Genomic DNA, 72,089 nt, shown 5'->3' with positions numbered 1-72,089 from the left:
GGAGAACAAATAAGGAAAATTATAAATTTGGCACCTCATTTGGACTAATTTTAATTGGCAAGCCATTTCCACTTTTTTAGTTAGGCTTTATAATGTGTTTTGTAGAGCCATGATACATGTTATAATGCATTTGTACACATATATGGCATTGTGCATTGCTGAGCTGTGCATAAATTCTGCAAATGTGCCATTCAGCAGTTTCATCACCCTGTGAACATTGCAGTCTATTTATACAGACCACAATGGCATGGGTTGCTCCATAGCTAGACTCTATGCCATGTGAATTTAACAGCACAAGACTAAGTCAAGCACTAGAGAGGATAATGGAGTGTTGGTAAATTCAAGATGTATGAAGATGCTGCTTGGTTGATGCGTACTGTTTGCAGCAAACTGTCCTCTGTAAGTAGAAGAGTATGTGCTAAAATGACAAGACATGGCATAGCACAATCAGTATATGATGCAGCAGCATAACTGTTTATTACTATGTAGTTTATACTCCACACATTGGCACTGACTACACTGCCGGGTGAATGGGTTGTTTACCAAGGCATTACCACAGACAAGAGTAATACAATATGTCCCCCTATAATATTCCAATGGCACTAAGCCATAGGAATTGTTAAATTCCATTATAATGTTTTGGGACCACCTTGTACACTCAGTTAGTCATTTGCCGATCATCCTTGTGGGTGCCTAACTATATGCATGTTCCTGTAAATTTATGTAGTGTCCTATACACAACTATTTAAGGGTAAGTCTCTTTCTTGATTTTTTTTTACAACTCAACTTTTTGTTCAACTCAACTCAACATTTTATCTTAAAGTAGAGATAAGTGTCATCATAGCACAAATCTCTCGTTGATTCCTCTTTCCATTCTAAAGAGTCAGAAATTAGAGATGATGGAGAGGATTGCCTGAAACACAGGAAAACAAGTATCTCATAGCAGTGGTTGATCACAAAATGTTCAGTTTTCTAAGATGATTATTGCTTAAAAAGCAATGGCAAGCACAAAATTAAAGCTGAAAGAGATTTTGTTCAAGCATAATAATAAGTACATGACTTTGAAGAAGTAAGAATTAAGAGAATGCTTAAAGATGTAGGGAGAGATTTCTTTTTGGGAAGTGGGAGGCAGGGTCTCACTGTGTAGCCTTGGCTGGCCTTGAACTCAGAGGAATCTCCTTTCCTGTGATTCCATCAAGCCTAACATGGAAGACATCTCTTACATCACCTGTTTGCTCACACAGCTGACACTATGAGCTCTGTGATGGTGGAAGCACACAAAACAATAGTCCTGGTGGAGAATAATAAGGAATGATCTTACACAGGAAAAGAATAACATACATAACTAAAATATCAAGTGTTCTTTTTTTTTCCCCTACTGAGGGTCAAGCCCAGGGCTTGAATGTAAGTGAGCTGGATGTCTGGAAATCTTTATTTTTACTTTTATATTGAAACAGGGTGTCACTAAGTTGCTCAGGTTGATCTTGAACTTGAGATCCCCCTGTTTCAGCTTCCTGGGGATCTGAGATTATAGGCCTGTGCCAGTAGCATCAAATCAAAAATCCTTTCTCTGAGTTAGAATTGTATTTGCTGTGATGGAAAATTTATCTTTTACTGATTTAGCAAATTGCTGTCTGTTGGCTCCTCATTTTGTGATAGGCATAATTCCCAATAATTTATATATAGTATCAGATTTGTTTTTACACAGTTCTGTGAACATTGTTTCCTGTAGAATATAAAGGAAGAAGCTGAGACACTGGGAATCTGAGACACTGGGTGTCTGAGTCACAGACTACAGACTAACAGCTGCTAACAACAGTGGTTAGATCCAGAAAACTTCAATATTCTTTCTGCTAGCACTAGATGTAGCAAATACAAATTCCAAAATAGTACACTGATTGCATTCAACTTGTTAATTATTAATTAGTACAGTTCTTGATTAACACAGCTTTTAAAAATGATACTGAGCAAAAGTGAGAGAGGGTGATAGTAAATGATATTATACCAAGGTTTGCAAAAAAAAAAAAAATTGATTCCTAGTTCCATATTTGCTTAACTAACTACATATTCTGTTTCTCTAGTGAAAAGATTCAATTTCTGAGTATGTCTCCAGCAGGGGAACAGGGGATCAGCTTAGGAACAAGAAGCTACTGGAAGGCAAGGATGCTATGGAAAGTGACACTAAAACAGGATGGAGATCTTGAATACTAATGTCCCTGGTCTGCCCAGACTGGCCGGTGCTGTCCCTGCTCCTGTTGACCATAGCCCTCTCTCATGCAGATGTTTCTGGGGAATGTGTGTTGTTGTTGGCTGTTTGCACCACTGCAGTGTGGAAACACAAAAGCACTCACTTCTCACCTCTTGGTCTGGACTCTGCTCTAGATCCTGTTGAAGGTCCTTACACACCTGCTTTCTACGATCCTCCAAAGGGTCATCCCCACAGGAGGCTCTTTCTCCTCATAACTCTGCTTTGCCCAGCAAGCTCCTGGCCATCCGTAAGAGAGTTGCTTCCACTTGAGGTTCATTTAAATACCTCCTTAGACCCAGAGTGTAAAAAAATCACTAATTAACAGTCCATGTAATTGTTCTCCAGTGTGATGGAAATGGAAAAAGTGAATTTCCCCCCGGTGATTTTACTTCTACTTGTAGATTCTTCATTAAGAAAATGTTTTAACAAGAGGTCACTAGAATAAGAACACATACCTAACATATCTTCTCCAATTTTTTTTTATTATATTTGTGTTTTAATTTTACACATCAGCCATGAGTTCCCCCTGTCCTCCCCCCTCCCACCCCCATTCCCTCCTTCCCCCCATCCCCTAACTTCCATTCCCATCTCCTCCAGGGCCAAGACTCCACTGGGGGTTCATTTAAACCTGGTGGATTCAGTACAGGCAGGACCAGTGCCCTCTTTCCAGACTGAGCAAAATGTCCCTGTGTAAGCCCAAGGTTCCAAACAGCCAGCTCATGCACTAAGAACAGTCCCGGTCCCACAGCCTGGATGCCTCCCAAACAGTTCAAGCTATTCAATTGTCTCACTTATCCAGAGGGCCTGATCCAGTTGGGGGCTCCACAGCCTTTGGTTCATAATTCATGTGCTTCCCATTCATTTGGCTATTTATCCCTGTGCCTCTCCAATCTTGGTCTCAACAATTCAGGCTCTTACAGTCCCTCCTTTTTCTCGACAGTTGGACTCCTGGAGCTCCACCTGGGGCCTGGCCAAGGATCTCTGCATCCACTTCCATCAGTTATTAGATAAGAATTCCAGCACGACAGTTAGGGTGTTTGGCCATCTGATCACGAGACTAGGTCATATCAGGATTTCTCTCAACCATTGCCAGCAGTCTACAGTGGATGTATCATTGTGGATTTCTGGGGACCTCTCTAGCACTCTGCCTATTCGTGTTCTCATGTGGTCAACATTTATCATGGTCTGTTATTCCTTGTTCTCCTTTTCTGTTCTTGATCCAGCTGAAATCTCCTGCTCCCCTAAGCTCTCTTTCTCTTGAACCTTGCCCTTCATTACTCCTGCTGTTGTCCAGGTTGTTCATGAAGATCTCATCCATTTCTCTGTCATTGGGTGATCCCTGTGTCTTTCCTAGGGTCCTGTTTTCTAGGTAGCCTCCCTGGAGTTGTGTAGCAGTCTAGTCATCTAGTATCCTCCTATGAGTGAGTACATACCATGTTTGTCCTTCTGAGTCTGGGTTACCTCACTCAGGATGATTTTTTCTAAATGCATCCATTTGCCTGCAAAACTTGTGATGTCATTGTTTTTCTCTGCTGAGTAATACTCCATTGTGTATATGTACCATATTTTCTTTATCCATTCTTCAGTTGAAGGGCATCTAGGTTGTTTCCAGGTTCTGGCTATTACAAACAATTCTGATATGAACATAGCTGAGCAAATGCCCTTGTGGTATGATTGAGCATTCCTTGGGTATATGCCCAAGAGTGCTACAGCTGGGTCTTGGGGGAGATGGATTCCCAATTTTCTAAAGAAGTGCCATATTGATTTCCAAAGTGGCCATACAAGCTTGCATTCCCACCAGCAGTGGAGGGGAGTTTCCCTTGTTCCACATCCTCTCCAACATAAGCTGTCTTCTGTGTTTTTGATCTTAGCCATTCTGACAGGTGTAAGGTGGTATCTCAGAGTCATTTTGATTTGCATTTCCCAGATAATTAGGGATGTTGAGCAATTCCTTAAATGTCTTTCAGCCATTTAACTTCCTCTGTTGCGAATTCTCTGTTTAGTTCTATAGCCTATTTCTTAATTGGACTGTTGGGCATTTTGATGTCTAATTTCTTGAATTCTTTATATATTCTGGATATCAGCCCTCTGTCAGATGTGGGGTAGGTGAAGACCTTTTCCCATTCTGTAGGCTGTTGCTTTGTCTTGTTGACCGTGTCCTTTGCTCTACAAAAGCTTCTCAGTTTCTTTTTCTTCTTTCTTTTTTTTTTTTTTTTTTTTTGAGCTGAGGATCGAATCCAGGGCCTTGTGCTTGCTAGGCGAGCACTCTACCACTGAGCTAATCCCCAGCCCCAACTTCTCAGTTTCAACAGGTCTCATTGATTAATTGTTTCTCTCAGTGTCTGTGCTAATGGTGTTATATTTAGAAAGTGATCTCTGGTGCCAAAGCATTCAAGACTACTTCCTACTTTCTATCAGGTTCAGAGTAACTGGGTATATGCTGAGATCTTTGATCCACTTGGAATTAATTTTTGTGCATGGTGACAGATATGGATCTATTTGCACCCTTCTACACATTGACATCCAGTTATGCCAGCACCATTTGTTGAAGATTCTTTCTTTTTTCCATTGTACATTTTTGGCTTCTTTGTCAAAAATTACATGTTCATAGGTGTGCCGGTTAATGTCAGGGTCTTCAATTCAACACCATTGGTACACATGTCAGTTTTTATGCCAGTACTAAGCTGTTTTTTTATTACTGTAGCTCTATAGTAGAGCTTGAGGTCGGGGATTGTGATGCCTCCAGAGGTTGTGTTATTGTACAGGATTCTTTTGGCTATCCTGGGTTTTTTGTTTTTCCATATGAAGTTGAGTATTATTCTTTCCAGATCTGTGAAGAATTGTGTTGGTAATTTGATGGGGATTGTGTTGAATCTGTAGAGTGCTTTTGGTAAGATCGCCATTTTTACTAGGTTAATCCTGCCTATCCATGAGCATGGGAGATCTTTCCATTTTCTGACATCTTCTTCAATTTCTTTTTTCAGGGACTTAAAGTTCTTGTCATATAGGTCCTTCACATGCTTAGTTAGAGTAACCCCAAGGTGTTTTATATCATTTGTGGCTATTGTAAAGGGTGATGTATCTCTGATTTCCTTCTCAGCCTGTTTGTCTATTGTATATAGGAAGGCTACTGATTTTTTTGAGTTGATCTTGTTTCCTGCTATGTTGCTGAAGGTTTTTATTAGCTGTATCAGTTCCTTGGTTGAATTTTGGGGGTCACTCATGTATACTAACATGTCATCTGCAAATAGGGAGAGCTTGACTTCTTCCTTTCCAATTTGTATCCCCTTAATCTCTTTATGTTGTCTTATAGCTCTGGCTAGAACTTCAAGTACTATATTGAATAAGTAGGGGGAGAGGGGACAGCCTTGCCTTGTTCCTGATTTTAGTGGTATTGCTTTGAGTTTCTCTCCATTTAATTTGATGTTGGCTGTTGGCTTGCTGTAGATTGCCTTTATTATGTTTAGGTATGTTCCCTGTATTCCTGATCACTCCAAGACCTTTATCATGAAGGGGTGTTTGATTTTGCAAATGCCTTTTCTGCATCTAGTGAGATGATCATGTGGTTTTTTTCTTTGAGTTTGTTTATATGGTGTATTACATTGATGGACTTTTGTATGTTGAACCACCCTTGCATTCCTTGGATGAAACCTAATTGATCATGGTGAATAATTGTTTTGATGTGTTCTTGGAGTCTGTTTGCCAGTATTTTATTGAGTATTTTTGCATCAATGTTCATGAGGGAGACTGGTCTGTAGTTCTCTTTATTTGTTCCATTTTTGTTTGGTTTAGCAATCAGGGTAATTGTAGCCTCATAGAAGGAGTTTGGTAATATTCCTTCTGCTTCTATTGTGTGGAACAATTTAAAGAGTATTGGTATTAAGTCTTCTTTGAAGATCTGGTAGAATTCTGCACTGGAACCATCTAGACCTGGGCTTTTTTTTTTTTTTTTTGGTTGGGAGAATTTTAATGACTGATTCTATTTCCTTAGGGGTTATTGGACAATTTTGATGGTTTAACTGGTCTTGATTTAACTTAGGTATGTGGTACCTATCCAGAAAATTATCCATCTCTTTTAGATTTTCCAGTTCTGTGGAGTAGAGGTTCTTGAAGTATGACCTGATGATTCACTGGATTTCCTCATTGTCTGTTGTTATGTCCCCCTTTTCATTTCTGATTTTGTTAATTTGGATGTTCTCTCTTGTCTTTTGGTTAGTTTGGATTAGGGCTTGTCTATCTTGTTGATCTTCTCAAAGAACCAACTTCTTGTTTCATTAATCCTTTGTTTTGTCCTCTTTATTTCTATTTTATTGATTTCAGCTCTCAATTTGATAATTTCCTGGTGTCTGTTCCTCCTGGGAGACTTTGCTTCTTCCTGTTCCAGGGCTTTCAGGTGTGCGGTCAAGTAACTAGCGTGAGATTTCTCCAGCTTCTTTATGTGGGCATTTAGTGCTATGAATTTCCCTCTTAGCACTGCTTTCATAGTGTCCCATAAGTTTGGATATGTGGTGTATTCATTTTCATTGATCTCTAGGAAGTCTTTAATTTCTTTCTTTATTTCTTCCTTAACCCATTGGTGATTCAGTTGAGCATTATTCAGTTTCCATGAGATTGTAGAATTTCTGTAGTTTTTATTGTTGTTGAAATCTAACTTTAAACCATGGTGGTCCAACAGAACACAGGAGGTTATTCCAATTGTTTTGTATCTGTTGAGATCTGCTTTGTGGCCAAGTATGTGGTTGATTTTAGAGAAGGTTCCATGGGGTGCTGAGAAGAAGGTATATTCTTTTTTGTTTGGGTGGAATGTTCTGTAGATACTGAATAATTCCATTTGAGCCATAACATCAGTTAAGACCATTATGTCTCTGTTAAGTTTCAATTTGGCTGATCTATCCAGAGGTGAAAGTGGGGTGTTGAAGTCTCTCACTATTAATGTGTGGGGTTTTATATGTGGTTTAAGCTTTAGTAATGTTTCTTTTACCTATGTGGGTGCCCTTGTGTTTGGGGCATAAATGTTCAGAATTGAGACTTCATCTTGGTGGATCTTTCCTAGGATGAGTATGTAATGTCCTTCATCATCTCTTTTGATTGATTTTAGTTTGAAGTCTATTTTGCTGGATATTAGGATGACTACATTAACTTTCTTCTTAAGACCATTTGATTGGAAAGTCTTTTCCCAGCCTTTTATTCTTAGGAGGTGTCTGTCTTTGAATTTGAGGTGTGTTTCTTGTATGCAGCAGAAAGATGGGTCCTGTTTTTGTATCCATTCTGTTAGTCTGTGTCTTTTTATAGGTGAATTAAGTCCATTGATATTAATGACCAATGATTGTTTGTTCCTGTTATTATTTTTATTTTTTGGTAGTAGTGTGTGTGTACTTCTCTTCTTTGGAGTATACTGCTGTGGTGTTATCTATTGCCTGTTTTTTCCATGGGTGTATCTGCCTTCCTTAGGTTGGAATTTTCCTTATAGTGCTTTCTGTAGGGCTGGGTTTGTGGATAAGTATTGTTTAAATCTGGTTTTGTCTTGAAAGGTCTTGTTCACTGCATCTATGATGACTGAAAGTTTTGCTGGGTATATTAGCCTAGGCTGGCATCCACGGTCTCTAAGTGTCTGCATTATATCTGTCCAGGTCCTTCTGGCTTTCAAAGTCTCCATTGAGAAATCAGGTGTTATTCTGATGGGTTTGCCTTCATAAGTCACTTGGCCTTTTTCCTTTGCTGCCCTTAATATTCTTTCTTTATTCTGTACATTTAGTTGTTTAATTATTATGTGGCGAGGGGACTTTTTGGGGGGGTCTAGTCTGTTTGGTGTTCTATAGGCTTCTTGTATCTTTGTAGGCATTTCCTTCTTTAAGTTGGGAAAGTTTTCTTCTATGATCTTGTTAAATATATTTTCTGTGCCTTTGAGTTGGTATTCTTCTCCTTCCTCTATCCCTATTATTCATAGGTTTTGTCTTTTCATGGTGTCCCAAATTTCTTGGACATTTTGGGTTATGACTTGGTTGGTTTTAGTGTTTTCTTTGACTGATTAATCTATTTCTTCTAACATATCTTCAACACCAGAGATCCTTTCTTCCATCTCTTGCATTCTGTTACTTATACTTGCATCTGAAGTTCCTGTTTGTTTACTCAGATTTTCTATTTCCAGCATTCCTTCTGCTAGTGTCTTCTTCATTTTTTCTATTTCCCTCTTCAGGCCTTGGACTGTTTCCCTTGCTTTTTCATGATTTTTTTTCAGGAACTTATTGTTTTCTTCTGCTTTAATTGTCCTTTCCTCTAGTTTTTTTATAGCGTTCTTCCCATTTTTTGTTTGTCTGATCCTCCACTTTATTTTTGATTTCTTCTATATAAGGCTCTAGCCTCTTCATGATGTTACTTATAAGGTTGTTTTCTTCTTCTTCCATTCCGTGATATTTAGGTCTAGCTGTTGGAGAAGGGCTAGGTTCTGGTGATGCTGTATTGCTCTATATTTTGTTGTTTGTACTTCTGCCTTGATGTCTGCCCATGTCCTTGTGGGTTCTTTCTTGGTCTTATCAGTGTACTTGGTCCAGACAGAGCAGACAGATTTAGGGAGCATCTCTCTTGTCCAGATGGAAGATATGGACTGGATGGGAGCTCTGGTCCAGATGAGAGTGCTGGATAGGAGCTGGGGGGCTGGACTCTGAGTCTCAGGAAGTCCCTGGAGTCTCCTTATCTTGTCCAGATGGGAGCTCCTCTTGTCCAGATGGGAGTTCCGGGACAGGATGGAAGCTCTGGTCCAGATGGGAGTTCCAGGGTGGATGGTAGCTGGGGGCTCTCTCTGGTCCAGATGGGAGTTCTAGGGCAGGATGGAAGCTGGGGGCTGGTTTCTAAGTCTCAGAAAGTGGCTGGGGTCTCCGGCAGATGGGTGTGGGGGCAGGGTGTGGAGGTTATAGGGTTCACCAGAGGGTTTTGGAGAGGGTTAACCTTCCTGGTGGGGATGGGGGATCCTGCCCTATGGCCAGAACCTGGGGCCCAGTTGGGCAGGTCTTCCCCAGAGTGGCTGGTGCCCAGGGCTGTGACCCAGGTGCAGGCCTCTTTGGGTGTGACCCCAGGCACTCACCTCTGGTCCAGGTGGGAGTTCCAGGGCAGGATGGAAGCTGGGGGCTGGTCTCTGATTCTCAGGAAGTGGCTAGGGGTGTGGTGGCAGGGTGTGGAGACTGCAGGGTCTGCCTGCCTCTCCAAATTTTTAAACTATAGATTGAATTTCATCTTTTCTGTTACCTATGGGATGCTGCCCTGTGTATATTGCATTCAGAATGTTATCAGGCATATTTAAATCCATCACAAATATCATAATAAATGTTTGTATTCTACTCCCAATTCTCTTCAGTTAGATTATTTTTTCCATAGGCTTTTGCTATGAAAACTAATCCAGAGGTCATCATACAGATATTTCAATAAAGGAATACATTAATACAATAAAGGATCTGTCATTACAAATCTGATTTCCTGCATCTTTATTTTCATCTAACTTTATAGTTTCAAAAATGAAGAAAATTTTACTTTTCACATGAATTTTCTTACTTTAATTTATTTCATTCACTTTAATCAAGATCCTTCCCTGTTTAGAGGCCAGATAATTACTTAACTATTATTTTTTGGCTTATAATTTTTTATTAAGAAATTTTTTTATTCATTTTACATACCAATTAAAGATCCCACTCTTTCCTCTTGCTGCCTCTCCAGCCTCCCTCTCCCAACCCACCCCCCATTTCCTCCTCCAAGAAGGTAAGACTTCTCATGGGGAGGTACATTTAGTACAGGCAGGTCCAAGCCCCTACCCCTGCCTCAAAGCTGTGTGAAGTGTCTCATCATAGATAGAGGGCTCCAAAAAGCCTGCTCATGCACCAGGGATGGTTCTGATCCTACTGCCAGGGCCCCCCTTAAGCAGATCAAGCTACACAATTATCTCACTATGCAGAGGGCCTAATCCAGTCCCATGCAGGCTCCACAGCTATTGATCTAAATGTCACGAGTTCTAATTAGTTTGGTTTGGTTTTCTCTGTAGGTTTCCCCATCATGATCTTAATGCCCTTGCTCATAGAAACCCTCTTCTCTCTCTTTGACTGGACTCCTCTGCATCTGCTTCCATCAGTTATTGGCTTGTCATTTTTAACTACTCAATCCATAAATGACTTTAATTTATGGTATGAAGAGTTTCTTACATATTTTGTTATTTAATCTAAAGGACGATGCTATATTTAATCATTTGTAACCACTTTATCACATATTATATATTATATATTTTATATATTATATATGAGGATCATCAGCCAATTTAGGTTTAATGTGGTCTGTTTCTACCTTGAATGTGATAGCCAGGATTCAAAGTTGCATGTTTTTTTTAAATTTTGCCTTTATTCATATTGTACTGAAATTACTCCTTTCTACATTATATCTCTGCTAAACTATCAAGTTTCTAAGAAGGAAAGTTGCACCTTTAGCACCCCTCCTGTCTCTCTGCCCCCTAAAAAGTACCCACTAAATATTATTTACTTCTTAAGACAGGATCTCACATAGTCCAGGCTGGCCCATGCTTAATATGTAGTTGAAGATGAGATGAATGTGGACTTCTGATCTTCCTGTCTCTATATCTCAAGTGCTAGGATTACAAACATGTACCACCATGTACACTTTATGTGATGCTGGGAATTAAGCCCAGGGTTTTGTGCATGTTAAGCAAGCACTCTTCCAAATGAGCTGTATCTCCAGCTCTGAATGTTTTCAACTTCAGGTTCTGCTTGAAGTATCTAAATGAATCAATCAAGGGACTCGTTTCTGGGATGTTGAAAGTTGTGAGATACTTTGGTTGATGCTTTTGATAGCCGTGTGGAAAAGAGAATCGTTGGAACATATTTTGTGGCTGTAGCAGCTGCAGCAACAGAGAAACCAGTACCTGGATTGTCATCAGTCTCAGGATACTGGTGAAGAATACCTTTACTAGAATGTCAGTATACCTGAGTATAGATAGATCATCCCTTCCCAGCTCTCTCCCCAACAAAATGTTAGGTGTGTTGGGACCTCCTCTCCACAGAACAAGTACTTCCCTTCACTCTCCTTTCTCTCCACTCTTCCTTGTCTTCCTTCTGTGGTAGCTACTCCAAATTCAGCCACCCATTCCTCACAGGTCAAGCCAGAAGATTTGCTGTCCTAGAAACAATGGCCATTCTTACTTCCACTTCAACCATTTTACTCATGGTCTCTGTGCGTGTGCTGGAAACTTAGAATTTAATATTGTTACAATTCATTCATTAAGTTGTGGTTCATTCCTGTCAAGTTCAAGTAAGAGAAATCATTTTAAAGTCATGTACTGAAGACAGAAAGCTATTACTCATTTGTTTCTATTTTGAATCTCCATTCCATCTGATGGTAGAAACTTTACATAGCCATTATTATTTGTTAAGATTTAAGGGTAAAGTCATTAGGTAAGGATTCTATTGCTCCCCAGTCTTGGATAACTAAATTCATACTTAGGACTTTTTGTTGAGACAGGGCCTCATTATGTAGCCCCAGTTAGTCTGGAACTTCCTAGCACAGCCCAGACTATCCTCATATTCATGGAAAACTTCCTGCCTCACTATTACAAATGTTGGGATTACAGGTCTTTACCAGCACTCCGTCATTTGCTACTTGGTAGTAATGTTAAGTTCTGGAGTTTGTGGAATTCTGCAATACTATTGAAGTGAAACTCATTGCCATGTCTGTATTGTTTGGCACTCTCCAGGCTGCCCAGCTTTTTCAGACAACTCTTGGGCAATATGTTTCCTTGACCTCTAAACAATCCTTGAGCACCTGCTGAGCTGTCCTTGGTTCTGATCATCTCATCAGTTCTCAGACTCTGCATCCTCTTTCTGAGCAGTAGTCCTTTGATCTGTTTGCTCTCTCTCCTACCCTTCTTGGACTATATGGTAAACTCTGCTCCACTTCCACAGTTCTCCATGACACAGAAGACTCACAGTGATTTTCCTAGGGTCTTCATTACCTGAGAATTTTTCTTGTTGCTATGTATACTCTGCTGTTGTCATATTCATAAGTGTGTAGCAAAAGGATAGCAACAGCTATGTGACTTACCCACATCCCATCAATGAGCCAAGTGAGTGTCTGCAGCATTGAACTCTCTCAAGCACTTCTAAATCTTTCTGCAGATAATCTATGATTGAGGGACAAGCCTCCCAAACTAACACATACAAACTTTACTGATTCACACCCAGCTGGAGACATTCTATCTTTTATAGTGAGGAGGGTCTATTTGGGTTTATTCAGTTTGACACTTGGTGAGTCTTTTTGTCTTACACTTGAGCCAAAGCATTTGAGCAACAACAATTGAAGTATGCTTCTCCTCTATTTTCTATCCTTGCTTTTCCAATAATGTGAGTGACACTGGGTCTGAATTTCCAACTATAAAAATAGATTTTTCAAGATTAAGCAAAAAAAAAAGACCCAGTAAATTAAAGAGATTATAAGACACATTCCATGCTAAATACTATCCTGTTGTCACACAGAAGATGAACACAGAAAGCTCACATGAGAAGATGTGGAATGTCCAAGTTTGCAATAAATGGATGTGGAATGTCCAGGTTGGATCCTTGTCTGTACCATTGGCTAGTAAACATTGGCATAGTTACCTATATCCTTTTGCATCTTACTTTAGTGTAAAAATGAGTGCCTGATAATCATATGGCTCTCCAAAGATTGGAAGGTCTGAATAAGCACACACAACAGTGCTGGTATCTCATAAAGGCTCTAGACACATTATCTACTTCTTACCACCAGGCAGATTTGGTATGTCATTAATATTCACCATCATGGCCATATGGGCAGTTTATTGAAGCCTTTTTCTAACAAGTTGATGTGGATCTGCCAAACACTGAAGCACAGTCCAAGCATCTGTGTAGTGGGAACTGCCCGGTTGGCTTGTTGAAAACCAGCAGATCTGAGTAATAAGAATGCAGTGAGCTAAAATGGATTTGAAGAGATCTGTGGATTCAGGTTCTCAGGTTCCATAAGGGCCATGTGGCAGTAGCTTCAAGAAGGTCATGTGCACACAGTTTGGGTCTTTGTCATTGAGGATTGATGTCCTGAAGATAATTCCCAGATCTGAGAGGTGCTACTGGCAACCGGCCCACCTTCCCCTCTAGAGGGAGACATTATTATCTCAGAATACAGGTACCTGTTCTCTGGGTGGGGAAGGAGATGTTTCTATTTCCATTTTACTGTTTTTTTCTGACCTAGAGATTCCTTAAACACTGCACAGTCATTTAATAAACTGATTATCTGAAACAATGGACTAAATGAATTTAATAAAACTACTGAATCATAATAGTTAACTTCATGTATTTGGCATTTAAAAAAGCTTTCTGATGTTAAGTTTCTCTTGTTTTAAAAATATGCTTAGGTGTCTTCCATGACAATTAGGTCGTATTTAATATCTGAACTACTTTAAGTAAAATGTGTTGGTTCTCGTTGTGACTTGAACTTACTTGATCACTTTGGCTTTAGGTCTTTTCGTTTTCGCTTTCATGATAGTTCTACGAACTTTGTAACTATCTGCCCACCTTCTGGGGATTCAGGCGAGACTGCCATCAAATGTTAGTCTAGGACTGACAATGTGGCTTTGGAGATTATCTGTCTGGCATCTGCAAGGTCTTGAGTTCAGTTCCCAGCAAAACACACAGACACACACACACACACACACACACACACACACACACACACACACACATATATTTGTATATACACACATGCACACACATGCACTCACCAAGGCATACATACATGCATTATAACCATGCATGCACACACATGCAAACATATAATAACCTTTTATCAATGATTTCTTACTTCATTTTCCTCAGACTGCTTCTTTATCATATAACTTCACTTAGGTTATCCACTGAAGATGTTTAGAGCCCCCACAATCTCAACTTTGTTTACTTTCCTTTGTGACTAAATCCACTGATTGCTATTTTCTTCTTCATTTACATATTACATTCGTTTATATTTTATGAGATTCTGTGGTGGTTTCCATCTTCCACAGGTTCGTGTGTTTAAACATCTTGTATACAAACGATGGTAGTCTTTGGGGAGGTTGTGGAACTTCTGGGTGAGATCAGGTTAGAGGAGCTGTGTCATTGGAGGGCAGGCTTTGAGGTTTATAGCCCGCCACTCTTGGGATATATCCCTCTCTGCTTCTCAATTACATCACACTCTTGTTACTCTAGCTATGAGTTGCTTCAGCTGCTCTACTACGGTGCCTTCCCCACCACAAAGGACTGTTTTCCAAAAGTAAACTTTTCCTACATTAAGATATTTCTAAATTATGCCACAATGACCAGAAAAGTAATGCAGACACAATCATTGATTTTATTCATATATTTTTGCTACTATGTACTATAGCTAAAATATATTCTATCCATTGCTATTTGATCTCTAGGCAACAGTATTTCACTTAAGCAAACACCAACATTTCTATATTCTGAAGTTGTTACTCAATATCCAGATCATGGTACATGATCTTTTTCAATTAATGTGTGGAATAATAATAAATTTCCCTTACTAAAGTTGTTTCAAGCTTAACCAAATCTTTTTCTGAAGGAAATTTTTCATTTCATTGTTACTTTATTCTCAATAATTGTACCCTTGCATGTTATTGAATTATTGTTTGAATTGAAATTTTCATGTTAACAACATTTTTCAAAATTACTCTCTTGTGAAGCTTTATTCTCTGATTTTAATATGAGTACATTTTTACAAAGTCTTTCCCAATACCATGCATCCTTTCCAAAAAGTCCATTTGAAATTTGGATTGTAATTAATTTTAGCAAACTGAGTAGTTAAAAAGGCAAGTTTTTTGCATTCTTCCTTCAAACTAAGGAATTATCATTCCTTAAAAATTCAATATACTGTTGCCTCCATCTGTTTAGATACTTATTTCTGACTATTACATGCTGAATCTCCATGGCAATCCTCAAACATTTCCATCAGTCCAATCACACTCATCTCTTTATGTTCAGCCATATTCTTAAACTATTCCAGTAGCTTAAATTCAGTGGTTAGTTTTACAAAACACCCAGTCCGCTGTTGTCTGCTTTAGTGATATAAAATTCTTGGATGCAAATGCCCATCTTATTGAAAAACCAAAGTAATAATGATAATAATGATAATAATAATAAACTTTAATTTAAGAGTTCAAAGAATATAGATAAGCAATGTAGACTGTCAATAATTAAACTATAAATCAGTAACAAGGTAATGAAAAAACTATTATACTTTGAAATTGATTATATTTTAACATTTTTAGATATGGTCAGATATAGCCCAAGCTAGCCTTGAACTTATTATGCAGCTGAGTTTGACCTTGAATGTCTGATCTGTTTCTCTCCACCTCCCAAGAACTGGGGTGACAGGTGTATTACTAAGTACATATAGGTAGAATGAATTCTATCTTTCACAGATTGAGACTAAATTATAGCTTTTTCTATGACTTTAATGTCATTAGACATCTTAAGCCATAGTAGTTCAAGACCAACATCAGCTTCTACAAAAACTAACTACCTTCTTATCTATAAATTTTGAAAAATTGTTTCCACCAATGGTGCCAATGTTCTGTCTTCAAGTTCTTGGCAAGTTTTCCAAGAAAGATACCAATTCTTATCTTGGTGGCATATTACCTGGGGAGTGTTACAAACTCTCCATTTTGTGTGGCATACATAACACTTCAGAATTAGAAGAAAGCTGAGTAGCAGTATCAAGAGATTTACACGCCTTAAGGGTATTATAATGATGAAGAGAGTTCACTAAGAAGTCTCAAGTGCTCTGTTCCTCTCACCTCCACCTCTAAGTTCCAACTCTGGACCTGAGCAATGGGCTTGTCTCACCTCCTAGGCCCTCAGTCCTCTCCTTGCTCTGTACCCATGACTCCTCTGCTCACTATCATTTACCTCTTGATAGATATGAGGAGTGCTTCTAATTTTGACCACTGAGAATAAGTTTCCTGCAAACATTTGTGGAAATGTCCTTGCATACATGCACAATTTTATTCCTCTTGGATGAGTAATTAAGAATTAAATTACAGAGCATTGTAGTTGTTCACTTTTAGTAAATAGGTGTCTAAATGGAACTGAAGGGCTGTTGAGCTGACTGAGTGAGTCGAAAGCCTCCTGTGCAAGTATAAATGGCTGAATTCAGAGTCCAGCACCCACATACAAAGCTGAGCACAGCAGCACATGCCTGTAAAGCAGCACTGGAGGGAAGGTGGAGGCAGGTGGATTATCACAACTTACTGGCCAGCTAGTCTAATTGGTGAACTGTAGGTTCAGTAAGAGACCTTGTCTCAAAACTAAGTAACAAAAAATAACACTCTAAGCCAACCTTTGGTTTCCACATGTGCACATATAAAAAGTGCATCTGCACACACATGTACACACATACACACACACACACACACACACACACACACACACACACACAATTAGCAAACATACACCACACACACATACAAAACAACTTAAAGTTCCTTCATGTCTATACCATTTCATATAGCTTCAGTGAGTTATAATTCACTTATCATATAATTTACATGGCTATAAGAAGCTTCTCTCAATAGCTGTGAAAATTCAAACGTCTGATAAAAGAAGAAATGACCAACATTCATTTCCTCGAATTGGGAAAAACCTGTGAAGAACTATATAATAGCTATTAGTGGGAGGTGGGGGGAGATATCAATTTGAGAAGGGAGGATGTGAGAGGGTTTGAGAGAGGATAGCCAGGGGGGCTGGGTGGAGAAAAGGGAGAGGAAAAGTGAAAAAACTCTATTTAAATTTAAAACTTACTTACCAAGGAATCAAGGCCCTCCAAATCAATAGGACAGATGCACATATGAACTCACAGAGAGCAAGGCATCTGCACCAGATAGGATTCTAGAACTGAAAGAAATGGATGCGTACCCCCATCCCTAATCCAGAAGTTATCTCCAAATGATAACCACTTGCAAATAAAGATTTTGTGTCCTCCAAGGAGTCTCACTGGAGGAACAAACCACTACACTTAAGGGTTGGTCACAGGCCCAGCAGTAGATGCCAACAGAAAATGAACTCAGTGGCATCTTTGGAGACTTTGTCTCTTAATGTCATGTCAGACCTTTTTTAAAATTTTTTGTTCTATTTTAATTATATATTTTTAAATTTTTTCTCTCTTTTTATCCTATAGGTCCTTTGCATATATAGTATGGCTTCCAGTGTAGTGTTTTTACGAGATTCTTGAGTGTGCAAACCAGAGGATCTTGGTTTTTTGTGCCATCTCTTAGGATATTTTCGTTCTGTTGTTTGTTTGTTTTTTCCTATTCCAATGAGTAAGTTTTTGTTTTATCTTATTTCATTTTGTTTCATTAAAAGTCTGTTTGCTGTCTGAAAAGAAACAAAAATGGGGTGGACCAGATGGGAGGGGAAGAGGTGAGAAACTGGGAGGAATAGAGGGAAGGGAAACCTTAATCAGGATATATTATTTGAGAAAAAATCCATTCTCAATAAAAGAAACAATAGTGAAAAAATTTAAATTCCTCACGGTTAATTTTCAGGGCTGCCACTTAGTCCACTATTATTTTGTATTTTAAAGTAGGAATATAAATATATCAATATTTCATTTTTAAATTAAACCTTATTAAAGAAATACAACAGGCTATATTTAGAAAGATATATGAATATACATAGACATATATGCATGGAATAACAGATGTTTTAATGAGTCCATGACCTTGAAGAGCAGGGAGATGTATATAGGAATATTTGAAGGTAGAAAATAGAAGTGATAAATGTTTTAATTAAAGTATAATCTCAAAAGTAAGAAAACTATTAGGATTACTCATTGTCCTACATGCCTGAGTATTTATATTAAAGGTCCAGAAGAACACACCAGACACTCATTAGGAAACATGAGAGTTTTTAACTGAAGTAACACACACTAAAGTGGACCCTAGGAAGTGAGTTAATAGCTAGGTCTCAGAAAATAGAACTTTGTGATAATAATGAGAAATACCCAAGGGGGCGCAAAGTCACAAGACTCTATGAAAATATCAATGTGTTACATTAATTCATCTGGTGACTGTTTCATACTAACCAAAAGTTTTAGGTGCCTTCAATAAATAAAAAGGAAATTGTAAATTTTGTACTAAGGAGCAGAGCATATTTGAGGACACTTTTGCCATCTCTGAGACTCTTGGCTGATTTCATCATGCTTGGATGCCTCTTGCTTCATCTATAAAAGAAGAATAATCAAAACTCTTGGGCTTTTGTAAAAACTTTAAACGTTGTATGCAGAGAGCATAAAGTAACCAGTTGGCTCTCAGAAATGGGAATTGTTACATTAATAATGAATAACAATGAGTATATCCTAAAGATGGGTTGCTGGCTAGATTAACAGGGAAAACTGAGATGACTTGGTATCAAAATCATTAAGGAAGTAAGCTACATAAAAACCTCCCTGTCCCCCATTCCTCACTTAACCCACAGACTGATGTTTAAAATTCTATGCTAGTTTTTTTTTTTAGAGGAATCTCCTCTTTTTGTTGTAATTATTGTTATCCAATAGGTTTCTTGCAAAAGAGGAGGAGCAGACATCAAACCTAGCTGTCCAGTGTCTTTGAGTGATATGCATAAGAGAGCAGGGTTGCAGAAAGAAGGAAAAATAGGCCCTAAGAACTGTACCCTACTCAGGTTGTACTCATGCAGATAATTTGGAGGTGTATGTAGTTCCTTACAGGTATGCTTCAGAGAAATCATGGAGGCAATGTAGTCAATCCCTTCCTCCTGGGCAGTGCTCTAGTCTCCAGATATGTGTCTCTCAGAAATTAGAAGATACATCATAATTAGTGTTCAACTTTTCCTGGGTTCTATGTTTTGGGCCATGGTTCTGACTGGTCATCGCTGCAAGGAAGCTGATTCCAACTACAGAGTTTCTTCAATTTCCTTAGGGTACAATATGGAGGAGGGAAAAGCAATTAGCAGAGACTCCCCATTTCAGTTAATTATTCTCAAGAGTGGTGAATTAACAAAAGAAACAAATGTTCCCCACTGACTCCATTTCTCCACACACTCAGAGGTCCCTGGTGACCCAATGGAATCAAATTCCAATTTCCCCATCTACGCTTCTGAATTATGAAACACAGAGGGGTCTTTTAAAGTAAGGTGACCCTATAACTTATCCAAATGGGACAATCTGAGCCATGTTGTTCATAACATGGCAAGACAGAAAACACACAATGAAGTTGTCATAATCAATGCAGATGATTAATCCCTCAACTCTGTATGACTTTTCATAAGATTTTTATGGGTATGTGCATATATGCCACATGAACGCAGGTTCTGGGAAAGACGTAAGGAGGGCATCAAATCCCCTTGAGCTGGACTTACAGGTGGTAAGTTACAGCCTTACATGGGTGCTAGGAACCAAACTTGAGTCCTGTGTAAGAGCAGGAAGAGATTGTAACCACCAAATCATCTCTCCAGCCCCTCTGCTCTATGTCTTCTATGCCTTTATCAAAATTGCCATGCATTGGATTTTTGGTGGTCATATGATCAGGCTCCTCCTATACTTGTTTGGGGCTTAATTCTGACTTCAACATATACAAACTGTATAACTTTGATCACTTTATTTACTCTCACTATGTAGGTTTCTTAATCAGTAAAATGGAGGTGGTAAATAATGACTCCTCAATAAGGTGATGGTGAATTTCATAAGATAGTATCTGATGATGCTTTGGAGCACTCAACTAATATTAGCAATTTATAATGAATCAATGTGCTATTCTTTTAGTTTCTCCATATTTTCTGTCCCTATTTTTTTATAAATACTTATAATTATTTTACTTTTACCATTTCCATTAACGTGATAATTACACACACCAATAGAGCATGGTGTGGTATTTTAGAACAGACATTATGTTTTAGTATCTGAAGTATCCCCAAAGGCTCATGTGTTCAAAGGTGGTTCCCAGAGTTTACAGGACTGGTTTCTGGGAAGTGATGGGTCAACCATCAATGTGTCCATGGTTGCACAGACTATTGGAAAGTAATGGAGAATACATATGATGGCACTTAGTTAGGGGAAGGGAACGAAGAGGAGGTGTGCCCTGGATGAGTCTACTTTGCCACCATTCTTCCTTCCTTCCTCTGTGAACTGAGTACCTGTCTCTATTTTGTGGTCCCTGCTGTGACTTTCTGTCTCATGATGGCCCAGAAACAACAGATCCAAGTAACCTCTCAAACTTGGAGCCAAAACAAAATGTTCTCCCTTTAAGTTGGTTTTGTCACAATGGTGGAAATCACTTAATTTTGTGGAATACACAAAAATACAGTGACTATTTCTGTCTCCTTGTTTTTGTCTTTTTGGAACCTCTCATATTCTTTCTTCCATTTCTGTAGTCAGACTTGAAAACCTAGGTATCTAAATTGTTATTACTTGATTAATATATTTAAGGAAAGAACACATAGAGATACCTGAGATGATAACTATTCAGAAGAATAAATAAAACATCTAGAAGAGATATAAAAGCACTATGACTAAAACTTTAAATTCCTTGAATAAGTTAAACAGCCAACTAAAATGAATTTTTGATAGGATGTGCTCACTGGAATAAATCCATTAAAATAACGGGTGTTTTAATAATGTGTAGGATAAAGTGAGAAAATCCAACAAACATCCAACTGAGACTCCAGTAACATAACAGGAATACACAGACAGTTTTCAGAATACTAATACTGTACTTGTTAAAGATTGCACCATGCCTGTCTAGTGACCATGACAACTATAACATCTTAAGAACCCATGCGGTATTAGAAGCAAAGTCACCATTTTGTTTAGTTCCCTGAAAATAAGATAAAACTGTATGAAAGGTGGTAAGTGACTGTAGTTAGGTGACTAAGGAATCAGATCCAGTATCCAAAGGATTCTTTTGAAGAATATATCTCTGCATTTATGGACGCAGGAAGGCAGTTACAGAATTATCAGTCTATCTTCACTGCAGACAAATTCAACCTTGGTTCTCAACAGGTGTTAAAGGGTGTCCCCTCAGAGGCCCAGAGAACTTCACAGAAGATAAAGCTGAAAAAATATACGAACCAGGTTAAGAGGAGAAGAGGGCTGAAAAATGTTACCTCCAGGGTATGATGCAATTGTTGCAATCAAGGTCTCACAGAACTTGCAGTTGCCTGCACTGGGTATGCACAAGACTGAGCCTATCAACAGTCAATAATAGATGAAGGAGGGGTCTGGGAAGCCCTGCCCTCCCTGTGAAACTACTGAATACTGATAGATTCGGTTAGGGGGAGGGAACAGTCATTAACTTCAGTTGTGTATCTAAGGGTGAATCCACCATGCTCCAATGTACAGTTCCAAACCCATAGTCACACAAATGACCATGGTCAAATCAGCTGGTCACAAAATAAGACAAAAAGACATGAAGGTGGGGCATGGGTTTGCAGGGAGAAAGAGGGACTGATGGGGTGGGAGAGAAGTCAAAGAGGGCAGACAGCAATCAGAATCTCTTACATACATGTATACAATTGTCAATGAACAAATTCAATCAATAAAAAAGGTAAGAAAGGGTGTCTACTCCCACATCCTCATTTGACAGGTGATTCCTAACAGAATTTAGGATTTTTCAAGAATTGAGTGAGTAGCAGAGATGTACTAAAGCAGATTCACCCTGTTTTGCCATACAAAAACGTACTTTGCTAATTTTTCCTATTTCTAGGAGCTCAGATGTCTGAAAACTGGTCACGGCTTAATATAATATTAAGATGTTTTACAAGACACAATAGTTGGCTCATTTAAATAGTATTTGTTTTCAAAGGCAGAATAATAATATTGATTCAAGAATATTTTTGAAGTTGGTGATTTGAAGACATAAACAAATTCACTCTTGATGACTCAAGATCATGTATATGGCCAGCTGTGTCACAAAAAGAGTGAGGAGTTGGTTTCTTTCCTGAAGAATAAAAGCACTTTCTCCTCTTATCTTTTCTCAGTAGATTTCTTTTCTCTAGATGATGTTCTCAGGCATGTCTATGGAAGAAGATAGGCACCATACTTCTGTATGGTACTGGTTTTCTTGTTGTGACAACATCCCTGACAAAAGCTAAACATAGAAAGAAATGTTTGGATTTTTATTAGTTTTTTTTTTTTTCACCAAAAGGTGACAAATAAACCTGCAGGAATAAGAGACCCAAAAAGTGAGGTGTCCATGGGAGATCTAAGGAGAAAATAAAGATGACAGATAGCTGTGATCAAGAGCTCTAATGAGCTGATGACTCATGTCAATAATTTTATGAGGACATACAGCTTCTCATATACTGTTTTCAGGGTGGAAATTGGCCATGGTCAGCAGAAATCTAAGTCAAACTATGTTGGCAAAGAAAACACTGGATACCCCTGACACAGCTGCCTGAAAACTAATAACCACAAGCCCATGAAAGTTGGGTACCCAGGAACCAAAATCTTAACATCTTCTAGGCCCTGGCCCTAGCCCCAACCAGACCTTACCAAGTCTAATGCTGAACAATGACACAGAATTAGCATTTTCTTTGTCCTTACATGAAGGCCTCTAAAAACATCTTGGATCTGTCTGGCTCCCAACATAGTTGATATTATTATGTTATATTCAGTACTGACCTGCCAGACAACATGTGCCCACTACCACAATAATGCCATGACTACTATGAGAGTCACCAGCCACTTTCTGATTGGAAAGCAGGCCTGTTCCACATAAGGGAATTCATGCCTAGAACTAAAAATCTGAACAAAATTCTACAGCTAGGGATGTCATAGGCTCTAGAGGGGAACCTATCATTAATTTTTAAATGCTCATGTTGTCAAATTATCATATAAATATTCATGTTTGTTGTCAGAGGTCTGGGCTATAGCCTTTGATAGAGGAGCTTATTTTTGCAGCAGTAGGGGCTAAAGCAGTGACTGGTCCAAATAATGATAAGTGCCTGTGAGTGCTCAGCCTTATAAAGACCATCTATAACAACTCCCTAAGACTCAGAGACCATTGCAAAAGAGGGAGCAAAAGAATGTAAGAGCTAGAGCATGGGGAGGAGAACTATGAAATTCTGTCTCCTGGAATTGACATGGCCATTGTCCTCATGAACACACAGCAGTTGTGGTTAACTACAGAAGACCTATACAAGATGAAGCTAGTAAGAGTTCCATCATGGATAGAGGAGGAGCTCACGAGGCAATAGCCCTAGCAGAGGAGCTATTGGGGACTGATGGTGGTTGTCAGCCTCTGGTAGGCGCTCTCTCTCTCTCTCTCTCTCTCTCTCTCTCTCTCTCTCTCTCTCCATACATATATATATATATATATATATATATATATATATATATATATATATATATATTACATGAATGAAATTCTTAAAGAAAATATAAAAATTAAATGTATTGTAGCTTTTGTTAGATTTATTAAATATCAGGATTTTGTTACATATTTTTAGCTGCTCTTTCTGTAAGAACAAATCGGTTACCCTGTGAGATGGTGGCTGTTTAATTTGCTTTACTATATTAGCCATTTTGCTACTGCGTGTATCTCATAGTACACTGTACAGTTAAAAATAGGCAACAAGCTTTGTAAAAAAGAGAAGCTGTTCAGTTTAAATAGCTGAATCGCCTTAATCCTTATCAGGGACATAGAAGTACTCACCTAACAACAAGAATTAGATTACTAACATACTGCATCCACTCCTTTTTCCCTACAGCTAAGTGTAGCTAAAGCAGATAAAGTGAGAATGCTGTACCACCAGTAACTAAGTTAATGATGAACTCTCAGTTACACTCAGAATCTCCTCCAAGGAAAGCAACAAAGACTGGAGAATTGACCTAGAGTTTGACATTTTTAGTAGTTCTTATAATTTCATACCTGAGCACTACATCTTGCTTACTCCCTCCCTTTACACTCCTCACTCCAACTCCTCCAGTGTCAGCCTACCTCCAAAATTCATGATCTCTTCTTTATTACCACTATATACATACATGTATATATATATATATATATATATATATATATATATATATGCCTATGGGGGTGCATGACCCCAGTGGATACATTTGCAATGCAAATCCTAAACCCAAGGCTCAGAGAAAATCAAAGAAGACAGGACAGAAAGACTGTAAGAACCAGAGATCAGAGACTCATGTTAATAGATCCTGTCCCCTAGCTATGACAGGGAAAATGTACCCGTGAACTCGCAGCAATATGCTTACATGAACAAGACCAGAGTTTTGGCAATACAATGGACATGCATGCAGACTTCCACATGCCCTCACCCCTAGATGAAGAGGTAGATGTTCATAATGAGGGATTCTTTTCATGAAGAGCTAGAGGTGCAGAATAATATATTAGAAAGAGCTGAAATTCAAAGCAAATTGTATAATTTGTGTGCTACACGAAACATGAGTACTACCTACTACTTATCAAGCTTTAGTCTCTCTATTGAGAGCTCTCTGTGAACTAGTAACTACTGTTAGCTCCATTTAGTGGGTGACAGTGGTGAGGCCTGAAGAGGCTAACAAAGTCACACAAGCTGTAAGTGACAAAGCCACTATTCTGAGTTCTGTGACAGCAACATTCAAAGTCATGACCATATTAAGTCACTAGTGTGATGAAGGAGAGCTAGTGCATATCTCAGTCTGTTATTTCTTCTTGTGTGCATAAGAAACAATATCATTGTTAGGATGATTGATTTAGGTTGGGCGTTCAAGTAAATAAATATGTGTACACCTTTAAAAATATGTTGTGAACAAGGTAGTGTATGCGGCTACAACCAATTGTTTAAAGCTATGTGACTAGCCAGCTGTGCCACTGTGGGCTGTTGGAGCCCATCTAGGTTTCCTAGTGGCTGTACCCAGCAGGTCTGAAGAAAGAGGATGATTGACCCCAGGCCTGAGTACCAGGTACTTAGAAGGGTCTACACTTGACTGTATCTTTGCTTCTCCCCTTGGCATTGTCATAAATAGCCCTGTGGAAAAAGTTCTGGGCTGGTGGGTTTGGACCCAGGCCCTCCTGCAGCTACCCTGTGTTTTCTGTCTTTCCTCTCATCATCTAAGTATCTCCTTCTAGCTAGCATTTCTCATTTCTCCCTGCTCAAGAGGACCCTGGAAGAATAAGAGGAAGCTGGTCTCCCTCAATGAGCCAACAGTTTGACATCTCTGATCTCATTATTGTAACCTAAAAGTTGGGAGTTTGGGGGAGTAGAAAATTTCCTATGTTCTTTCTAGCACAAATAACTTTAAGGCTGGTAGAGTATCATTACTGGACTAGGAGAAAGTGGGGAATTGATACACATGGCAAAGTGGGCCTGAAATCATTAGGGAAATCTCCCAGCAAACATTACACCAGAGAACAAGTATCTATAGTGTGTTCCCTCTAATTGGTTTTCTCCTTTAACTTTAGCTCTCAACAGGACACCAGTGTTTCTGTCTCACTTGTTGTGGGTGGACAGCTAAGTCCATGGCCAAAAGCATCTACTTAGGAGAGCAATCATACTCAACTGGAAAATATATTGGAAGATAAATAAGCTGTTTGAACCTTCCAGAAGAACCATATCTTCTTCCAGTATTGGAGTTAGGACTAAATGTCAAGACTTGGAAGGTGGAATCTGTGCTATCTCAAAACCCACACAGTTTTTACAGTGGAACTTATGTGGGACTAGGTTTTTAGAAATTAACCTCATCTATCCATTTCCCCTCACCTCTCCCTCACTTCCTTACACTGAATGTCATTTTCTCTTCCTTTACTCAGATTTCTGATTATCAGTGAAGAGAATTATCTCAAATATAAATCTGGGGTGTGAGACAGTTGCTGAATTCTAAAATACCTGACTGTAAAATCTATTATTTTCTGTTTGCTCACTTGTATTATGAGGATAAGGGGGTCATCTAACCACAAATGAAACAGTGAATGTCAATCATGGTGTAAGGCAGTCATAGAGACCTGAGCCAAAACAAAATTACTTTGTGTCAGGAAAGTTGACTGGGATCAAAACATGCTTGTCTATGTTTCCCCATTTCTTCATCATCAAGATGCTTATATTTCATTTTTCTTCTTCAGAACTCTGCTTTTAAAACAACAACTTGGTCTCTGTTGAAATACATGGCTTGATTATAATTTTTGGGTACCTAGACACAAAGTAAGTGCTAATGATACGGCACAGCATTCATGTAACTTCTTTTGCACCTTTGAAAGGCTTCAAACAACTTGATTTTCTCCTTCATTGTCCTGGCAATCTGGAATCAACAGGACGGCAAAGCAGGTATTGGAATGCATACAATAGGTGCAGACAGTGTGGGTCTGAATTTCAGCCTCCTGGCTTCCTCACTTGAATCATTTGTTTTTCAGCAACATTCTCAGCTTCACCTGGTTTTCTGCCTCACATGCCTCAAACTGATCACATCTTTATTGGGTCAGCACTGGGAAACATCTTGATTAGCTCTGTGTACCTAGTTAAGTCTCCATTCAAGATTTACGTCCATCAGCTTTCCTTCTCTAGCTGTCCAGAGAAATGGTAAATGCAGGGAACATATCCAACAAAAAGAGTGAGTGTATTCAGAATTCCCCTTTGCCAAATTGTACAGTTATCAAGAAAAATCTTACTGGGGATAAAAATAAGAATCCACATCTCCCCAGTCTCTTCAGGAAATGATGGGCTACACAGAATTCACTGAAGCTTGGCTGCCCATGTTACCAGAGTGCATTTAAGAAAATGATAAAAGCTATTGCAGTTGATGGGTCAAGAGTTTCCCTGAACTTATCCCTGTAGGTCTGTGTTTTGGAGATGTTCATAACCCTCCCAGTAAACTCAGGGTTCAAAGGCACTGATGCTCAATTTCTTAGGAAAAGAGTAAGTTTAGTTTTCTTAAGCAGTTTAGACAAATTCATAGTGAAAGGGAGCATCAGACCTAACCCTCTTATTTGGACCTTTAACCATATTCCTGCTATGTGGTTACTCAACAAACAAAAACACCCTAAAATTGAAATAATTCTCCCTTAGTGCCAAGAGTGAACTACCACTTCCAGATTGGGTGTTTCTTATGAAGATTTACTCCATAATTTTATTGGCAACATATGTATAATTCTATTACAATTATAATTATATTATACCCCAGGCTACTTTCAAAATGTTGTATTAAACGTATTAGCAAATACTTTGAGAAACTCTTATAAATAGGGTAAATTTCCTAAAGGAAAAAAGTAACAAATATTTCTAAAGTCATAATCTGGATATAAAATGATTTCAGATTTATTCTGAAATAATGCCACCTACACTGTCATGGGTATGATGCAGCAGTTACACCAAGAAATATCAGTGAACCACTAAAACCATTTTATTTCAATCAATGGTATGTGCCTCCTTTTTCATAATCTCAGCATTTCATGGATGCTCTAAAACATATTTACAGTCAATCTCATATATATATATATATATATATATATATATATATATATATATATATATATACTCATGACATTATATGAATCAGTTAGAGCAGGGAAATGCATTGACAGATAGAGGAAGCACACTGGAGCTTTTTCTGCAGAAGGGCAATGAAGCATCTCTCCTCCTTCAAACTCACTGAAGCTAGAGACAGAAAATGCTACTATTTCTCTTGAGCCAATAATACATTCTTTTTCTCCTCTCTGATACTAGGTTCACAGAAGCAATGACTGAAGGAAAAAATATTACCGAGATCACCCAGTTCATCCTCCTGGGATTCTCCGATTTCCCGCGAGTCATAGCACTGCTCTTTGTTATATTCCTCATCCTTTACATTACAACACTGACCTGGAACCTGTCCCTTCTTGTTTTAATAAGGATGGATTCCCACCTCCACACTCCAATGTATTTCTTCCTCAGTAATCTGTCCTTTATAGACCTATGCTATATCACCTCAACAGTCCCCAAGATGCTTTCCAACTTCTTCCAGGAAAAACAAACTATCAGCTATGTGGGCTGCATAGTTCAATACTTCATCTTTTCCACTATGGGGCTGAGTGAATCTTGCCTCATGACAGCCATGGCCTATGACAGGTATGCTGCCATTTGTAACCCACTGCTCTATTCATCAGTCATGTCACCCACCCTCTGTGCTCGCATGGTGCTGGGAAGCTACACAGCAGGACTCATAGGTTCCTTATCTCAGATATGTGCCTTGCTGCAGCTCCACTTCTGTGGACCTAATGTCATCAGACATTTCTTCTGTGACATGCCTCAGCTGTTAAATCTATCCTGCACTGATACTTTCTTTGCACAGGTCCTGCTTGCCATATTAACAATGCTGTTTGGGCTTACAAATGCCTTAGCCATAATGATATCCTATGGCTATATTGTCTTGTCCATCATGAAGATCACTTCAGCTAAAGGCAGGTCTAAGGCATTCAATACCTGTGCTTCTCATCTCACAGCTGTTTCCCTATTCTACACCTCCAGTGTCTTTGTCTATTTGAGTTCCAGCTCTGGGGGCTCCTCCAGCTTTGACAGATTTGCATCTGTCTTCTACACTGTGATGATTCCCATGTTGAACCCTTTGGTTTATAGTTTGAGGAACAATGAAATCAGAGATGCTGTAAAGAGGTTACAGAGGAAGATGAGATGTTTCTAACAAAACATTCTGAGAGTTCTCACTGATCTGCCCTACAAAATGCCTACTTATGTTGAAGAAAGTCTCAACTTGATATAGATTATATAGCAATATGGATCATTACTGATTCGATGCTCCTGAAATGTTTTTCTTATAAGTCCTAGAGGTTTATCATTTTCATTTTACATCAGAAATAGTCTCATCTTTTGTTATTTATCCACAGTATTTGTGAAACATCCAAATTATAACTGTTTGCTGCTGCAGTTGAAGACTTTTCAGCCCTGGGCCCCATCCTTATAGAAGATGCCAGGCTAGGGCTCCCTGGGTCCAGAACCCTTGTCCCAGAAATGGCCCAATGTAGACTAATAAAGACTTGGTGGGTTGTTCTTTGTTTTTAAGCAGGGAACCTACTGTTTGAAGAAATAAAAGTAGCACTGGCTTGGCTATACCTCCTAGAAAAATTTACTTCTGATAGTTACATTGTTTCTAAGATGAATCAATGCTATTCATCTATTAAGTTTCGGGTCATATTCTTGTCTCTAGCAGCTACTAGCTAAGTGAAGAAGATATGCTCTAACTCTTCAGTAGTGATGAACAACATGGTTTGTTCAGAGCTATGTAATATGAGTGTAGTTATTTCATTCTTGAAACCAGAGTCCAGATGAGATTTCATATTTAAATTCCAAATGACCAATAACATAAAACATGACTATTTGGTTAACATAGACAATGATATCTTACTATCAAATTGCTTCTGATATTTCAAGTATCTGTTCTATTTCTTATGGAAATACACATATGAATTCACTGTACTAAGTTACTGAATATTCAGTTTTCTAAAGACTATTAGCAAATATTGAAAACACTATACAGGCATCCAAAATTAAAAGAACAATATAGGTATAATCAAGAAACTACTAAGTGTCTATCAAGGGTCCTGAACCCTGAACAGAAGTGTCTGAGAGGAACTTGGATGGCCTGTTGTATAGAGAACATGGTTACTTCTCTATATTTGTCCTGGGAAAACGTTTGTGATTAAAGACAATGGCATTAGCTTGTTCTATATTTACTACTTTCTTCTAATTTCTTTGTCACTTAAGATTATACTTGACAAATGCTCAAAAGCACTTTTAAATGTGATGGTTTTTACTAGTGAAAGAGGAGCAGAGGTGATGTGAATATTTATAGAAGGAAGTCTGAAGAGATAGAACACACTTAGCCTCTCTCAGCCTCTCTCAGCCTCTCTTGGCCTGCCCCGGCCTCGGCCTGTCTTGGCCTACCCCGGCCTGCCCTGGTGTAAGGAACATGCAAGGCCTAGGGTGAACAACCCTGGTCAGGAGTGATAAGCAATAGAACGATGTAAGAAAACCACAAATGGAGTAGTGATAAGCTATAAGCTGTGTGTGGAAGTAGGGAAGACTAGCAATCTAGCCAGGAAAGAATATAAAAGATGAAGCCCCAGACCCAACCAACAGAGCTCATCAGGCCCTCCAGTGAGATGACTCTTCTCCGCCAGAGATGTGAGATCCTGTCCCCAGTGCAGATGTGGCTGAACAGGGGAAGGCTGACCCAAGATCCAGAGGAACAGATGTGGCGAGTTGAGACCTGTGGACCTGGAGAGGTACTCCTGCTTCCACTTGGAAGACAGGATAAATATTGCTTATAATCTTACTGTGTGAATAAATGAATGTTATACCAAGTCTGAATCAAGAGTGATAATTCCTCCTCCATAACTGGGGTATGTGCTCGCTACACCCAGCCTCTCTTGGCATCTCTTAGCCCCTCTTGGCCTGCCCCGGCCTCTCTCAGCCTGCCTCAGCCTGCCCCGGCCTTTCTCAGCCTGCTTTGGCCTGCTTCAGCCTCTCTCAATCAAACTTGGGTCCTCTGCAAAAGCAATATATTTGCTTAACTACTGAACCATCTCTCCAGCTCCCAATCTTCGTTGTTTTGTGAAGCAGGGTCTCAGTTTGTAACCCAGGTTGTCCTGTAGCTCACTGGGTAACCTGGGCTGGCCTTGGACTTCTTGATCCCCTTCTCTCACTTCCCAAAGGCTAGGATTGCAGATGTGTCCACCATGCCTGCTCTTTAAACATCGTCAGTTGCTTACGTATTTGGAGATGAGGAGAACATGCAGATGGGAAGAAAGCAAATTACCCATTTTGGAATGGACGGATCAGGAAAGGATGTGGTGGATAAGTGTGTGTGCTGCTCTTGGTGAACAGCTCAGCTACAATGTGGCAGACAGTGATTGCTCTATCAGTAAAGATATGGCAGATGGATCAAGTTTCCTGACTTTGGCTGACCTTGGGGGATTATGGGATAGTTTAAAAAAAATAAATAAAATAAAGGTTGATTATTAAGCTATTGAGTTTTGGGTTGTTTGTTCAGCAGAAACAAACCTCATGACTATAACATTTGACTTAGTATGATCATAAACTCCAGATACCCAGTAACCCAAAAATTTCTAGTCACTCATATTATTTCATATAATTTGTTTTATCCTCTAGCTTAGTTTTTGCTATAAACCATGCTATGGCTTATTTTGGTTAGTTACAGACAACTAAAACTTCATGCAATTTCTAATTAAGCCTGATTTTACCAAAGAATGTAAGATAGATTCCAAATAAATAAACTGAGAAATATCTCCAATAACACTGATTATCTGGACTATAGTAATGACCCAAAAAGGGGTCTCACTTGAAATCATTCAAATTATTGAATTCAAAAGATATTTACTGCATAAATTTTATTACAAAAAGATTATAGAAAAGTACTTTTGCCATAAATTTAGTAATACATATTTTCTTCCTTCTGAAGCTAAAGATGAAATAAGTATGGATATTTACAAAAAAATACTGAGGTATGCTATGGGATATTCCTTTTCACTGTATGAATATATGTCTGTATGACTGGTTTAATAAAGAAGCTGTCTGGCCAATAGCTTGTCAGAAAGAGATTGAGAAGGAGAACTAGACTAGGAGAATGCTGGGAAGAAGAAGGGCAGAGTCTGGAGTCACCAGCTATCAAGCAAACAGAGCAAGAGATGATTGTGCTGTGTTGCAAGAAGGTACTACCATGTTGCAGTGCATAAATAAGAAATATGGGTTAATTCAAAATGTAAGAGTTAGCTAGGAACAAGCATGAGCTATCAGCTAAGAGTTTATAATTAATATTAAAACTCTGTGTCAGCTATTTGAGAGCTGCTGGTGAGAAACTTCTGCCTACAAACGAAGCCCGATGTCCAGGTACATGCACAGAAGTCCTGAGAAAGCTTTAAAAAGGTTCTAAAGGCACAGAAACAGAGACTAACATAGCTTCCTAGTGTCACAGTCTCCTATCAGTCACAGTCCAGAGATGCATCTCCCAAGAGCTGCCTGCAAGATGGAGCCATCCACCAACCACCATGAGCTAAGCAGTGTGGTGGGTTCCCATGGTCTCTCACATGGGCCACAGTACAGAGAGGTTTCTCCCAGCCTCTGCCTTCAGGTTTAAGCTGCCAAGGCAAGCTCCACCAGCAAACTGCATGGTGGGTTTGGAGTTTTGCTCATGCTGACAGAAAAAGATTACAGATACACAGTAAAGACAGACTCAGATGGGGAAAAAAAGCCCTAAATGTGTTGCAGTGTGTTTAAAATTTACAAAGGCTTGGGGGAGAGAAGAGAAAGAGTATATACAGTCTTATATTAAAAATACAGTTTTAAAATAATAAAGTTCTTAAAAAGGGAGTAAAGTAATTTTAAAAAGCTATGCAAAGATGAAAAACACAAAGAATCTGGATACTGTATGTTATTGTGCTGTCTTTGAATTTTTTGACTGCTGAGGAAGGAGTGATGGCTACTAAGAGATACTGGATTGAAGCTGCTAGATTAAATCAACCTATATATTTTAAAAATATCTTGATTTCCAAATTTAAGTCAAAAGGTGTGTTGCTTTGGGGGAGAGGTTATGCTTTTGTTTCCATGGGAAATGAGAAGCTGGGGATTCATTCCAGGTAAATGAAAATCAGGTTTGATTGCGGAGGACCCCTTGAAAGCCCTGGCTACAAAGATAAAGAAATAAACCTAAAAGAACTACAAGACACATGATGTATATTTTCCGTGCTCAAACACATAACAAAAAAAATCCTCTTTAGCTGACTTATGTGCAATGCACAGTCTATACTTATATTAATGCAGATATGTATGTTGCCTTTAAAAGTTCATGTATTTGCAGAACAAGGGGACCAGACACCAGTGAAAACAGATGGTCCAAGTGATCCAGCATCCAAAACAGCTTCAAGGTTGCTGGCTGAGATGGTCCAACCTCACAGACTACTCCAGCTGGGACTTCATTATTATCCCAATTTTCTCAAAGTCCCTCCAAAGATAACACCTCAAAAAAACAAACAACAAGAAGTAGTCTAGAGAGTGATGTCCATATCCTCAAAGATTGTGTATGGATGCTTGTCATAATTTAAGGAAGGCTGGTTACAAATTGTTATTGGTCATAGTCAGGAAAAAGCTAATCAAAGGAGTTAAATTCAAAGATCATTTTCTAAAGGAAAAAAATATAGAAATGATAGGATAAAAGGATAGATTATTGAATCTACTTTAATCCAAAAAATAACTATTAATTTCAAAATATTTTACATTGGTATGGATTTTGGTTTATTGATACAAATTTAAAGTTAATTTTGTTATTCTGTATGTATGTTTCTACTCTTGTTTAGGATATTGTATTTATGCAACTCATTTAAAAATGTATGGTATAATTTAAAAATATAGATTAACAGCCATCTATAATAGTCAAACCTATACTCCTATTATGGTCTGTGTTGCTTACGTAGCAGGTATGAGGCCTTAGGTTCAATCCCCAGGGGAAAAGAGTAATACTTTGTGTCTAAGTTCATAGATTTAATTCAGGATTCTCTGTCCTGTTCAGTTACCCTACATGCTGTTTTTTATTTGTTTGTTTTGTTTTAATAAAAGAAATTTATTTTCCCTCGTGTATGTACCTTCCTGTTAGTTTGTTCACCAAATGTGCAATGCTCCAGGAGGATTAGAGGACATCAGATGCCCTGAAACCGAGGGTTACAGGTGGTTGTAAGGTGCATCCAGTGCCCACAAGAACGCAGGTCCTCTGAAAGAGTAGTAAGCACTTTTAACAGCTAAGCCATATTGTCAGCCTCTTTGATACTGTTTTTTATACAAGTACCATGCTCTTACTATAGTTTTATAGTACATTTGAAGTCAATTATCTTGATACCTAGTTCCTTTTACTTAATATTGCTTTAGATTTTATGATTTTTTATATGAAATTTTGGATTGATTTTTATTTTTTTATTTTATTTTATTTTATCTTTTGAAGTATTTTTAATTTTTGATATTTTTTTTATTATATTTGTGTTTTAATTTTGCACATCAGCCATGAGTTCCCCTGTCCTCCCCCCTCCCCTCTGTTCCCATCTCCTCCAGGGCCAAGACTCCCCTGGGGATTCATTTAAACCTGATGGATTCAGTACAGTCGGGACCAGTGCCCTCTTTCCAGGCTGAGCAAAGTGTGCCTGTGTAAGCCCAAGGTTCCAAACAGCCAGCTCATACACTAAGGACAGGTCCCGGTCCCAGAGCCTGGATGCCTCCCAAACAGTTCAAGCTAATCAGTTGTCTCACTTATCCAGAGGGCCTGATCCAGCTGGGGGCTCCACAGCCTTTGGTTCATAATTCATGTGCTTCCATTCGTTTGGCTATTTGTCCCTGTGCCTCTCCAATCTTGGTCTCAACAATTCAGGCTCTTACAGTCTCTCCTCTTTCTCGACAATTGGACTCCTGGAGCTCCACCTGGAGCCTGGCCAAGGATCTCTGCATCCACTTCCATCAGTTATTGGATGAGAGTTCCAGCACGACAGTTAGGGTGTTTGGCCATCTGATCACCAGACTAGGTCAGATCAGGCATTCTCTCGACTATTGCCAGCAGTCTACAGAGGATATATCATTGTGGATTTCTGGGGACTTCTCCAGCACTCCACCTATTCCTGTTCTCATGTGGTCATCGTTTATCATGGTCTGTTATTCCTTGTTCTCCCTTTCTGTTCTTGATCCAGCTGGGATCTCCTGCTCCCCTAAGCTTTCTTTCCCTCAAATCTTGCCATTCATTACTCCCACTGTGGTCCAGGTTGTTCATGTAGATCTCTTCCACTTCTCTGTCATTGGGTGATCCCTGGGTCTTTCCCAGGATCCCGTTTTCTAGGCAGCCTCCCTGGAGTTGTGTAGCAGTCTAGTCATCTTTGTTTTACATCTAGTATCCTCCTATGAGTGAGTACATACCATGTTTGTCCTTCTGAGTCTGGATTACCTCACTCAGGATGATTTTTTTTCTAGATCCATCCATTTGCCTGCAAACCTCATGATGTCATTGTTTTTCACTGCTGAGTAGTACTCTATTGTGTATATGTACCATATTTTCTTTATCCATTCTTCAGTTGAAGGGCATCTAGGTTGTTTCCAGGTTTTGGCTATAACAAACAGTGCTGATATGAACATAGCTGAGCAAATACCCTTGTGGTATGATTGAGCATTCCTTGGGTATATGCCCAAGAGTGCTACAGTCTTGGGGGAGACTGATTTCTAATTTTGTAAGGAAGCGCCAGATTGATTTCCAAAGTGGCTGTACAAGCTTGCATTCCCACCAGCAGTGGAGGAGAGTTCCCCTTGATCCACATCCTTTCCAGCATAAGCTGTCTTCTGTGTTTTTGATCTTAGCCATTCTGACATGTGTAAGGTGGTATCTCAGAGTTGTTTTGATTTGCATTTCCTGGATAAGTAGGGATGTTGAGCAATTCATTAAATGTCTTTCAGCCATTTGAACTTCCTCTGTGGAGAATTCTCTGTTTAGTTCTATAGCCCATTTCTTAATTGGACTGTTGGGCATTTTGATGTCTAATTTCTTGAATTCTTTATATATTCTGGATATCAGCCCTCCGTCAGATGTGGGGTTGGTGAAGACCTTTTCCCATTCTGTAGGCTGTTGCTTTGTCTTGTTGACTGTGTCCTTTGCTCTACAAAAGCTTCTCAGTTTCAACAGATCACATTGATTGATTGTTTCTCTCAGTGTCTGTGCTACTGGTGTTATATTTAGAAAGTGATCTCTGGTGCCAATGTGTTCAAGACTACTTCCTACTTTCTCTTCTATCAGGTTCTAACTGGATTTATGTTGAGGTCTTTGATCCACTTGGACTTAAGTTTTGTGCATGGTGACAGATATGGATGTATTTGCAACCTTCTATACATTGACATCCAGTTATGCCAGCACCATTTGTTGAAGATGCTTTCTTTTTTCCATTGTACATTTTTGGCTTCTTTGTCAAAAATTATATGTTCATAGGTGTGTGGGTTAATGTCAGGGTCTTCAATTTGATTCCATTGGTCCACATGTCGGTTTTTATGGCAGTACCAAGCTGTTTTTATTATGGTAGCTCTATAGTAGAGCTTGAGGTCGGGGATTGTGATGCCTCCAGAGGTTGTTTTATTGTACAGGATTCTTTTGACTATCCTGGGTTTTTTGTTTTTCCATATGAAGTTGAGTATTATTCTTTCCAGATCTGTGAAGAATTGTGTTGGTAATTTGATGGGGATTGTGTTGAATCTGTAGAGTGCTTTTGGTAAGATCACCATTTTTACTATGTTAATCCTGCTTATCCATGAGCATGGGAAATCTTTCCATTTTCTGACTTCTTCAATTTCTTTTTTCAGGGACTTAAAGTTCTTGTCATATAGGTCCTTCACATGCTTAGTTAGAGTAACCCCAAGGTGTTTTATATCATTTGTGGCTATTGTAAAGGGTGATGTATCTCTGATTTCCTTCTCAGCCTGTTTGTCTATTGTATAGAGGAGGGCTACTGATTATTTTGAGTTGATCTTGTATCCTGCTATGTTGCTGAAGGTTTTTATTAGCTGTATCAGTTCCTTGGTTGAATTTTGGGGGTCACTCATGTATACTAACATGTCATCTGCAAATAGGGAGAGCTTGACTTCTTCCTTTCCAGTTTGTATCCCCTTAATCTCTTTATGTTGTCTTATAGCTCTGGCTAGAACTTCAAGTACTATATTGAATAAGTATGGGAAGAGGGGACAGCCTTGCCTTGTTCCTGATTTTAGTGGTACTGCTTTGAGTTTCTCTCTGTTTAATTTGATGTTGGCTGTTGGCTTGCTGTAGATTGCCTTTATTATGTTTAGGTATGTTCCCTGTATTCCTGATCGCTCCAAGACCTTTATCATGAAGGGGTGTTGGATTTTGTCAAATGCCTTTTCTGCATCTAGTGAGATGATCATGTGGATTTTTTCTTTGAGTTTGTTTATATGGTGTATTACATTGACAGACTTTTGTATGTTGAACCACCCTTGCATGCCTGGGATGAAGCCTACTTGATCATGATGGATAATTGTTTTGATGTGTTCTTGAAGTCTGTTTGCCAGTATTTTATTGAATATTTTTGCATCAATGTTCATGAGAGAGATTGGTCTGTAGTTCTCTTTCTTTGTTGCATCTTTGTTTGGTTTAGGAATCAAGGTAATTGTAGCCTCATAGAAGGAGTTTGGTAATATTCCTTCTGCTTCTATTGTGTGGAACAATTTAAAGAGTATTGGTATTAAGTCTTCTTTGAAGATCTGGTAGAATTCTGCAGTGAAACCATCTGGCCCTGGGCATTTTTTGGTTGGGAGACTTTTAATGACTGATTCTATTTCCTCAAATTTCTATAGAGCCTGAGAAAGCTTGAAAAACAAAACAACAAAACAAAAATAGGATTCGGCTGTGTTAAGAAACCCTGCTGTACAGCAGAGCCCTTAAACATCTTTTTCATGCTATATAGAAACAAGAAAACTAAGTACAAAATGCCTGCCACAGTGCAGAGAATGGGCATTCCATAGGTGGGGGTTGAATGTGGTTCCAGGTGAAACACACCTCCCACAGGGCCACAAGCTTTAGGCTTGGCTTTCCCAAGCTCAGAAGTGTGCAAAGCCAGCTGAGAGCCACTAATGAATGGTCCAGGTGTAGGTTAGCAGTTTAAAAGTTTGTTCATGCAACTAAAGAAGACTAGAGATAAGCAGTAAACGAGGTCCAGATGAAAAGCCTGTAAACAGGTTCCAATGTGTTTTACAATGTGTGTAGGCTTAAGAAAGAAAGAAAAAGGGTATGGACAGTATAGAAATAAATAGTTTAAAAATAATGGAGTCTTTAAAAACAGAAGTAAAATAATTTTTAAAAAGCCACATAAAGATGGGAAATACACAGGAAATCTGGATCCTGTATATTATTGTGTTGATTTTGATTTTTTTTTTTTTTGTCTGATGATTAGCAAAGGATAGCTGCTAAGAGTCATGGGATTGTTAACTGGACTGATAAATTGAACCAAACTAGATACGTTAGGAATGCCTTAACTTTAAAAAACAACTCAGAAAATACATTTGTCAAATGGAGATAAAAAATGCTTTTGAGTTTTGTTCCCACAGGAGATAAGAGGCTATGGATTGATTTGATCAGGTGTGATCAGTGGAGACCTCCTGAATCTTGACAGGTGATATCTATCAGCAAAGGTTACTGACAGGCAATATCTATCAGCAAAGGTTACTGCTTGTCTTCCCAGGTCTTAGTCATTATCTCAAAATTTTCTCAGGGACCTCTAATGATGCCTTTGCCCACAGCCAGCAGGAAGCACTCTGGAGAATACTATGCCCACATTCCCAAGTGATAGGGTAGTTGGTCTTTGGTTATTTGGTGGGTAATGGATGTTTGCTATAATTTAGGGGGACTATAGGAAAATGGAATAAAAAAGGCAAGTATTAATCTCAGATATTTTGCATTGGTATGGAATTTTGTATATTGATACAAATTTAAAGTTATTTTTGTTACATTGTATATACATTTCTTCTCTTGTTTAAAGGATTTTTGTATATTGATAAAATTTAAGGTTATTTTTGTTACAGCATATTGTATGTATGTTTCTTTTGTTGTTTGAGGTATTGTGCCTATGCAGTTCATTTGGAAATGTAGGGTGAAGTTACAGTTATTGAAAGCTATTATTATAAACTATATAGAATAATCCAAAATCATAGGTTAGTCATTAGTCATAACAATCAAAATTTTAGACATGTTAGGTATGCTTTCCAGATCATATGGAGGTATATTTTAGATAGATAGATGATCTTCAAACCTTTCAACATCCTATGGTATATGGTATTTAAAATGTTTTGTTAACTCAGGACTTTTCATTACAATCAGAAACATGTGCTCCTGGAAGTATCAATTTACTTCAGAGATGATGGACATTGAAGAAAATCCTTATGGAGTTAGCTTTCAATATAGCAAGGCTAGCCATTTGGGCAAGAAGCTGCTCTTGCATGGACTGATCAGCAATATGTTGTATAAACTATACATGCAGGACCCACAGGAAAATGACCGCTGAATTTTGTTGAAACAAGGCAGAGTGATCCTTCAGAGTTCCTGCTTCACAGAAGAAACTGCCAGACATTCTGCAGGACACAGAGGAAAGTGACTGACAAACTTTCCCAATATATGCAGACAGACTTTTAAATTTCCTGCTTCATTGAAAAGTCTGCCAGATACTATGGGCCTGTAGGCTAAAGATGGATGCCTGCTGTGGATATTTCTCTGTATGCTCTGAATATGTGTTGCTCTGATTGGTTGATAAATAAAGCCATTTGGCTGATGGCAAGGCAGCTTAGAGGCAAATGAGAAATCTAAACAGTTAGACAATAAGAGAAAGGAGAGGCAAGGCAGACACTGCAAGCTGCCACCAGGAGAAGCACAATGTAAAAATTATTCTATCATTTCTAAAGCCCCTTTTTTCACTAAAAAGGAGGTTAAGAAGGATAGAAGAAGAAGAAAGAAAGAGAGAGAGAGAGAGAAAGAAAGAAAGAAAGAAAGAAAGATAGATAGAAAGAAGGAAAAAAAGAAAAAGAAAAAAGGAAGGAAGGAAGAAAAGAAGGGAAAGAAAGAAAAAAGGAAGGAAGGAAGGAAGAAACCCCTTAGTCTAACCTCCTTTGTTTATCTCCTTCCTGACCATAACCAATAACAACTTGCAACTAACCCCATGAAACAATGAAAAACATCCATAGCCAACCAAACAACTAAAAACCACTCACCTCACCTCTTGGGAATGTGGGGGTCATGTTCTTAAAATTACTCCCTGTTGTCTAGGGGCAGCAGCATCTTTAGGGGACCCTGAGAAAATTAAGGTAATAGTTAAGTCCTGGGAGAACTAGCTGTATCTCTAGTTGTATTCACTGGTCTGTGAAACTCCAAGTCCCTCCCTACTCCTTCCTGTTCATTCTATCTGTATTCCTGGCTTCTCTGTACTCTCTATGGCTAATTCCTGTCAACTAGTTGCTGGCTCCACCCTCTAATCCAAAGGGGATTTCATTAATACCATCTCAGGTTTCACAGTGCAATCAAATATCCTGCAACAGCTCTGGGTGACCTGTGCTGCCACTCAGATCATGGTGTCATCCAGGCCCAGGCTGCTGCTGAGGACCATGTCAGGGTCCATGATACTACCACAGGCAAGGTCTATGTTGAAGTCCATGGCACATGTTGCCACTAGGGGCTATGTGGAGTCCTGGAGTCTGGGACATGACTGTGGCTTTGCTGGAGTCTATGGGCTATGCTTTATCTCTCTATCTGGGGCCATGCAGATCTGGGTGGCCTGTGCTGCTACCCAATGGCATGGTGGGTGACATCTGGGCCCGAGCTGCTACTGAAGGTCAGGTCTGGGTCCATAGTCCTGCTGCAGCTAGGGTTTGTGCTGACATCTGTTGCTCATGTCACCTCAGAGGGCCATAGGAACCATGTGTGATGAAATCAGAGGGCCATGCTGAGCTCTCTCTGCCCTTTGTTGGCCCTGGAAAAGCTGGCCCTGCCCTTCACTGGACACTACAGCAAAAGAGCTGGCCTGCCCTTTATGGAAGAGCTGCCCTTCACACACACACACTTATAAGAGTTGGTCCCACCCTTCACCACAGGGTGAGGGAGAATTGACCCATCTGATGGCACGGGTGTAAGGGAACTGACAATAACCGCAGAATCTCCATGACTCGGAGCAGCTGCAGGACATTCAAAAGGAGTTTCAGTGAGAATCCAGCAATGAGAGTGTACCAGAAAACAGAGGCCTTGAACCAGGCAAAGAACATTTTCAAGTAAAACTGATTGGACAAAAGGATATATTGTGTGACACACTGCAGCCCCCAATGCCACCAAGGTGAATAAAAAGGTGTTGGAGAGGCAGAAAAGATGGAATAGCAAAAAAGATGTTTTGTTTTGTTTCTTTGTTTTTGTTTGTTTATTTGCTTGCTTTGTTTTGTTTTGTTTTTTAATGTTCTTTTGGGGGTGTTCCAGAAGTGAGAGGAGGATCTAGGGTACTGAGAGGTGAGCAGAATTAAGGTGCATAATATGAAATTCCCAAAGAATCAATAAAGAATAATGTTACATTTAAGAAGAGAGAACAACCGGAGTGTCCAGCCCTAAATGGAACGTACATATCCTAGCCCTCCCCCACAAGTCTCTGGGGTCTCTGCAGAAGAGGGGATGGAAATAATCTAAGAGCCAGAGGTAGGTAAAAGCATCAGTGAAACAATGTTTTACAGATTTAACAAGGAAGTTGCACATATAAACCCGCAATGATTGTGACAACATGCACAAGGCCTGTGAAACTCAAGGACAAAATACCACACTTGGAGTAGGAAGGGTGACATGAAATGTGACTACTACTTGAGGAGCTATCAGCATGTGATAGCTGATGGGACAGGTAGTGTCCATTTTCTTTAGTGATGTAACCCCTGGTAGGTCAACACTTGCCAGGGCAGGCCACACTTCCAAAAGTAGAACACAAACTAGACTTGATGAGGTGGGACAGGAAGAAAACTCAAATTTGGGTGGGAAGGGATGGGAGGGTGGGAAGGATGGTTATGGGAAGTTGAGAAAGTTCAACTTCAATATGTTCAAAATACATTGTATGGAATTCTCAAAGAATTAATAAAAAGTACTGTAAAAAGAAATGTTTGAGTGCTGAAGGGATGGCTTCGTAAGTAAAGGGCATGTGCTGTCTAATCTGATGAGCTGAGATCCATCCTCAGATTCAGAATCCATGTGGCACACTAGTGGAAGCCCATGAACTGTGGACTAAGGGCTGTGGAGCTCCCATGGGACTGGACTAGGTCCTCTGGATACAGAAGATGGTTGTTTGGCTCGAACTGTTTGGGGGGCACCCAGGCAGGGGGATTGGGATCTGTCCCTGGTCTGTGGGCAGGCTTCTGGAATCTAGCGCCTGTGGTGTGACACCTTGCACAGCCTTGGTGCAGTGGGAAGGGGCTTGGACCTGCCAAGGCTCAGTGTGCTGGGCTCTGCTGACTCCCCATGGGAGACCTCAAATTGGGGGATGTGGGGATGTGTGGTGGCTTGGGAAAGAAGGGTAGGGGTGGGAGGATGGAGGAGGGGGGGTCTGTGGATTGCATGTGGAGTGAGTAGAAAATTTCTCAATAAAGAAAAATAAAAAATTAAATAAAATATCACTCAAAAAAAACTAAAAAAAAATCCATGTGGCAGATGAGCCATTTCTCCAGCCCCTCAGTGAACACTTTTTAAGTTTATTTTAAACATACTATGATATGAGATAGAATTTCATGATACCTATAAAGTATCTAGTTATGAATCAGGTGCAAATACTTTATAGATTCTTACTATACTCCAGATAAGCAATAAGTGTATTTGAAATGCCACGCCATGATTTGTTGGGAACCCATTTACTTTACATTTCTTGACATGTCTTAGAGTAACTGAGGACCACATAACCTACCTGCAAATGTCAAAGTAGATTATGGGATAATTACATTAAATATGGGTACAACTTGAAAAGTATGGAAGATTAGAACTTTTAAACTATAGATTGCTGGGAGTCTAGGTTTCCAGACCATATTAGGTCAAATATTACAGATTTAACTTTGGTTCTGCTATAGAAACAACCCAAAATACAAGTAATTAAGTCAAACAAAACTTTATTTTTTACTGTCTTATTTATAGTCCTCCACGATCAGCCAAGTTGATCCATCTTATATACCCCCAATGAAGAGCAATCACTAACTATAACATTGTCCATCAATGGCAAAGTGAGAAAAGTCATGAGGTAAAGTGGAACTATCTCTTAAGGCTCCTATCTTATCTATAAGTTTATATACCACCTCTGCACCTATATCATGGCAAAAAAATGTTAAAATAGTCAGAATTAATTTGAGGGGAGACTGAAGAAATGACTCAGTGGGTAAGAGCATTGCCTGTTCTAGAGGAAACAGGTTCAATCATCACCTATGTGGCAGCTCACAACATATGTTCCTCCAGTCCTAAGGGATATTATGCCCTCTTTGGCTACCACAGACACAGGTGTGCACTGGTGCACAGATAAAACATACAGACAAAAACCCATGCATGTAAAGAAATACATAAATTTTAATGTAGTTTGTGTAGTGGTATTTGCTCCACCCATGACCCTGGGCTATACAGCCCAAAGAAAGTGGTGCTTCCTGCCATTGTACATGACCTCTGATAAGGCACTGGAGACAAGACACAGGCCCTTCTTCCTGCTCCTGCCTGTGAGGTGGATTTGCTCCTGATCAGATCCAAGGAGGAGTTCTGCTGTCTACTCCATTCTGTAATTGTGAGTGTATTGCCTCAATTTAAATCTTAATAAATTCTGTTACCTGTTACCCATTTAATAGATTCATGTGAATTGATCTTAATAAGTTTGGTGGGTTTATGAAATATAATCCTGACAAAGAAACTGAGAATAAAGCAAATGAGGAGCAAGATAATGCTATCACCTCCTAATCACATTTTTTTAACCTGCACACAGAGAATTGATCACATTCCCTACAGAAGAGGGAGAGCCATTCAATCTCCTCTTGGGCACTACTTCATGTTCAGGGTTCAGGATCTTTGACAGATTCTTAAGAGTTCCTTAATAATGTCTATATGGTCCTTTTGGGTTCCAAGACCTGCATACTATTTTCCCATATTTACCAGTAGTCTGTGCAAAACTAAGTATTCAGAAATCTGTTGTTACAATGATTTCATGTGTGTATTATTACACAAAACTGAACAGATATCTGAAATACAGAAGCAATTTGACAGTGATATCTCATTGACTATGTTAACGAAGGATAAATAGTCATGATTTAATGGGGCACAGAAAGAGAAATTGGGGCACCACAGTATCAGATACTACCATTGGTCATTTGGCATTTGAATATGAAATCCCATCTGGACTCTGGTTTCAGGAATCCAATCATAGTACTCATATGCAAATATCTCTGAAGAACCTATAACCTTCATCATTACTGAAGATTTAGATCACAATATCTTTCCTTAGTCTACAGCTTGTGGAGACAAGAATATAACCCCAAATTTGTTAGATGGTTAGCACTTTGGTCATCACAGTTAAGTCTTTTCCAGGCCAATGTTAATTTTATTTCTTTGGAAAGAGTATATCCCTCAGCATACATTTGTTCCAACCTATTTATAAACAAATAACAATCAATGGTCCTCATCAGTTCTTGTTATGCTACATCAGAGCACTTGTAAGACAAGGTTTCTCAACTCATAGAGACTCATTCACCAATATTCTGTGGAGACAAAGTCGAGATATGGAGAATCTTCCATTTTAGCAGCAAAAGTTCTAAATTCAGGTATTTCACAAATATGATAGATAAGTGGTAGAGGATGAGCTGATATAACAGGAAAAAAGATGAGCCTATGAGACTAACATATATCATGTTTGAATAGCACTGAATCAACTATAGCCTCTATTAGCATAAAGTCTGCATCAAGCTTTTGTTAAGCTGCTTTGTAAGATGAATCTGTCTGAAATCTCAGAATCTTTGACCTTAGCAGTAACCAATCTTCCACAACCTCTTCATAGCATCTCTGGTTTCCTTGTTCATCAGACTGTAAATCAAAGAATTCAACATGGGAATCACCACAGTGTAGGAGACAGATGTAAATCTGTCAAAGCTGGAGAAGCCCCAGAACTGGAATTCAGAAAAATATACTAAGAGTATATAAGAGGCAAACAGCTGCTGTGGGAGAAACACAGGTGTTGAATGTCTTGGACCTGCCTTTAACTGATGTGATCTTCATGATGGATAAGATGATATAGCCATAGGATACTATGGTAACTAAGGATTCTGCTAGCACAGAGACGGTTGTTAATAAGGCAATTGGAATTTGGACAGAGAAAACCTCACTGTGGGATAAATTTATCAGCTGGAAAATACCACAGAAAAAGTGCCTGATGACATTAGATCCACAGAAGTGAAGCTCAAACCAAGTACACATGTGAGATACAGAACCTGTAATTCCAGCCATATAGAATCCCAGCACCATTGGAGCACAGAGTGGGGTGACATGATTGATGAATAGAGAAGTCGGTTACAAATGTCAGCATACATGTGATTGGCCATGGATGTCATGAGGCAAGATCCAGCCCCATAGTGGAGAATAAAAAGTACTGAGCAATGCATCCCATAAAGTTTACTTTTCCTGAAATAAGTTGGAGAGGATCTTGGAAACCATGACAGTGACATGGTAGAACCCTATAAAGGACAGATCTCTAGGAAGAAATACATGAAGAAATCCTTATTAAAACAATGAAAGATGGGTTCCAAGTCAGAGTTGTAAAGTAGATGAACAGGAATGTTGTAATTCTGAGGAAATATGAGAATTCCAGGAGGATGAACTGGGTGATCTCAGTAATAGTTCCTCCCCAAATCATTGCCTTGGTGATCCTAATATCAAAAAGCACAAAAAGAATGCATTATTAACTCAGGCAAAATTAGAGCATTAACATTTTAATATTATCTATCTTCTCCAATGAGCCCTGGAAAAGAAGAAATATTCCATTGTCTTCTGTGGAAAGACACCAGTATTTCTTCTCAAGATGTGAACAAAAGTCTTCCCAGGAGGCTGGTGGTGTGGCTTGGTGTGCGGAGTACTCTTTTTCTGCAAGCCTGAGAACCTGAGTTCTGACCTCAGTGCCAGTTTAAAGCTTTGATGTCTGCTCACTTCTGTAACCCAAGAAGTGGTAGATGTTTGAAAGCAGATAGATTTCAGGGACCATCTACATAAGACTGTGAGCTCCAGGTTCAGTGAAGCCTTTTGCTTCAAAAAATTATTGGTCTGATTTTTTTATTATTAAGAAATCCTCTATTCATTTTACATACCAACCACAGATCCCCCTCTCCACCCTCCCTCAGCTCCTCAACCTTTCTTCCCCCAAGGCACCTCCCCCAATCCTACCTCCTCCAAGGCAATGACTCCCATGGGGAGTAAGTAGAGCCTGGAACATTCAGTGGAGGCAAATCCAAGCCCCTCCCTCCTGCACCAATGCTGCACAAGGTGTCTCACCATAGGCACTGGGCTCCAAAAAGCCCTCTCATGCACCAGGGGACAGAACCGGATCCCACTGCCAGGGGGGGGCCTAAACAGTTCAAGCTAAACAACTGTCTCACCTATCTAGGGAGTCTACTCCAGTCCCATGGGGGCTCCACAGCTATTGATCCACAGTTCATGAGTTCCCACTAGTTTGGCCTGACCATCTCTGTATGTTTCCCCCATCATGATCTCGATGTCCCTTGCTCATAAAATCCCTCTCTCTCTCATCGATTGGACTCCTGGAGCTCCACCTGGGACCTGGCCATGGATCTCTGTTTCTGCTTCCATCAGTTAGTGGATGAAGGCTCTATGATGGCAGTTTAGGCACTCTCTTGACTATTGCTAGTAGTCTAAGGTGTTGTCATCCTCTGAATTCCTGGGAACTTCCCCAGCACCTGGTTTCTCCCTATCCCATGATGTCTATATTTATCATGGTCTCTATATCCTTGCTTTGCCACTCTGTCCCTCTTTCAGCTTAAACCTCCCATTCCTGTATGTGCTCATCCTGTACCCCTTATCCTCCATTGCCCCCTTCATCCCCAGTTTGTTCATGTAGATCTCATCCATTTCTCATTAGCAAGGCAATTTATGTGTCCTGTTTAGGGTCCTTCTTGTTAGCTAGTTTCTCTGGAGCTGTGGTTTGCAGGCTGGTTATCCTTTGCTTTACATCTAGTATCCACTTATGAGTGAGTACATACCATGTGTGTCTTCTGAGTATGGGTTACCTCACTCAGGATATTTTTTAGTTCCATTAATTTGCCTGCAAATTCCATGGTGTCATTGTTTTTAACTGCTGAGTAGTACTACATTATGTATGTGTCCCATATTTTCTATATCCATTCTTTGTTGAAATTAAATTGAAGGCCCTGACATTAACACCTATGAACACCTGATTTTTGACAAAGAAGCCAAAAATATACAATGGAAAAAAGAAAGCATCTTCAACAAATGGTGCTGGCATAACTGGATGTCAACATGTAGAAGACTGCAAATAGATCCATATCTGTCACCTTGCACAAAACTCAAGTCCAAGTGTATCAAAGACCTCAACATAAATCCAGTTACTCTGAACCTGATAGAAGAGAAAGTAGGATGTAGTCTTGAATGCATTGGCACCAGAGATCACTTTTTAAATATAACATCAGTAGCACAGACACTGAGAGCAACAATTAATAAATGAGACCTCTTGAAACTGAGAAACTTTTGTAGGGCTTCAATAAGACAAAACATTAGCCTAGAGAATGGGAAAGGTTCTTCACCAACCCAACATCTGACAGAGGGCTAATCTCCAAAATATATAAAGATTTGGTCTGATTTTTAATAAGATAATAAAATATACACTGGAAAAAAGAGAGAGTGCTTTTACCAAGTGGAAATAATAAGGGGAAAGTGAAGATCTATTTGTAGGATAATAAAACCAAATGCTTATGTCACAGCCTACAGAAAACTCAACTCCAATGGGTGGGTGGCCTGAACATAAAATCCAACATGGTGAAACTACTACAAGAAAAGGTGGGGAGTACACTGCATGATATTGGCACAGGTGAAGTCTTTTTAAATAGGACTCTGAAGTAAAGCCAACAATAGATAAATGAAATTTTTAGGAAACTAAAAACCTTTTTTAGTGCAAAAGAAACTTTCAATAAAGTGAAGGAACAGCCTACATGTAAGATGAAAAAGTCCTTCAGTTTATATCTTGAAAATGCATCATATTTAGGACTACTAGGATCATAATTTCCTTGTTAAAAATGGCCATCTCATCATTAATTATTCTACTTATAGGTATTTGAGATTTATTAAGTTGAGAAACTTATGTAAGGATGAACACTGTTAAATTACAAGGCTATCCCTCTAGAAAAGATTCCTGACAGACTCCCTGACCCCAGAGTCTAACAACCTTGTCTCATAAATGGCTTGATATAGTGTAATAAAGACCAGACCATGACCACTGTATTTTCTGTGATACTGATCAGGTAAGGATGATCACACCAAAACTTACTGTTTGAAAGAAATAAAGAACATGTTGGCTTTATTGTACCTTCGAGGAAGACTAATCAGAAACAGCTTGATTTTGTTAAAGGAAATCACTACTTGCCCCATAGTAAACTATAGGTCAGACATAAAAGTGGGATTTTGAAGCATGAAGAAAAATTGTGAAAAATAAAGGGTTTCTTCACTACCAATTCTTTGGTATTCTAATGGTTTGATTTCTGGCATCTTGAAAAGTCATGACCTATAGCAGCACCTTATGGATCAATAGAAATATATGAGATGATGGGACATTGATCTCTCTTACTCTTCCATATTACATCCAGAAGTTTGCCCTGGGTCGATACAGCCAATCAGATTACTGCACAAAATATATTGATATTTCAGGGATCTGCTCAAATTTGGTCTAAGAAGTCTTGTGAGAATTCAGTGTAATATAGTCACTGGACATTCAATAGTGTTGAGATTAACAATTCATGACACACTGGCACATTCTTTCTTATTGTCAATGTATGTTCAGTGTTCTTGTGTCCCATCATGATTTGTTTTTAAGAGAGTGATGTCACGGTTGTAGTATAATAACTAAAGATTTTAGCTGATATTTCCAGTATTGAAGGGGAGCTGTTTTCTCCAGTTGAACTTCACCATCATGATGCAGAATTGCCTTACACAATACCTTGGTTCACAGTCATGGGAACTAAATATTTGCAATAATACAGTGATAAACATGTCCATGGAAACAAAAGCAATAGAATGTTAATACTCTTCCAGAGCCAGGAGGAGTGGTTTACACCTATAATCCCATCACTAATAAGGCAACTAATAAGGGAAACAAGAACACTACCCACTGAATCAGCTAAGAAGGTTCATAGGGTCTCACAGAGACTGAATAGACAATCAGGCAGCCTGTCTGAGCTAAGTCTTCTGTTTATGTGTTATGGCTGTATAGTTTGGTGTTCTTGGGGAACTCCTAACAGAGGGAGTGGGGCCTGTCTCTGACACTTTTGTCTGTTTGGGGGCCAGACCCTTTTCCTTCTATGGGTTTTTCTGTCCAGTGTTGACGTGAGGGTTTGTGACAACTCTTTTTTTTTTATTTTATAATTTAATTTAATTTTACATATCAGCCACAAATTCATCTGTCCTTCCTTCTCCTGCACCCCGCCTCTGGCCCTCCCCTCATCCCACCTCCCATTCCCATCTCCTCCAGGGCAAGGACTCTCCTGGGGATTCAGTTCAGCCTGGTAGACTCAGTGGAAGCAGGTCCAGTGCCCTCTGCCCTTCACCCAGGCTGAGCAAAAAGTCCATGCGTAGGCCCCAGGTTCCAAACAGCCAGCTCATGTCTTATTGTAAATTGTTATGCCATGTTTGGTTGATATCCCTGGGAGGCATTCTCTTTGCTGAAGGGAAACAGAGGAAGAGTAGATCTGGGGAAGAAGGGAGGCTGAGAGGGGGGACTGGAATAGGTGGGAGGAGGGGAAAAACATGGTCAAAATGTGATACATAAGAAAAGAAAAAGAAGAAGGAGGAGGAGGAGAAGAGGAGGAGGAGCAGGAAGAGCAGGAGGAGGGAAGAGGATTTCCACAGGCTTTAATCCAACTTGGACCACAGAATTCCATCCCAGCCTGAGCTACAGAATGAGACTATGCCACAAACAAGTGGACAAAGCAACAATCAAAACATGCAGGCAAACTTCCATCTTGAACTGGGCATCACAAGACCCTTATGTGAGATAAGTCACCATTCTCTTCCCCCAGTTTCTTAGAACATTACATGTGGTTGGTGTTTTGGTCTAGAGTATGTAGGATGTGCATGGTTGTTTGGGACTGGACTCCCCATGAAGGCAGTTGCTTGTCAGTCCAATATTCTGGAGAAGGGGAATCATTGTTGATGCTGCTGTCAAGAGTCACTCATGCTTTAGTATAATGTTTTTATAGAAAAATTAAACCATTTTCTAATACAGTCATTGCTTCAGAAAGCTGAACTTGGATGGAACAATTTCTTTTGTCTGTTGCTAGTTCCTTTTCTATATGGTGTGTTTATTTATGTATTCACAAGAAAATTGTTGCAATATTCAGGGAGCTGAAAGTGCCAGGAGAGGATACATATAATTAGGCAAACTGACTTGTCATTTCTGGCCAGAAATCTCAAGTCAGACATAAGTTTGTGGTTCTATGTCTCTGGTTTAAAGCAAGACCATGAGATGCAAATAACAATGGCTACTGGTTTACTACCCTGCTTAGATTTGGACAAAATGGTTAGTGACTATGTCATTATGTTTCCACGGTATCTTCAGAGACTCAGATACTTTTATATTTGCGATTATACTATAATTACATATTTTCCCTTCCATTTCCTCCCTCCAGGGTTTCCATATTACCTTCCTTATTCATTATTGGAGAGTTGCACCACGTTTACAATAAATTTTGACCACATCAACCACTAGCTCCACCTCCAGCGTTTTCCATATCCTGTGACTGAAATGTATGGTGTCTTTTACAATTGGGTCTTACTGTCTAATTCTAATGGGTAAGCAAGAGCAGTGACAATAGCATGTTTTATTTGGGAGGGGGTTGATTCTGCCTAAGAACAATATCTCATATTTGGCACCAGGCTTTTTGTTTTAAAACCTATAGCTGCAGAGAGAGGTACTACCCTTTCCCTACAGGATAACTCTATTTAAACGTTCATGCATGTGCACACACACACACACACACACACAAACACATTTGGAAATTTCTAAAATTGTAGGTTTCCATATGACTTTTTCAAGCATCTCTAGTGTTATTTATCCTCCTCATCCCATCCTTTGCCTTACCCTCTCAACCCCTTCCCATTGAAATCTTTTCAACTTCATTTTCCTTTTCTCTTTCATGTGCCTGTATTCTGCTATCTCCCTATCTTAAAATCATTCTTTGTCAAAAATTATATGTTCATAGGTGTGTGGGTTAATGTCAGGGTCTTCAATTCGATTCCATTGGTCCACATGTCAGTTTTTATGCCAGTACCAAGCTGTTTTTATTACAGTAGCTGTATAGTAGAGCTTGAGGTTGGGCATCGTGATGTCTCCAGAGGTTGTTTTATTGTACAGGATTCTTTTGGCTATACTGGGTTGTTTGTTTTTCCATATGAAGTTGAGTATTATTCTTTCCAGATCTGTGAAGAATTGTGTTGGTAATTTGATGGGGATTGTGTTGAATCTGTAGAGTGCTTTTGGTAAAATCGCCATTTTTACTATGTTAATCCTGCCTATCCATGAGCATGGGAGGTCTTTCCATTTTCTGACTTCTTCAATTTCTTTTCTCAGGGACTTAAAGTTCTTGTCATATAGGTCCTTCACATGCTTAGTTAGAGTAACCCCAAGGTATTTAATTTTTGACAAAGAACCCAAAAATGTACAATGGAAAAAAGAAAGCATCTTCAACAAATGGTGCTGGCATAACTGGATGTCAATGTATAGAAGGCTGCAAATAGATCCATATCTGTCACCATGCACAAAATTTAAGTCCAAGTGGATCAAAGACCTCAACATAAATCCAGTTACTCTGAACCTGATAGAAGAGAAAGTAGGAAGTACTCTTGAATGCATTGGCACCAGAAATCACTTTCTAAATATAGCACAGACACTGAGAGAAACAATCAATCAGTGGGACCTGTTGAAGCTGAGAAGCTTTTGTAGAGCAAAGGACACAGTCAACAAGACAAAGCGACAGCCTACAGAATGGGAAAAGGTCTTCACCAACCCCACATCCAACAGAGGGCTGATATCCAGAACATATAAAGAACTCAAGAAATTACACATCAAAATGCCCAACAATCCAATTAAGAAATGGGCTATAGAACTAAACAGAGAATTCTCCACAGAGGAAGTTCAAATAGCTGAAAGACGTTTAAGGAATTGCTCAACATCCCTAATTATCTGGGAAATGCAAATCAAAACAACTCTGAGATACCACCTTACACCTGTCAGAGTGGCTAAGATCAAAAACACAGAAGACAGCTTATGCTGGAGAGGATGTGGAGCAAGGGGAACTCTCCTCCACTGCTGATGGGAATGCAAGCTTGTACAGCCACTTTGGAAATCAATATGGCGCTTCCTTACAAAATTAGAAATCAGTATCCCCCAAGACTGTAGCACTCTTGGGCATATACCCAAGGAATGCTCAATCATACCACAAGGGCATTTGCTCAGCTATGTTCATATCAGCACTGTTTGTTATAGCCAAAACCTGGAAACAACCTAGATGCCCTTCAACTGAAGAATGGATAAAGAAAATATGGTACATATACACAATGGAGTACTACTCAGCAGTGAAAAACAATGACATCATGAGGTTTGCAGGCAAATGGATGGATCTAGAAAAAAATCATCCTGAGTGAGGTAACCCAGACTCAGAAGGACAAACATGGTATGTACTCACTCATAGGAGGATACTAGATGTAAAACAAAGATGACTAGACTGCTACACAACTCCAGGGAGGCTGCCTAGAAAACGGGACCCTGGGAAAGACCCAGGGATCACCCAATGACAGAGAAGTGGAAGAGATCTACATGAACAACCTGGACCACAGTGGGAGTAATGAATGGCAAGATTTGAGGGAAAGAAAGCTTAGGGGAGCAGGAGATCCCAGCTGGATCAAGAATAGAAAGGGAGAACAAGGAATAACAGACCATGATAAATGAAGACCACATGAGAACAGGAATAGGCAGAGTGCTCAAGAGGTCCCCAGAAATCCACAATGATATATCCTTTGTAGACTGCTGGCAGTGGTCGAGGGAGGGCCTGATCTGACCTAGTCTGGTGATCAGATGACTAAACACCCTAGCAGTTTTCTTGGAACTCTCATCCAAATACTGATGGAAGTGGATGCAGAGATCCTCAGCCAGGCCCCAGTTGGAGCTCCAGGTGTCCAACTGTCTAGAAGGAGGAGGGACTGAAAGAGCGTGAATTGCTGAATCCATGATTGCAAAAAGCACAGGGACAAATAGCCAATCGAATGGAAGCACATGAATTGTGAGCCAATGGCTGTGGAGGCCCCAGCTGGATTGGGCCCTCTGGATAAGTGAGACAATTGAATAGCTTGATCTTTTGGGAGGCTCCCAGGCTGTGGGACCGGGACCTGTCCTTGGTGCATGAGCTGGCTGTTTGGAACCTTGGGCTTATACAGGGACACATGCTCGGCCTGGAGGGAGGGAATGGGACCTGCCTGTACTGAATCCACCAGGTTTAGATGGGTCCCCAGGGGTTTGTTTCTTGGTCCTGGAGGACATGGGAATGGAGGGGAAGGGCTCGGAGGAAGGTGGGGTTGGGTGCCGGATGGGGGAGGACAGGGGAACCCATGGCTGATGTATAAAATTAAAACACATAATAATAATAATAATAATAATAATAATAATAATAATAATAATGAAAAACAAAAATTAACATTTAAATTAAAAAATCATTCTTTATAGCCCCATCCTATTGGTCTCTTTCTAATTCCCTAGTTTCTAAATGTACTCCAGGATAATCATATATGTCTATACGTTAAGAGCAAGGACATGTGTGTGTGTGTGTGTGTGTGTGTGTGTGTCTTTTGTTTTTTTTGTCTGGGTTACCTCAGTAAATATGATTTTTTTCTTCAATTTACTTGTCCAGTTTCATAATTTTATTTTTTTATAGCTGAATAAAATTCCATCACATGTATTAACACATATCCAGTATCCATTCATCAGCGAATGGACACCTAGGCTGTTCACCTTCAAAGCCCAATTCATACAAATAGTTAACATTTACCTAGAACATTTGGACAACTGTGCCTGGCACCTTGGTACCACAAAGTTGAGAAGGACTCATTCCATTGGGTATATCAGTTAGGCTGGAATTAACAGTTGTCAGACTCAGATAATCTGGAGACTGGGTCCCACCTCTAACTTGACAAATGACCATCTTTCTCTGAATCTTTTGTTCTGATCTGTAAAGCATATGGACATCATGATAGTCCATGTAAAGTCTGTATGAATGATAGCAATGAACTCAGGTTGTGTATGCTTCAAGTGGATTTTATTATTTTGGTCATTCTTGTTTAGTATAAACAGTATTACATACATATCAGGGTGGTGTCATAAACCTGTAATTAAGTCTATAAATAAAATTAAGTCTAAGTTCCACCAAAAGATGTTACAGAAATATGCAAATATAGTAACACAGGAGCTGAGAGAAGGCACTTAAACACGCACACCTGAAGAAAGACTGCCATGCTTCTCACTATTCAACCATGCACGTTATCACCCCTTTAACTCACACATATTTTAGTTGGCTTACAAAGTAATAGATTCCATATGAGTTTTTTTCATATACCATTTATTTATTTATTTATTTGTTTGTTTATTTGTTTATTGTGGTTAGCTCTCCTTTATTTCCTCTTTGCCTCTCCCATCCCCTCCATCCATGCTTTCTTAATCACCCCATACCCCAGGTATTCTCATCTGTTTCCTTATCACCTGTTCTGCTATGCTCCCTCCCTTTAGGTATTCAACTAATGATCTTTTTCAGGGCTCTATATTCTACAAGTATTCCATTAACTCCACAAATCGAAAGACTTGAAGATGGGCTCTATAAAGAGAATGTGAGGCATTTGTCTTTTGGGCCTCAGTTACTGCACTCAGTATAATTTTTGATGGGATTGCCCTGAATATGTAGATTATTTTTTGGTTGCATGGCCGTTTTTACAACATTGCTTCTGCCAGTCCATGAATATAGGAATTCTTTGCACCTTTTAGCATCTTCCTTAATTCTTTCTTCACCATTTTAAAGTTTTCATTATAGAGGTTCTTTATTTCTTTAGTTATGTTTTCTCCAAGGTATTATTTTTTGGAGGCTGTTGTAAATGGGATTGTTTCCCAGATTTCTTTCTCAGTGTATTTGTAACTGGTATATAGGATGGTTACTGATTTTTGTAGATTAATTTTGTGTCCTGCCATTTTGCTGAAAGTAATTATCAGATATGAGTTATTTGGTGGTGTCTTTAGGATTATGTCGTGTGCAAATATGGATACTGTGACTTTTCTCTTCTCTGTATGCATTCCTTTAACTTCCTTCTCTTGTCTTTTTTCTTCAGATATAGCTAGTGTCTTAGAAAAAAACATATATAACATTGTATGTATTACTGCATATTACTACAGATATGTGTATATATATATATATATATATATATATATATATATTACAGCATGCATATAGTTTTTCATTAAGTGCATATCCACTTTCAATTTTATTTTGTCTGTTATCGTGGTTTCTGTCATATAACCTTGATTTGTGAGATTCTGTTCCACTGTTAATTTCTAACTATGCTGGACAAAATCCTGATAATCCATTATTGCTGGACATTTAAATTGTTTCTACAATTTGGTTTTCCAAACATTTATTAATTAAACATTTTTGTGGGAATTTGTTGGGAGTACTAGACAGACATTTTTAAAGCATGACATTGTTAAATTGCTTTCTAAAGAGCACAATATTATACTCCAACAAGTGAAATATGAATTTCCTAATTCTACTTATTAACATTTGGTAAAATTTTGCCAATAAATACATTTATAGGTCCTGACTTATTTAATTTATATTCCATTGATTGTTTGTAAATCCAAGTACTTTCTCATACATAATTATATTAAAATAGATAATTACATGTTTTTACTCTTTTTATAGGGAGAGAGAGAGAGAGAGAGAGAGAGAGAGAGAGCACAGTTAGAATTTGATCCCAAATATCTCAGTTGGAAATTTTTGTTCCTATCCACTATATTTTAGCACAAGTCTTAAGCTGTTTATGTGTGAGGTTTATTTCCAGCTGAGAAATTCTTAAAATGAAAGCCTGTCCTTTAACAAAGATGAAGTTTTCTGGGACCCAAAGAAAGAAATTCTCAGGGGAGAATAATGTGGGGATTTTGGTAATGGGTAGCCAGCCCCATCACCATTACTCCAGAGAACAATTAGTACTCAGAAGGAGTTAGTTGTAACAATTGTTCAGGTTCACACATTGGACCCTGGAGTGGCTGCAGTGGGCAGCCTCTGGGAGGCAGAGGGGGGTGAACTCTGCCCATTAAAATAATAAACTCCCACAAGTCATTTGGAAACTTTAGTGATAACGGAGCAGGTATTCCATAAGCACACCTTTTTATTTACACAAAGTCAATGTATTTTTTAAAAAAAACTGATGGAACCAGAAATGAGGCACACAACAGTGGAAAATGCAAACGAACAGAAGATTACAGAAGAGGTCGTGGATGAAAAGCCATTAACACCTTCTGCCTAAAGTAATTTAGTAAGTCTAACTCATTCCTTCCCACTTCATTCTCCAGAAAATATAACATTTCAGCTTACCCCAGTTTTCATCTATTAAAGGGCAGAGAAACACTGCCAAGTCCTGAGGCTGCTTAGGCCAGGCTTTGTACAGATTGAGTCCTTACAACAGTGCCTGGTACATAGCAACTATTAAATAAGTATTCATAACTATATTATGATTGTTATCAAAAGTTAATATTATTGTTTGTTACTAAAAAATAGATCATGTATTTTATTATAGTAACATGCCAAGCATAATAACTGACAGGCCACTCGGCTGATAAGCAATAGAAAACATTCATCCATTCCATGAACATTTACCAGATGCCTGTGACTTGAGGGAAGATTCAACATCTTAGAATACCCCAAATCAGAAGCAGATGTGCAATGTGAGTGACAAGAAACAGTTTAGAGTTATGCTTGGACACAGGCAAGCATCGACAGTCAAATACTATAGAAGTGAGAAATATCAACACCTCAAACTTCACCAATGTATCACAGCAAAGGCTCTTTTGCTTTACACACTTCTGTGTCCACTTTGACCTGACAACAGGACCAGCCTGCTTTTCTGTGGTGGGTATTGTGTTCCCTGAAATATCGTGCATTCCCCGAAATAAACATATCTGGGGTCAGAAAACAGACAGCCACTAGAACAAAGCCAAAAAATTGGTGGCTAGAAAATGGGAAGAGTAAGCCATAACAGAAGTTGGGCGGTGGTGGTGCACGCCTTTAATCCCAGCACTTGGGAGGCAGAGCTAGCCAGATCTCTGAGTTCAAGGCCACTTTAGAAACAGCTAAGCATACTGACTCCACGCCTTTAATCCCAGAAACCCAACCTTTAATCCCAGGGAGTGGGGGCAGAAAGAGAAAGGTATATAAGGCGTGAGGACCAGGAACTAAAGGAGTAAAGCATGTAGTTAGTTAAGCATTTGGTTGGTTAAGCGTTCAGGTTTTGGAGCAACACAGTTCAGCTGAGATTCATGTGGAGGAGGACTCAGAAGCCTCCAGCCTGAGGAAAGAGGATCACCTGAGGAACTAGCAAGGTGAGATAGCCGTGGCTTGTTCTGCTTCTCTGATCTTCCAGCATTCACCCCAATAACTGGCCTCAGGTTTGTTTTTATTAACAAGTACCTTTAAGATTCCTGCTACACCTTTCTTAATTGCCAAGTGTGCACAGGCTTACCTCATGTGTTTAGAACGATAATCTAGTCTGGCTAAGGACATGCAAGCTCAACTCTGCTGATCACTGTCCTAACAAACCCTCTTTCTTCCAGCTTCTTTTCTCTGGGGGAAATCCCAGCATCTGGCACCTCTTGATCCACAGCTAAGCCAGTAACAGTCACTTCTGGAGTTTTCTCTCCCAATTCATGGAAACTTGTTCATAGCCATTCCACTCTGTAATCTATGATGCTGAAATTGATCAAATCCAAATTTTTATCTTTCTATTAATTTTGTGTGGTGACTTGTAGAAAAACATTCAACAATTTTCTAATCTTCAGAGTGTATATATACATATTTTTGTCTTGGTTTTGTTTTGTGGAAAAATGAATTGTTAAACTATAGCTTGGATTCCCTGCCCCTCACACACACATAGATATAATACATCAAAAATTATAGTCTTTCTTATTCATTTCCCTGTCCTTGAGATTTATATTAAATATATATAAATCATTAAAACAACCAACTTTATTTTACCTTACTCTGGCTTATATTTTTAAGTAAGAAAGTCTTTAAAAGCCACAGAAAACCTAATTCCAAAAGGACCTGAAACACAGCTGATTCAAGTGTCTCATTTTGGATTTGAAAACATGAGACTCTGGAGAGGTGAAGGGCTTCCCACAGCCCCTTCCACCACTAGAAAGTTGGTGGGGACAAATTCCTACTTCCTCTCTTCTGATCAGTTTTTACACCATTAGACTCTATCTCTTTTGGTCAACAAGATATACACCATACAGTTTTTTGTTGTTGTTGTTTTGTTTGTTTGTTTGTTTGTTTGTTTGTTTTGGTTGTGAGCGTAGCCTTTAACAGCTGAGCTATCCCTCCAGCCACACCATACAGTTTTTAAATAGTGCTAACAGATTATCTTAGGGTGACAACTTAGTTTTCCAGAAGATAGATGTCTGAAACTGTTAACTGGGTGTTAATAGTTTCTGTGGTCTTCCAAACATTTCTATTCTATTCTCTCTCTCTCTTCTCTCTCTCTCTCTCTCTCTCTCTCTCTCTCTCTCTCTCTCTCTCTCCCTCCCTCCCTCCCTCCCTCCCTCTCTCTCTCCCTCCCTCCCTCCCTGCATCCATCCATCTATCTACTATCTATCTGTGTGTGTGTGTGTGTGTGTGTGTGTGTGTGTGTGTGTGAGAGAGAGAGAGAGAGAGAGAGAGAGAGAGAGAGAGAGAGAGAGAGGGAGAGAGAGATACATGTTCATTGTTCATGTGTGTGAAGGTATGCATAGGGAACATGAAGGCCAGAGGTCAACACAAAGCATATCTCTTAAAGGTTCTCCACCTGATTTTCCAAACAAGAATCTTTTAGTGAACTCTGAGCTCACTGATTTTGCTGCTGCCCTGGGTGGCCAGCAAGCTCCAGGCATCCCCCTGTGCCTGCCCCACCAACCACAGTCCCAGTGCCAGGATTATAGACATGTATAGCTGGGCTCATTTTCATAGCTGCTAGGAGCCACACTCAGGTCCTCACGATTGTGCAAACATCTTACTGGTGGAGTCATCTCTGCAGCCCCATGTTTTATTTTGTTTTTACTTTAGAGAGTCATGTGTCCCGTGTTGGCTTTGAACTAACTTTATAGTCAAGAATCACAATGAACTTCTAATCCTCCTTTGAATACACGTGTGTGCCAGTATTCCCAGTTGATGAGGTGCTGGGGATGATACTCAGGCCCTTGTGCATGCCAGGCAAGCAATCTATCGAGTGAGTTACATCTCCAGCCCCACGTCTTTCTTCTTAAAGCTACAATCTCCCTAACCTCAAGACTACCCCTTCTTTTATTCAGGAAGCTTGCCTATGGCTGCAGGAAGAAACAACACAGTTGTGACTAAATTCATCCTCCTGGGGTTTTCAGATCAACCTCAAATGAAGGTTTTCCTTTTCATGCTCTTTCTGGGTATTTACGTCCTGACCCTAGCCTGGAACCTGAGCCTCATCACACTCATCAGGATGGACACTCACCTCCACACACCCATGTACTTCTTCCTCAGTAACCTCTCTTTCTTAGACATCTGTTATTCATCCTCTGCTGCCCCAAAGATGCTTTCTGACATCATCACAAATCAGAACACTATTTCCTTTGTTGGCTGTGCCACACAGTACTTTGTCTTCTGTGGACTGGGGCTGAGTGAATGCTTGCTCCTGGCAGCCATGGCCTATGACCGGTATGCTGCAGTCTGCAAGCCACTGCTCTACATGACTCTCATGTCCCACACTCTGTGTTTAAAGTTGGTGGCTGGTGCCTACATGGGTGGTTTCCTTAGTTCTCTGATTGAAACATTCTCTATCTACCAGCAAGATTTCTGTAGGCCCAACATAATCAACCACTTCTTCTGTGACCTTCCTCCAGTCCTGTCTCTGGCCTGCTCTGACATCTTCACCAGTCAGGTGGTGACCTTCATTTTGGGTGTTATTGTGGGAGTGATGTCTGTCCTTGAAGTCCTCATCTCTTATGGATACATTGTTGCTGCTGTCCTAAAGATCAGCTCAGCTAAAGGTAGGTCTAAGGCCTTCAGCACCAGTGCATCTCACCTGACTGCTGTGACCCTCTTCTATGGCTCTGGTCTCTTCATGTATATGAGACCCAGTTCCAGCTATTCCCTCAGCCAAAACAAGGTGGTGTCTGTATTCTATGCAGTGGTGATTCCCATGATGAACCCCATCATCTATAGCCTCAGAAATAAGGACATTAAAAATGCCGTAAGGAAAGCTGTCGAAAGGGACTACAAGCTTTCTCATGAGCATTCATTCTTCTGACACTGGGTGGTGTTTACACGAAGATCTGAGTGGCTCAATGTTGCAGCAATTTATCTAATTTTGACTACTTGATCTTCAAGATGATTTGAATGGACCCAGCTTTTCCTCTCCTCTGTTATTTTAATTTTGACTAAAGACAGATTTGTCATTATTGGTTTCTAAAATAAATTGCATGAGTACACTGAGGTTTCAAATGTTCTCTTTAGTGGAATACCTCACCATGACAAAATAACATTCTGCAACATCAAATACCACTTGTCTGTACTTTAGATATGGGACACAAAGAAATTGAGCTGGAATTCAGATGGAGGCTTCCTCCCTGATGGCTACTGGTACTAGCACCAGAAGGTGTTTTATAGCCTGTTAGGAGAGATAGCATCAACAATATCACCTAGCTGTGGACCTTGCCTAGTACAATACCGAACTGCTTGATAACATATGCCCACTGGACCAATGGTGGCACAAATGTTCTAGAGGCAACCAATCGCTTCCTGGTTGGATCTGAAGCCTATTCTAGTAGAGGGAAAACATGACCTACAGTCTGCGGCCAAGGAAGCACAGCCACTTTGTGGGAGTCTACTGATAATTTCCTATTGATAAAGGGATATGTAGTGCCCCACAGGCATGGTGTCCCACTAGACACAGAAGCAGGCTGATCTCTGTGAGTTCGAGACCGGCCTGGTCTACAAATTGGGTTACAGGCCAGCCAGGGCTACACAGTGAGACTCTGTTTAAAAAAACAAAAATAAATCAATAAATGGAATGTATCAAAACTGTCTTCCAAGTATTTATGTTTATATCCTTAGATAGTGCAGTTCTCAGTCTTGGTCAGAGAAGCCTCTTTTGTTAGTGGGAGGTGATCAAAACAGAGATTCATGACTGGTCAAGGTGCTGAGAATAATGACTTTTGAGTGGTCAACTTTGAATAGAGCATCTATATGACCTTCTCTATCCCCCAAGGTTCAGGGAATAAAATGGACAAGAAGAAGAAAGAATATAAGAACATAAACATGAGGTGGATGTTATGAAATTCTATCTTCTAGAAATGGCATGCTACTGAACTCCTGAATTCACAGCAACTTTGGTTACCTGCACAAGATCTGCAGGAGATGGAGTCCTCCAATGTCCCATACATCCCTAGGTGAGGAGCCACTGGAAGTTAATGGTTCCTGAGAAAGAGGGAATCACATTTCTTTATTTCTTCATTTTCCTCTTGTAAGCTGCCCATGATCAGTAAAACACTTAATGGTCATGCACATGCAAGGAACCCCAGTTAAAATCAGTGGGATATTAAAAAACAAACAAACAAAACCCACATGAGAACAAGAGCAGGAGGTGTGGGGAAGAATAATACTTCCAAAAGGAATATAAGGGGGGACAAGAGAGGATAATGGGAGATGAATATGATCAAAACACATTATATACATGGAAAAATTTCAAAGAATAAATGTTGTTATATTTTTAAGAGAAATGGGGCTGGAGAGATGGCTCAGAAGTTAAGAGCACTGACAGCTCTTCCAGAGGTCCTGAGTTCAATTCCCAGCAACCACATGGTGGCTCACAACGATCTGTAATGAGATCTGATGCCCTCTTCTGTATTCATAATAAATAAATAAATCTTTTTAAAAAAGAGAAATGTATTTTGTCTTAAGCATGCATATTTATGTTCCCTCAACATATTCAAGGTTTGCCAAAGAACAGTGTACAAGTACTTATGATGATTGGGGGGGGGGGTTAGGTTTCATTACTTTATTATTTTTAATTATTATCTAAATTCTCTCTGTGTGTTCATTGTTTTGAATGTCCATTTGTCACAACCTAGAATCATGTAGGAAGAGCCTGAAGGAGGAATGCATAGATCCAGTGAGCTCTGGCCATGCTTGTGGGAGACTGTCTTGAGTGTCTTAAATGAGGCTGAATAGAAGACCTACCATGAATATGGATAACAAGATTTCATCAGCTGTGCTTTCTGTAGAGCGAGGAGAGCAGGAAGCCAGCAAGCAAGTAAGCATGCTTTGGTTCTCTCTGTGCTCATGAATGTGGATGTGGCAGAACTCGCTGCTTCCACTCCTGTGTTGCACTCTCCTCAAGGATGTAGCTGGGAATTACAAGGCTAGTAAATGCTTTCTTCCCTCCCTGTTGATCTTTGCTGGGATCTTTTCTCCCATGAACAGAAATGAAACTCAAAAACCAATTGGCACTGAGGAAATGAAGTTCTTCCTATGATAAAAATGACCGTGTCATTTGGGCAGAAGAATTTAAGAGACTTTGCAACTTTAGTCTGGAAAAGCCACTGGGTGCGATTAGAAAAGCTTACTGAGCCATTTATCTTAATGAATTAAGTAATACTGAAAGTAATGTGGGCAGTGAAGGCCCAGCTCATGAGGATTCAGGGTGACAAGGACTTTACTAGAAACTGGGCCAGGAGCCATTCATGAGCTATTTGGGCTAAGCATATATATGTTTGTTGATCAGGCTGGGGCTGAAGAATCTGTTGTGAATAATAAGAGATATGCACTATTGGAGTGAAATTTGTGCTTCATTGGGACAACAGGAAAATATTTCATCAGGGTCAGCATGCAGAAACTCATCCAGCTATAGTCCAAAAGGGCCAGGCTGGCTACACCAGAAGCTTACAGCAAAACTTGGCAGTAATGTAAAAGATGTCCACATGGCATTGGTGTTAAAGAAATAAATTGATCGTGGAGAGAAACTGAGGCCTGGCACTGTGTGGCACATCTAGAGACCCAGTGGAGAGATAGAAGAAAACATCAGTGAAAACCAGGACTCAGCTGCAGTGGAGACTCCATGATACTGAGATGCCAGAACCATTGAATATTCCCCCAAGGACATGCTGGGAAGGGCAGAGCTGGGGAGTGGGGCCACCAAAGCCCTCTGGAGCCCAGGAGATCACAAACCACATCTAATCACACACTGAACAATTAAGTTTGGTATTCACACTATTGGATTTTGGTTTGGCTTAAGTGTGACTGTTCACTTGCTCTGCCCCAGTTCTTCCTTCTTGGAATAAGATTGTCTAAGTGTAAGTTTTTATTTATTTTATAGAAGCTCATGGTTAAGAGACTTAGGGTTTTTTAATATTTTGGACTCTTGAAGTGTTGGACTTTTGGAGCTTTGTAGAGTGGGACTTTATTTTGTATTATGATGTTAACATGAGACTTTGGGGACAAGGGATAAAAAGCATCATGGCTTAGGGTGATATGTTTGTGTGTCAAGTTGACAAGGAGTAGATTATGAAGCATGACTTTGCATGTCAACTTGTGACAACCTAGAATCATTTGGGACAAAAGGCTTAATGAATGATTGCCTAAACCAAGGTGGTCTGTTTGGTGATCGTTTTGATTGCCTTGCTTAGGATGGGAAAGAAGGCCCTGAATATGGGTGGTACATTTCATGGGCTGGGCCTTCAAACATAGAAAAACCTAGAATATATATAAAATCATAAAAAGCAGGAAGTAACAGGCAAAGACCCCAGTGCTCTCTCTTCACTCTTGAATTTGGATGTGATGTGGCCACTTTTCCTTTCTGGACTTCTCTTCAATGATAGACTGTAAACTTGAGATTGTAAACAAAATAAGACCACTTTTTCCCCTTTACTGCTTTTTGTCAGGATATTTTTTACCAAACAACCAAGTGAAATAGTACTTGTTTTATATCATTCTAATAAATTGGTCCTTCTGTAAGTGAACAGAAAGTCAGCCATGAGAGCAAATAAAACACAAAAGAAATAAAAAAGAATCTTCTAATCATTAATAAATGGGACTTGTTTTACACATTAAAACAAAAATCAGGCTGTGCAGTGGTGGCTCATGCCTTTAATCCCAGCACTCGGGAGGCAGAACCAGGCGGATCTCTGTGATTTCCAGGCCACCCTGGTGTCCAAAGTGAGTTCCAGGAAAAGCGCAAAGCTACACAGAGAAACCCTGTCTCAAAAAGATAAAAGAAAGAAAGAAGGAAAAGAAAGAAAAGGAAAGAAATAAAAACAAAGAAAATCAATCTATTCCAGGTTCTGTGAAGTACACAATGTACTCCAATGAATTAAATTTAAAATTTACAGTATCCTTTTGACATGTTATTTGATAGAATATTAACACAATAAAAGGGTCATCTAAAGGCTTTTGATACCAATTATCTTTCTAGAACAACTGTCAAATTCTCATTTATATGCTTACTTGTCTTCCCATTTTTGTTGTAATTAATAGTACAGATGGCTTTGCAAATTTCATATGATGTATCTTTACACTTTTAAAAATTATTTGAAGTTCTGGGAATAAAGTTTAATTGGTAAATTGTCTGCCATGTAAGCATGAGAGCCTGAGTTTGAGCCTCAGAACTCAAGTAAAAATCCAGATTGAACATCATCCAAAATGGAGAAAACCAAAATATTCCCTCTAAAATCAGTAACAAGACACAGGTATCTATTCTCTCCACTCTTGGTCAATAAATTGCCTAAGTCCAAGCAAGCACAAGCAGCAAGACAAGAGAAGAAAGTTAAAGGAATGCATACAGAGAAGAGAAAAGTCACAGTATCCATATTTGCACATGACATAATCCTAAAGACACCACCAAATAACTCATATCTGATAAACAATTTCAGCAAAATGGCAGGACACAAAATTAATCTACAAAAATCAGTAACCATCCTATATACCAGTTACAAATACACTGAGAAAGAAATCTGGGAAACAATCCCATTTACAACAGCCTCCAAAAAATAATACCTTGGAGAAAACATAACTAAAGAAATAAAGAACCTCTATAATGAAAACTTTAAAACGGTGAAGAAAGAATTAAGGAAGATGCTAAAAGGTGCAAAGAATTCCTATATTCATGGACTGGCAGAAGCAATGTTGTAAAAACGGCCATGCAACCAAAAAATAATCTACATATTCAGGGCAATCCCATCAAAAATTATACTGAGTGCAGTAACTGAGGCCCAAAAGACAAATGCCTCACATTCTCTTTATAGAGCCCATCTTCAAGTCTTTCGATTTGTGGAGTTAATGGAATACTTGTAAAACATAGAGCCCCTGAAAAAGATCATTAGTTGAATACCTCAAGGGAGAGTGCATAGCAGAACACAGGTTATATGGAAACAGATGAGAATACCTGGGGTGTGGGGTGATTAAGAAGGCATGGATGGAGGGGATGGAAGAGGCAAAGAGGAAATAAAGGAGAGCTAACCACAAAAAATAAATAAATAAATAAACAAACAAACAAACAAACAAATAAATAAATAAATGGTATATGAAAAGAACTCATATGGAAGCTATTACTTTGTAAGCCAACTAAAATATGTGTGAGTTAAAGGGGTGATAATGTGCATGGTTGAATAGTGAGAAGTATGGCAGTCTTTCTTCAGGTGTGCATGTTTAAGTGCCTTCTCTCAGCTCCTGTGTTATTGTATTTGCATATTTCTGTAACATCTTTTGGTAGAACTTAGACTTAATTACAGGCTTATGACACCACCCTGATATGTATGTAATACTGTTTATACTAAACAAGAATGACCAAAATAATAAAATCCACTTGAAGCATACACAACCTGAGTTCATTGCTATCATTCATACAGACTTTACATGGACTATCATGATGTCCATATGCTTTACAGATCAGAACAAAAGATTCAGAGAAAGATGGTCATTTGTCAAGTTAGAGGTGGGACCCAGTCTCCAGATTATCTGAGTCTGACAACTGTTAATTCCAGCCTAACTGATATACCCAATGGAATGAGTCCTTCAGTTGTCCAAATGTTAACTATTTGAATGTATTGGGCTTTGAAGGTGAACAGCCTAGGTGTCCATCAGCTGATGAATGGATACTGGATATTTGGTACTTACATGTGATAGAAATTTATTCAGCTATAAAAAATAAAATTATGAAACTTGACAAGTAAATGTATAAAACTTGAAGAAAAAAATCATATTAACTGAGGTAACCCAGACACATAAAGACAAAAGACACACACACACACACACACACACACACACACACACACACACACAAACACACCCCTGCTTGCTTTGAACCTATAGATTTATATGATTAACCTGGAGTACCTTTAGAAACTAGGGAACCAGAAAAAGATTAATAGGATAGGGCTATAAAGAAAGATTTTAAGACAGGGGGATAGCAGAATACAGGCACCATGAAAGAGAAAATGGAAAATAGAGTTGAAAAGATTTAAATGGGGAGGGGTTGAGAGGGTAAGGCAGAGGATGGGATGAGGAGAAATAAATAACACTAGAGATGCTTGAAAAAGTCATATGGAAACCTACAATTTTAGAAATTTCCAAATATGTGTGTGTGTGTGTGTGTGTGTGTGTGTGTGTGTGTGTGTGTGTGTGTCCACACACAAGTGCGTGCACGCAGAGTTATCCTGTAGGGAAAGGGTAGTACCTCTCTCTGCAGCTATAGGTTTTGAAACAAAAAGCCTGGTGCCAAATATGAGATGTTGTTCTTAGACAGAATCAACCTCCTCCCAAATAAAACATGCTATTGTCACTGCTCTTGCTTACCCATTAGAATTAGACAGTAAGACCCAATTGTAAAAGACACCATACATTTCAGTCACAGGATATGGAAAAATGCTGGAGGTGGAGCTAGTGGTTGATGTGGCCAAAATTTATTGTAAATGTGGTGAAACTCTCCAATAACGAATAAGGAAGGTCATACGGGAAACTTTGGAGGGTGTAAATGGAAGGGAGAAAATATGTAATTATATTATAATCGCAAATATAAAAGTATCTGAGTCTCTGAAGATACCGTGGAAATATAATGACATAGTCACTAACCATTTTGTCCAAATCTAAGCAGGGTAGTAAACCAGTAGCCATTGTTATTTGCATCTCATGGTCTTGCTTTAAACCAGAGACATAGAACCACAAACTTATGTCTGACTTGAGATTTCTGGCCAGAAATGACAAGTCAGTTTGCCTAATTACATGTATCCTCTCCTGGCACTTTCAGCTCCCTGAATATTGCAAGAGTTTTCTTGTGAATACATAAATAAACACACCATATAGAAAAGGAACTAGCAAAAGACCAAAGAAATTGTTCCATCCAAGTTCAGCTTTCTGAACCAACGACTGTATTAGAAAATGTATAATTTTTTTATAAAAAAATTATACCAAAGCATGAGTGACTCTTGACAGCAGCATCAACAATGATTCCCCTTCTCCAGAATATTGGACTGACAAGCAACTGCCTTCATGGGGAGTCCAGTCCCTAGACAACCATGCACATCCTACACACTCTAGACCAAAACACCAACCACATGTAATGTTCTAAGAAACTGGGGGAAGAGAATGGTGACTTATCTCACATAAGGGTCTTGTGATGCCCAGTTCAAGATGGAAGTTTGCCTGCATGTTTTGATTGTTGCTTTGTCCACTTGTTTGTGGCATAGTCTCATTCTGTAGCTCAGGCTGGGATGGAACTCTGTGGCCCAGGTTGGATTAAAACCTGTGGACATCCTCTTGCCTTAATTTTTTTCTAATTATTCTTTTCTTATGTATTACATCTTGACCATGTTTTTCCCCTCCTCCCACCCATTCCAGTCCCCCACACAGCCTCTCTTTTCCCCCAGATCGACTCTTCCTCTGTTTCCCTTCAGAAAAGAGAATGCCTCCTAGGGATATCAACTAAACATGGCATAACAATTTACAATAAGACATGAGCTGGCTGTTTGGAACATGGGACCTATGCAGGGATATTTTGTTCAGCTTGGATGAAGGGAGGAGGGGACTGGACCTGCATCCACTGAGTCCACCAGGCTGAGCTGAATCCTCAGGGGAGTCCTTGCCCTAGAGGAAATGGGAATGGGAGGTGGGCTGAAGTGAGGGCAGGAGAGGAGGCAGGAGAAGTGAGGACAGGTGAATCCGTGGTTGATATGTAAAATTAAATTAAATTATAAAATGAAAAAAAGACTGGTCAAAAACCGTCACATCAACACTGGACAGAGAAAACCCATAGAAGGAAAAAGGGTCTGTCCCAAAAGCAGACAAAAGTGTCAGAGACAGGCTCTACTCCCTCTGTTAGGAATTCCCCAAGAACACCATACTATACAGCCATAACACATAAACAGAAGACTTAGCTCAGACAGGCTGCCTGATTGTCCATTCAGTCTCTGTGAGCCCCTATGAACTTTCGTAGCTGATTCAGTGGGTAGTGCTCTTGTTTCCCCTGCCTTATTAGTGATGGGATTATAGGTGTAAACCACTCCTCCTGGCTCTGGAAGAGTATTAACATTCTATTGCTTTTGTTTCCATGGACATGTTTATCATTGTACTATTGCAAATATTTAGTTCCCATGACTGTGAACCAAGGTATTGTGTAAGGCAATTCTGCATCATGATGGTGAAGTTCAACTGGAGAAAACAGCTCCCCTACAATACTGGAAATATCAGCTAAAATCTTTAGTTATTATACTACAACCACAACATCACTCTCTTAAAAACAAATCATGATGGGACACAAGAACACTGAACATACATTGACAATAAGAAAGAATGTGCCAGTGTGTCATGAATTGTTAATCTCAACACTATTGAATGTCCAGTGACTATATTACACTGAATTCTCACAAGACTTCTTAGACCAAATTTGAGCAGATCCCTGAAATATCAATATATATTTTGTGCAGTAATCTGATTGGCTGTATCGACCCAGGCAAACTTCTGGATGCAATATGGAAGAGTAAGAGAGATCAAAGTCCCATCATCTCATATATTTCTATTGATCCATAAGATGCTGCTATAGTTCATGACTTTCCAAGATGCCAGAAATCAAACCATTAGAATACCAAAGAATTGGCACTGAAGAAACCCTTTATTTTTCACAATTTTTCTTCATGCTTCAAAATCCCACTTTTATTTTTGACCTATAGTTTTCTACGGGGCAAGTAGTGATTTCCTTTAACAAAATCAAGCTGTTTTTTGATTAGTCTTCCTCGAAGGTACAATGAAGCCAACATGTTCTTTATTTCTTTCAAACAGTAAGTTTTGGTGTGATCATCCTTACCTGATGGGTATCACAGAAAATACAGTGGTCATGGTCTGGTCTTTATTACACTATATCAAGCTATTTTTATGAGACCAAGGTTGTTAGACTCTGGGGTCAGGAACTCTGTCAGGAATCTTTTCTAGAGGGATAGCCTTGTAATTTAACAGTTTTCATTCTTGCACAACTTTCTCAACTTGATATTTCTCAAATACCTATAGATGGAATAATTAATGATGAGATGGCCATTTTGTAACCTGGAAATTATGACCCTACTGGCCCTAAATATAATGCATTTCCATGTCATCAAATCAATTGTTGGTTTATATTGGTATGTAGTCTGTATCAAAGTTGTCTTTATCCAAAGTGCCATGGACTTTGTAGTGTTCCAGTAATGTGCACATGATTGCCAATAACAGTAACTCTGACATGGCATTGTGTTGAAATCTTTTTATCTGTGTCCTTGGCTGCAGATTGTCTTTTTCTGCAACCTCTTCCTGGCATCTTTGATTTCCTTGTTCCTCAGACTATATATCAAAGGATTCAACATGGGAATCACCACACTGTAGAAGACAGATGTAAACCTGTCAAAGCTGGAGGAGCCCCCAGAGCTGGAACTCAAATAGACAATGATGCCAGAAATGTAGAAGAGAGAAACAGCTGTCAGGTGAGAAGCACAGGTGTTAAATGCCTTAGACCTGCCTTTAGCTGAAGTGATCTTCATGATGGACAAGACTATATAACCATAGGATATCATGATGACTAAGGCATTTGTAAGCCCAAACAATATTGTTAATATAGCAAGCAGGATCTGTGCAAAGAAAGTATCAGTGCAGGATAGATTTAACAGCTGTGATATGTCACAGAAGAAATGTCTGATGACATTAGGTCCACAGAAGTGGAGCTGCAGCAAGGCACATATCTGAGATAAGGAACCTATGAGTCCTGCTGTGTAGCTTCCCAGCACCATGCGAGCACAGAGGGTGGGTGACATGACTGATGAATAGAGCAGTGGGTTACAAATGGCAGCATACCTGTCATAGGCCATGGCTGTCATGAGGCAGCATTCACACAATGCCATAATGGAAAAGATGAAGTATTGAACTATGCAGCCCACATAGCTGATAGTTTGTTTTTCCTGGAAGAAGTTGGAAAGCATCTTGGGGACTGTTGAGGTGATATAGCATAGGTCTATAGAGGACAGATTACTGAGGAAGAAATACATGGGAGTGTGGAGGTGGGAATCCATCCTTATTAAAACAAGAAGGGACAGGTTCCAGGTCAGTGTTGTAATGTAAAGGATGAGGAATATAACAAAGAGCAGTGCTATGACTCGCGGGAAATCGGAGAATCCCAGGAGGATGAACTGGGTGATCTTGGTAATATTTCCTCCCCCAGTCATTACTTCTGTGCTCCTGTTCTTAAAATCAGAAAGGAAATAGGACAATGAATTGCTGACTCAAGTGACGTTTCAGCATCGTCTCAATGAAAGACACTTTAAACTTGAGTAACAACTTCTTAAAACAATGCCTAAGAAATGATGTGATCACACACACATGAACATGTATACATACACAAATAAGTATATTCATAAACCAGTATATACACACACATGTGAGTACACACACACACACACACACACACACACACACACACACACATACACAGACTTGGAACATACTGTCATGATTTGTAATTCTGACACATTTTTGTGGAGCAATAACATATGTCCTTAGTGATGTTATAAAATCAATCTTCGTATGAAATGGCCATATGAAGGACTCTGAAACAAATTTTAAGATTTCATTTCCTGACATCAGTTTAAACTTCTATCATTGTTAAAACTTATTTGCCCTATCTATAATAATTTCCAAAAATTTGTTTAATACAACATTTCCAAACTGGCCTGAATCATAGTGTCATGATTTGAAATTCTGACAGATTTTGGTAGCACAGACACTTACATTCTCAGAAAAGCTTAAAATTCATCCTCTTATGGAAGTGTCACATGAGGGACTTCATAAGGACATGGGTAGTGCCCACTCTTGATCCCAACACTGCTTCATTTGTAACTATATTTCTTCTAGTATACAGGACAGTCTGGAGGATTTTAGGGTTTTGGCAGTTCTGTTCTGATTCCTGTTCTATATTAAACTACCCCAGTAGCTTCAACACAATAACTTTGAGCACTCACTGTATAGAGATGGCAGCAGAAGGCCTTGGCTAGAAAGTTGTTGAGACACTAGAGCCACCCATTCATGTACAGAGTCAACCTGCACTCAGGTGCAGAGCCACTGTCCTTTAGATTCTGATTGCTAGTATCACTGATTGTCAACAATCATGACTGAGAGTTACACCTTGGGGGAGTGATACTTGGTGTACAAGTCCTGGAGATGTCTTCAGCCCTGCAGTT

At 39.3% G+C, this 72,089-nt stretch overlaps 3 protein-coding genes and 1 pseudogene across 3 annotated transcripts in view; 2 read left to right on the top strand and 2 right to left on the bottom strand.

Annotated features, from left to right (window-relative positions):
- Positions 1–27,982: 27,982 nt before the first annotated feature.
- LOC118577740 (olfactory receptor 5AN1-like) lies at positions 27,983–28,921 on the top strand. Its single transcript, XM_036178377.1, has one exon. It carries the CDS (start codon positions 27,983–27,985, stop codon positions 28,919–28,921), a length of 939 nt encoding a protein of 312 aa, XP_036034270.1.
- Positions 28,922–44,823: 15,902 nt separating this feature from the next.
- On the bottom strand, positions 44,824–45,710 carry LOC118581542 (annotated as a pseudogene).
- Positions 45,711–59,695: 13,985 nt separating this feature from the next.
- Positions 59,696–60,655, top strand: LOC118579520 (olfactory receptor 5A2-like). The gene has a single exon (XM_036180829.1). The coding sequence runs from the start codon at positions 59,696–59,698 to the stop codon at positions 60,653–60,655; it is 960 nt and encodes a 319-aa protein (XP_036036722.1).
- Positions 60,656–70,127: 9,472 nt separating this feature from the next.
- The window catches only part of LOC118577733 (olfactory receptor 5AN1-like), a 5,090-nt gene continuing 3,128 nt past the window's right edge, over positions 70,128–72,089 (bottom strand). Inside the window, exon 2 of the mRNA XM_036178364.1 lies at positions 70,128–71,091. Coding sequence (XP_036034257.1) covers positions 70,128–71,078 — 951 coding nt within the window. The 5' untranslated portion in view covers positions 71,079–71,091. The remainder of the gene's footprint in view (positions 71,092–72,089) is intronic.

Source organism: Onychomys torridus, chromosome 1, assembly GCF_903995425.1.
Source record: "Onychomys torridus chromosome 1, mOncTor1.1, whole genome shotgun sequence".
NCBI lineage: Eukaryota > Metazoa > Chordata > Mammalia > Rodentia > Cricetidae > Onychomys > Onychomys torridus.
Note: the sequence above shows the minus strand (reverse complement) of the source record. Positions and strands in the feature narration are given on the sequence as shown.

Bases quoted from the DNA above. Each gene is read 5' to 3' on its own strand.
- LOC118577740 (XM_036178377.1), top strand. From the start codon at position 27,983: ATGACTGAAGGAAAAAATATTACCGAGATCACCCAGTTCATCCTCCTG.
- LOC118579520 (XM_036180829.1), top strand. From the start codon at position 59,696: ATGGCTGCAGGAAGAAACAACACAGTTGTGACTAAATTCATCCTCCTG.